The sequence below is a fragment of the Chenopodium album genome, chromosome 2 (genome assembly GCF_948465745.1).
Source record: "Chenopodium album chromosome 2, dcCheAlbu1.1, whole genome shotgun sequence".
Classification (NCBI taxonomy): domain Eukaryota; kingdom Viridiplantae; phylum Streptophyta; class Magnoliopsida; order Caryophyllales; family Amaranthaceae; genus Chenopodium; species Chenopodium album.
This window is the reverse complement of record NC_137835.1, coordinates 75,733,087-75,793,895: the sequence shown is the minus strand read 5'-3', so window position 1 is coordinate 75,793,895 and position 60,809 is coordinate 75,733,087. Positions and strand designations below refer to the sequence as shown.

At 33.4% G+C, this 60,809-nt stretch overlaps 4 protein-coding genes, 1 long non-coding RNA gene and 1 pseudogene across 5 annotated transcripts; 2 read left to right on the top strand and 4 right to left on the bottom strand.

Annotated features, from left to right (window-relative positions):
* The first annotated feature begins 19,203 nt into the window (after positions 1-19,203).
* Positions 19,204-20,388, top strand: LOC145575762 (putative F-box protein At4g09790). Its single transcript, XM_081633573.1, has 3 exons — positions 19,204-19,289; positions 19,609-20,143; positions 20,341-20,388. Exons 1-3 carry the CDS (start codon positions 19,204-19,206, stop codon positions 20,386-20,388), a joined length of 669 nt encoding a protein of 222 aa, XP_081489699.1.
* Positions 20,389-21,577: 1,189 nt separating this feature from the next.
* LOC145575751 (serine/threonine-protein kinase WNK8-like) lies at positions 21,578-22,561 on the bottom strand. The gene has a single exon (XM_081633563.1). The coding sequence runs from the start codon at positions 22,559-22,561 to the stop codon at positions 21,578-21,580; it is 984 nt and encodes a 327-aa protein (XP_081489689.1).
* Positions 22,562-24,090: 1,529 nt separating this feature from the next.
* LOC145575742 (putative serine/threonine-protein kinase WNK4) lies at positions 24,091-25,620 on the bottom strand. Its single transcript, XM_081633555.1, has one exon. It carries the CDS (start codon positions 25,618-25,620, stop codon positions 24,091-24,093), a length of 1,530 nt encoding a protein of 509 aa, XP_081489681.1.
* Positions 25,621-26,404: 784 nt separating this feature from the next.
* Positions 26,405-28,275, top strand: LOC145587924 (UDP-glycosyltransferase 89B2 pseudogene; annotated as a pseudogene).
* A 23,163-nt stretch (positions 28,276-51,438) lies between these two features.
* Positions 51,439-52,646, bottom strand: LOC145587917 (uncharacterized). The gene is made up of 2 exons (XR_014101491.1): positions 52,506-52,646; positions 51,439-51,953 (listed from the first exon to the last, which is right to left on the bottom strand). It is a non-coding gene; the product is annotated as an uncharacterized LOC145587917 (long non-coding RNA).
* A 1,174-nt stretch (positions 52,647-53,820) lies between these two features.
* LOC145587904 (uncharacterized) lies at positions 53,821-56,059 on the bottom strand. Its single transcript, XM_081644564.1, has 5 exons — positions 55,843-56,059; positions 55,661-55,734; positions 54,942-55,098; positions 54,302-54,345; positions 53,821-54,136 (listed from the first exon to the last, which is right to left on the bottom strand). The coding sequence occupies exons 1-5, from the start codon at positions 55,940-55,942 to the stop codon at positions 53,930-53,932; spliced, it is 582 nt and encodes a 193-aa protein (XP_081500690.1). The 5' UTR covers positions 55,943-56,059; the 3' UTR covers positions 53,821-53,929.
* Positions 56,060-60,809: the final 4,750 nt, after the last annotated feature.

Below are 60,809 nucleotides of genomic sequence, written 5' to 3'. Positions count from 1 at the left end.
AGATGAAGCAAGTTTAAACAACAACGTTAGTCATCCACTATTAAAATTTGTAAAATATTGCACTACAACTTGTAGACACCCATTTGTGTCTTCCCAAAACCAAACCCAGTGATGAGTACCTTTCACGTCGAATCGTAATCAAATGAAGTGAAAGTGTGGAAAGTTTAGTGTTGCGGAAAGTTTTAATTTCTTTTCTCTTCTCTCTGTTTTTGAAAACTTATTTTAAGAAAGCAGCCAATCCAGTTTGGTTGGTCCATTATATGGGTCCAATAATAGTGTAGTTGGATGGGGTTTGAAAAGAGCTTTCCAACGATATATTATAAGCCCAATTCCGATGAATATTGAGGAAGTTATGGCCAAATTACTAAACTGGGCCTGGTTTGAGCCTTATACGCGGCCCAATGATCTAGAGGAGGGCCTAATATGGATTTATCATTCCTAATGCAATTAGGAATGGTTTTAGTCTTCTAGATTCTTCTAGAAGGTTCTTTTCATTCCTAATTCAATTAGCATTGATAAATTGACTTTCGTTGACTTTTTTAGAGTTTTAATTAGAATCAAAGAACGTTTTTGAGGAAAATACGATTTTATCCTCCTGTACGGCAATTTCTATCTGTTTTTAAGAAAACGCGTGAATTTCTGAGTCAGCGCCAAACGCCAGCTGTAGCGCCTGGCGCTAAGGTCAGCGTCTGGCGCCACTGGCCGGCGTTGGCGCTAACATCGTTTTATTCGCGTCAGAACTCTGTTTTGATGTTTTATCTTTTTGGCTGATTTTCTCTATAAATAGCTTCCTAAAAACTCTGTTTTCATCCACCAATTCTCATCAATTCTTATTCTCTCTTTCACCAACTCTCATCAAGAAATTCTTAATTCTCTCTCTCTTTCTAAACCAACCTTTTTACAAACACAATTCCTCATACATTAGCACTAGACATACCTAGCATTGTTCGAAGTTCCCTTCGCCCTAGACGTGAAAGGTTTAATTTCTGAGGGTTTGGTCCCAAATCTCTATTTCAATTATTTAATTTAATTGTTTGTTTTATTATTTTCCTTGAAGTTACTAACGTGTGTATTTTGTTATTAGAAAGAGGTACGAGGCATCCAAGTAAGCACTTTAATTGATTTATTGATTTTATGATATAGAAATCATGCTTAGATTGTTTTATTGATTCCTAGTATCATGTTTAGGATGTTCCTAGTATCATGTTAGGATGCTTTCTTTAGTATGATATTTAGGGTGATTTGCTTATATCAATCATGATTCCTGCGATGCCTTTTATTCTCTTCCTAATATTCATAATAGCATCATGTTAGGGCTAAAGCTTTGATTTTTATTGCTTAGTGACATGCTAGGGTTTGTTATTAATCTTGTTAGTATCATGCCTAGGATCTTGCTATTATTATTATGCTTTAATATGATTATGGTTAATTATGATTATAATTATTATAATTTATGATCATGATTATTTTAATTATTATTATTATGATGATTATTGTTATGATTATTATTATGTTGCTTGATGATTATTTATTGCTTGATCACACCTTTTATGCATGGTTAAAGGGAATTGGTATTTGTAATCACGCTTAATAAGATAATTAATAATCTTTGGGTTAATATGATTATAATTCAAGTGATCGCCAATAATAGTTTATTTGTGCATTAATATTCAACCAACATAGATAAACAGGTTTAGGGTTAATCCTATTGATTGCATGTTAGTCAGAAAGCGCACATGAATACGATCAGAATAAAGTAGAGGCCTATTATTAGGGCAGGTTCAATCTCTTTTAGGTTGGATTTGTACCTTCATCCCCGAACCCTATTTGGTTCAAGACCTTATGGAGTTGATGATCTCTTAGATCGTTAAGGGGTGTAACCTTCACCTCGTGAACGGTTTACAAGTTCCTAAAAAAAACTTGTTGACGACTCTTTTGCTCTATCTTCTTTCCCTTTGGACGCCACCGTACTTTAGTGTATGATCACAGTGGGATTCAAGCTAGGGGATTAACGCTTGAAATATTCCCTACACAACTGCAATTTCACAAATATATGCTATGTTAAAATAAGATGCAATGCATGTCCCTATCACATTGCTAAATGTATTAGCATGCTCCACTCAAGACATACTTTAATACCTCTTTAAAGTATACATAATTCATGCTAATCATATTCCACTCAAATGATGACATGAACTACAAATATCATATCATCGCAAAAACTTTCTAATCACGAAACATGTATGACACTTTGGAAAAATTACCAAAAACTCATAATGATATTATTATTCTCAAAATAATAAAACACATGTCATATTCAAATTCGTGAAAAAACTTAACAAATTGGAAAGATTAAGAAGTTCAAGAAAGTTATTAACTACAATCACATCACATGTGATTCTCAACACCACCATAGTACACTCACATTGTAGAAATAACACAAAATATATATTACCTTGAAGCAAGTAGTGAGAAGCCAACTTAATCTCAAGTATTAGATTCTCACAAGGTACTAACCAAACTCTTGTACCATGTCCTAGATGATTATTTCAAATCAACTCACACTTGAGCTTTTAACTCACATTTCTTATCTTCACCATGAAACTCCCCAATCAACTCACTTAAGTCACCACTTAAAAGGCATAATAAAATTCAACCACTAGAGGGAAATTAAACTTATCATCAAGATCCAAAATAATTAAGTCATCTAAGTGAGACCTACATTGTTCCATTAAGACAAGAAAAACAAAGTAACCTTTACTCACAATTTTAGCCTTGAACACTTCCAACAACACTTAGTGAATTGACATTGAAAAACTTTAGAAGAAATATTAGGAAACACATTCCATATTAAAAAGGATAGGAGATTTCCAACCATGTTAGAAATGATCTAACTTATCCTCTATAAGTTATTCCAAGGTAAACAATCACTCACGTCATCAATTCATATTAATTTAAGGAAACACTCTTCAAACATAGAGATGTCATAACAACAAATCAAGGCAAACAATTTATAGTCTTTAGCCTAACTAGTCAATTTCATGCTTTGCATCAAATAATAGATAGATATAATATTAGTGCCTCTTATTCCTCTTATATTCAACTTGTTCACAAAACAAATACATAGATGGGAAAATAGAAATCAAGATACATGAGAATTCCAATATGCATAGCCAATCACTTGTCACTTAAACATGACATAATGCATAAAAATGCTAAAACCGAATTATTATGGCAAAGGATGCCAAATATTGTGGTACATGGAGATAATTCAACAATCCGGCCAACAATCACATACAATAATAATCCAATATAGTGATGCATATATGGAGATAATCCAATAATTGAACATCACATACAAAGTCATGAAGCATACAATCAGTTGCTTAAAAAGCAAAAACAGTTCAAGACATCAAACAAACCAAGACTTTGAGTTCAACACTTATTCTCATATTACACTTTTCCCCCCATAATGGACGATAGAAGTCTTCAACTAAGTATTGAAATTAGACATGGTAAACTCTACTCCTTTCACATAGGGCATATAAGGACTAAATTCCTACTACAAAATTCTATACACTCATAGAATTATAACCTCCACATGACAAAGTTAAGTTTAAAAACAAAACATAGTTGATTATGGAGAAAGGAATATATGGACATACCTCCATAGTGCCTTTAATAATTTACCTTAGCGATCAATGATGAACAATCCAATGACCACCACTTGTCGTGATTATGCATCCACTAAGTATTTTGATCTAATTCTCATATTGATTGCAGATTTCTCAAATTATTTTTTTCTCTCATTGTGATAATGTAAGTGCTATCTACCTTTTTTGCAACCCAGTTCAATACCAATGCACCAAACATGTGTTGATGGATATTTTGTTCAAGAAAAGGTTGCATTTGATCACGTTTGAGTTCTAAATGTTCAAACTAGATATTAGTTTGCAGACATTTTCACAAAAAGCCTTCCACGAGACTATTTTTGGAATTTAAATTCAGTTTTAGCGTACGACGTCCTATCGCTATGAATGCGAGGGTGTCACTACAAGAAAAAAGGGCTATCTCTGCTGGTTTAAATCCATCGGAAATACAAAAAAAAAACCTTCGGAAAAGTGATTATCCGTCGGAAAAGTGATTTCCGACAGTTTTCCGTCGGAAAAGTGTTGTCATAAGTCCTTTGTCGGATATTTGCACTTTTCCGACAGAAAAACCATCGAAAATGACTTTTTGGAAGGCTTTTAAAAGACATCGGAAATTTCTAATGGCTTTGCCATCGGTAACTTTCAATGGGTGGCTAAACCGTCGGAGATTTCCGATGGCTAGGCCATCGAAAATTAAAGCAAAGATTTTTTTAAAAAAAAATTCCCTCCCTCTCCACCACCCACCCTAACCCTAAACCACCCCTGCCCACAATCCTAATGACCAGACCTACACCGACCCAAACCACTCATATTACCTACCTACCCCAACCACTTAAACCCACACCGATACCCACACTAAACCACCCCAACCACACATCACCTCATTTAATCTGTCCCCAATCCAACTTTTTAACCACCTTAGCCCCACACACATGTACTCCAAAAAACCCTAACCACACCCATTGCTACCACCACTAATCACCGGCTACCCAAAACACTCAAAAAAAACACCAATAAAAACGCAAGAAAATGAAAAAAAGGAAACAAATAAAAAAATCTAACCTTCATAATTTCAAGAAAAATGGGTTTATATGGTCAAATTCAACCACGAAAACTCCAGATATGGAAATTTTATGGTTGAATTTGGCCTAAAAAACCTAAAATAACCTACCAACATTGCTTAAATACAATTCTTGTAGTGTTTGCTCAAAATTAAGTGATGAACTCTAGCAAATTTAGCCAAAAAAAAGAGAGATAGAGAAGAAAGAAAAGAAGAAAAGTGAGAAGAAGAGGAAAGAGAAATGAGAGGAGAACGGTGCCGAAATGGGGGAAATGGGGAGAAGAGTGAGAAAAGAAGAGAAGTGAGAAGAAGAGGAAGTCAGAAAGGGGAAATGAGGAGAGGAGGAGAGAGAGAAAGAAAACGAGCTGAGAAGAAGGAGAAAAGAGAAGAGAGAGAAAAGGAAATGAGAAGAGGAAAGGGCGGCTGCTGGCTCTTAAGCCCTTAGGGTTTTTTTTTTCTCTCTATAATTTCCGAAACCATAAAAAATTATCCATTTTTGGGACGGTTTTTTACCATTGGAAATTTCCTATGGCTTTTAAAACCATCGGAAATTTCCTGGAAAAGCCATAGGATATACGTTTTTCGATGCTTATTAGTAGGGTCGTTGGAAATTTCCAATGGCTTATTCAATCAGAAAAATTATTAAACCATTTGTAAGGAGGGTGTGCCCATCGTAGGGGATCCTTCTCCTTTATTCCCATGGCCCTTTAAAAGCCTAGGACTTTACACTTGTTAGGGTGTATTAGCATTTGAATTCCTGACTGTTTGGGGGACCTTGAATTAGAGTTTATCCCATCATTATGCCTTTTTGTAAGAAACTAGTAAGGAATCGCCAATGAGTTTTAGGAAAACTCATAAACCTCGTTCATGCCTTTCTCCCAAGTAGAGCTTAAGGGAGATTTAGCATGAATCATAAGTTTACCCATGCCCAACTTGGTCTACTTGTACCAGAAATGAGTTTAGGAGCAAGGGTATGTACTAAAATAACGTTTCTTTTAGGGGGGGGGGGAATCGCTATTCTAGCCCTAGTGCGGCCTCCACTAGCTCTTCCTTTTTCACAATTTCATCACAAAACAATATATGCAACGTGATACCTAAACTTAAGTTAGTTGATTTTATTTACAAGCATTGATAACGTAGAAATTACATTGCAAAATCATTATTCTTATTTAATCAAATTTGTGAAAAGAACAATAAATAAACAAGATTCGCCTTAACTTAAGTGATCAAACAACTATTAGTTATTCAATTCCTAGTCTTTGATTAACTAAAGAATACTATGTGGAATTAATTAATTAAAAGTTTATTTTAGGTGATCAAACAACACTAATTAATTAATTGATTAAAGGTTGTTTAAACAAGAAAAGAAAAGGTGATTGATCTAAGTGCTCGGGAATTTACCACTTTTCCTTGCTAGATCTTCGTTTAGAACACTTATGGACTCCTTCTTGTTCGGAAACCTCCACCGTAGTAACAATTAATAAGAGGGGTGAGTGTTTAGGACAAGAGGGTTGATACTACACAAGTTCACAAAGTTTCTGACAGTATTTCGGGTTAATTTCTGTGTGTTTAAGCTTCGTATTAAGCTCCTATTTATAGGGAATGGATGTGTTTAGGGTTTTGAGTATTTTGCAACAGTAGGTGTCCCGCGCATCAGAATGAGTTGTGTACGCCTGCTCAGCGCAAGTGATTTAGGTGCGCTGCTATGGGCAGCGTAACTGAATGTCTTACGCGCTGCATTATGATAAGATTCGATTTTATATTCTCATGAAATTCTAAATCTTCCGCGAACGCATCACTAGAGGCTGCGCTGGGTGTCACACGTAGAGCTTTCAAAAGCTGACTCGACCCAAAATACCGACCCTAACCCGATCTATTAACCGACCTGTCTGAACTCGAAAAAAATGGTGACCCGAATCCGACCTAAAACCAACCCTATACCCGAGTTGACCCGAGTATTTGAGACCGAAACCAGAACATTAACCGACCTAGAGACGACCCGACCCGAATGTAACCCGTAAATTATTGACCTGAACCGAAATTGACCCAAACCCGTTTTAACCAGTCAAAACCCGAATTCAACCCGATCTGTTCCTAACCCGACCCGAATTCAAACCGACCTATTCCTAACCCAACCTGCTACAAACCCGACTCAAATTTAATTTCAACCCGACCTGTTACAAACCCGACCCAAATCAACCCGACTTGTTATTGACCCGACCCAAATTCAACTCGACTTGTTATTGAATCAATATGTATAGGTCGTTATCTCATGTTGGTATTGGAACGGAAATTGAATTCTAACTTTATTCTTTCAATATTTCACTTTGAAATTTAAGAGGTTAGTTTCACAACATGTTTTTAATTAGGGACGAATTTCAAGGACGAAACATGTATATATTCCGCAAATTATTGACTTGAACCAAACCCGACTCGAACCCGAGAATGACACGTCTTGGAAATGACCTGACTTGATTATAACCCGCAAATTATTGACTTGAACCCGAGAATGACCCGACCTGATTATAACCCGTAAATAATTGACTTGAACCGAACCCGACTCGAACCCGAGAACGACCCTAACTCTTTTAAACCCGTAAAGACCCGAATTTAACTCGACCTATTTTTCACCCGACCTGAATCCGACCCAAACTCGATAAGATGTATGACCCGACGTAACCTGACTCAAGCATGACCCAACCCAAACCCAACCCGCATATGTTATGACATTAACCCGTATTGACCCGACCTGACATGACCTGACTCACACTAACCCGACTCACACTAACCCGACTCAAACCCGATTCGTTTACGCGCAACCTTGTGAGTTGCGCGCGCCAGACCAGCGCAACTCATTGAGATGCGCGCGGGTTTTCCTGCGGCAACTTTAGTTTGTAACCTAGGCTTCTCTAAGTCTGTCAAAATTAGGTTTTAACTTTGGGTTTAAGCCTAATTATTGATCGAGCTTAGTTAATTGGACTTTAATTCATTTTGTTTTGGGTTAGGCTAGTTGTTTTGTATTCTCGTGGCTTAATGAGTTGTCCATAAGCATTCTTCACGTTGATCCAACACAAAGATAGTTTTATTTATCATTATAGCACTTCCGAACGGGACAGGAGGCCAAAAGTAGATGTCTACACCATCGGAAATTTTCGATAGCTTATAAAACCATCGAAAAATATGTATTCTTCGACGGTTTTAGGTGGCCATCGAAATTATTCCATCGGAAATGCCGTGTTTTCTTGTAGTGTGTGATAGATATTATATTTATGATAATATTTATTGCGGATTAGGATAGATTTTGTGTATATTTTGTATCCTCATCGTAACGTATTTAGAACTAATATTGTACACATTATATATATTGATCAGTGGTACATAATCCAATTTGAAATATTTTCCCAAAATATAATATTTTTTTATTTCAATATCATTCTCTAGTTGACCATCACACTTAGAAAAAAACTTTACAGAACTCAAATTTGCTATCTTACTAATAGTTGAAGTTCCCATGATGGTTAATTGTGTTCTCAATACTAAGGTTATAGTGGACAGTTTCAGAATCTTGTGCGTGCAAAAACCTTAAAACTAATACCTCAAGATCCTAGTTAAGATTCTCATCATCCGCCTTGTGGCTCTCTAAACACCAAAAAAAATTGTTTAGCCTAATGTGCAATAAAATGTCTTTTTTCCTGCATCTGATGATTCTTACAGTACCCAGCCAAATTATCAAAGTAAAACTCTGTAATCACATTAAGTGTGGCAACCTCGTTAAATAAATCAATCCAAGATTTAATCTTTTTAGTATATGATCAAAATTGAATCTTGATACCATAATGGATTCTATTTCAAAATATTAAACCTTTTTTTACTAATAGTTTTCAATAATCTTAGCATACCGACGCCTTTACTTGTTAATAACTTAATCCAGGCAATTTTATCACCATTTTGTCTATCAAACCCACAATAAACCAATTTTGAGGGTAAGTTTTCAATAATATTAGCATACCAACGCCATTACTAGTTAATAACTACAACAATACAAAACTAAAGAAAGATATGCAATGGAATAACCAAGCTAGTTTATGTTGGGTTATTAGTAGAAAAAAATTGTTTGAAATAATGGGTTGATGATTAAACGAATTAGAATGGTAGTGTAAAAGGGTATTTATAATGGTTAGTGTTTGGTTATTACTTATAATCAAACCTTCATATCATATAATTAATATATAAAGCTAAACTTTTAGTCAGGGCACGAAACAAGGACACTTAGAATACTATTTTTTCACCAAGTGTCGCGTCATATAAGCAACAATAATTGATTTTTTATTAAGGTAAAAAAAAATTTGGGTAGATTTGGATAGATTTTGTAGAATGAAAAAGTTACTTTGGAATTTTGTTTTCAATAAAATTAGGATATATATTTAGGAAAAAAGTGTTGATTTAGAATTTTATTTTCAATAAAATACCAATATTTCATGTGTAGAAATTAAATTATAAATGTATCCAAAAAATATATCTATACGACTATACTTTAGTATTTAAAAACGCAAACCACAAAATTTTCACATGACACATGTCATCACAAGTTACTCATTACCCCATATCTCACATGTCACGTCCCTTAATGTTTTTGTTTAAGTCTTTATGCATTCTATGACTTGCAAATTCAAGGAAAAAAATGAAGTTTTCATTTCCACCGTAATAAGTACACATTACATAATCATATAAATTAATTAATAAAATTGTCTTTTCATCTCCTAGACTTAAAATACTTCCTCCATTTTTTAAGTTGACATTGTTTGACTTTTACACTATTCACACAATACGCTTTGACTCGCTTTTGTGGTTTATATATACGATGAAACATATTCATGTGGGATCTTGTTTGAATCGCTTCAATGTATATTTTATTAATATCCACTTTTTATAATTTTACAATGTTTGATATTAGAGATATTAATAGTCAAAAACATACATTGGTAAGCGTGATAATAGAAATGTGTCAACTAAACAAAAACAGAGGAAGTATAACTTAAGATAATATATTATTTCATATCCCACAATCTTCATGTGTTTACGGTAAATCTAACCAAATTCCTTCGTCTTCTTTCACAGCTGTACTCAGACTTTTTTTTTTCTTTTAAGTTTTAGCAATGCAACAATTACTTCAATTCGTATATTATATCAAAGGTTTCAAGTTTTGAAAAGCATACCTATATATGAAAATAATTAATCCGAGTAACAACCCGTGCATCGAAAGGGCCAAAAGGCTAGTTATATAACTAATATATAAAGTCGGTCTCCCAGCCAGGCCACGAGATAGCGATACTTGACATTCCAGTTTTTCACTAAGTGTCGCGCCACGTAGGCGAAAATAGGTCTTATATATTGTGACACGTATATAACTAAGTAAGCGATTTTTGGATAGATTTGTTAAGATAAAATTGTTGTATAGAGTTTTATCATCGATAAAATTCTATAGTAATATTTCATACATACAAATTTAATCAAATTTTTTTATAAATATCCTATAAATATGCTCTATTTTCATCATCAAATTCGTTTAAATTTTTTTATTAAAATAAGATCCATTTATAATATATTTAATCACAAACTATTATACGTAGTTGGCCAAACCATGTCACCAACTATTACAAGAGTTACTTCGTTATTGCTATAGGGGTTACTTGGTCAGTGATATAGATATAGGGTTACTGAGTTGGTGTTAGGGACTTCTCTTTTCAGCTTAATTTCAGTTCAGTTCAGCTCCAATCAGCTCAGCTCAGTTCAGCTCCTAATTTCCTTCTCTCATAAAATATTTGGTTCAGTTCAGTGCAGTTCATTTCAGCTCCAATCAGTTTAGTTCAGCTCAGTTCATTAAATCAGAACAGGCCCTTAGATGTTGTTAATATATAAAGTTGGCAACAAAACATCGACACTTCATAGGCGACAAATAGATATTTTTATGACAAAAAATTGAATTTTAGATAGATTTTTTTAAGTTAAAAAGTTATTAGGTAAATAATATATATCCACCTAAATCACATTATATACAAATTCTTAAATGGACCTGGTTCACACTAATTTATTGTGGACCACTAACATTAGAGAAAGTATGGTTGTTTTATTAATAAAAAAAGGGTCACTATAATTAAAAAAAAAAGGTCACTATGTTGAAATAAAAATCATTTTGGTAATATATAGGCCTAAGTGGTTATTTTTGTAATGAAATATTTTATATATTGATTAATATGAATAATAAAGGTCACTATGTTAAAATTAGGATAATAGCGTCGTATTTCAAGTTCACAATATTATTAAACGTTGTAGTAGTTTTAATAAAGGTTACTATGTTAAAAATAAGGTTACTATGTTAAAAATAATGGTCATTATGTTCAATATAATGTCAGTTGCGTGTGTATAGACCTCGGGTCCACAATAATATTATTGTGGACCAGGTCCACGCAAGTCTTTTTGCACATTATAATAATTTCAAAAATATTATCCTCCTAGATTATTATCTATCAGGATATCAAATATATGCTTCCCTATAATAACCCACATCCAACGTGTGATTAATTTTTCGTTACAAATGATGATTGTATTGCTTTGGATTTTTTTTTTTAAAGGCAATGTTGAGCTTATCTTATTTACTTTGTCACTTTGAATTGTTGCCGTATCATATCACTAATAAATAATAAAAGTCGGTCTCAAAGACTTTTGCAGCCATGCCATAAGACAACGACACTTAACATTTTAGGGTTTGTTTGGCATTATTGTGGTTTTCTGTTTTTTGGTTTTTTGTTTTTTTTAAAGTATATGATATATGCCCCATAATGAATCAAAAAATATTTAAACTTATTAAAATCATGAAAATTTTGAAAACTGACAACAGAAAAGTGGAAACACCTTTTTTTGGTTTCCTGTTTTTGGTTTTTGGTTTTAAAAAAAACAGGAAAATGAAAACCAAAACTGATATCAAACAAGCCCTTAGTTTTTCACTAAGTGTCGAGCCACGTATGTATGTGACAAATAGGTATTATTGTGACACGTATATATGATGTCAAGTAAGCGAATTTTGGATAGATTTTTTGAGATAAAAATGTTGTATAGAGTATTATTATTATTGATATACTTCTTTTGTGAAATAATTATTGATATACTTCTAATATTTCATATATACAAAATTTATCATAACTCTTAATAAATATCATATAATTCGATCCATTTCCATCATAAAATTAGTTTTAAAAAGTTTTTTAAAATAAGAACTACTTATAATATATTTAATTTATTAAAAAATAGAGAATTAATGAAAATAAGTTTTGACCCGTAAAATTAATTTTAGTTTGTTTGGTAAAAATACTTTATGTTCACTTTAAATAATTTCAGTTCAATAATAACAACATACGGAGTAGACATTAATTTACAAAATAAAACTATAAAAGTACATTATTATATAAATAAGTGATGTGATATCATATGTCTAATTATTCTGCATCATCAAAAGGAATTGGATGACCGTATTTAATATTCAAGTAGAAAAAGTTTATCCTAAAATTTTATGAACAATCCGGGACATCGCCCGGGCATAATACTAGTAACTAATAAATAATGCTAAACTTTTAGCCAGGCGATGTGACATCGACACTTGGCATTTTAAATTTTCGCCAAGTGTTGCGCCACGTTAATTAGATTTACATAGACTTCGTAGGATAAAAAAGTTAGTTTAGAATTTTATTTTCAATCAAATTTTAATAGGATAGAATTTTAGGATATAATTGTTGGTTGAGTTTTATCTATGATAAAATACCAATGTTTCATATGCAAATTGAATAATAATTTTATTTTAAAAAAAATTAGATTATAACTCTGAATAATTATTATATAATTTTTAAAAACATTATTATTTTAGCGAAAAAAGTAGTTCAAAACGTAAAACAACCCTTTATAATATATTCTAATCGATTAAAAAAATATAATTCACAAACTAATGTGATTTTATTACAGTATGTAGAACTGTCAATCGAGTTGGATCACAAGTCATTTTGAATTTTGATTTTGCAATATCCCGGAAATTCCCTTTTTTTAAAATACTCTTTTTACTCTAATCAAAACTATTTTAAGGAAATATCCAAAAATTACTGCCACAGTGATAACGGCTAAGGCTATTTTTCAAAGTCACACAACGGAAGTTTAAAATAAAAACCAACTTTCAAAATAAAACTTGACTTCACAACCTCAAAACAAAATAGAAATAATTAAATCACAGGTTGGAACCAATCCAAACATGCATGACCCTTTGTAAAATTCCAACTTAAAATAAACACATCAAGGTTAGTCCGTAATAAATAACTAAACTTATAAAACTAGGAAAGCATAACAAATAACTCTCGACACTCATTCCCATGCATCATGCTCTTCATGCTTCAAGTATCTGTCACTTCTTCTTTTTTTATTTCAACCCTCTACTCACCATACAAATGGGTCATAGTAGGGCCAACCAAAGGAAAGCCAAACACAAACATAAAATTACGAATCAACAAAAGCTGAGTACATATGCACCACACTAGTATGAATATCCTATCAATAAAGATAATAATAAAACATGTCTGCCATATAATCACAGTTAACTTACCTTTGACTCATAACTAGCAATATTAGTTAGTAAATAATAGCTTTGGATTACGCATCGAACAGGTTTTATTCCTTAACAATATAGCCCATTAAAATGGAGCTTCCACTCAGGGAGCTACCCCAACTGGCACCTACTATGTCACACCTTGGTGACGGAATTCAAGCGCATAAATAATAATAAAAGAAAGTACAACCTCCTGTACCCCTATAGAAGTTATGGTTAAATATAAAACCTATAACCCCCCCCCCCCCCCTCATATATAATATATTCATACTCAAGGTATATAAGTTCCAAGAGTTTTGGTGCGTACCCTTTTACACTTTACGTAATTTATCAATTTAACATGTGAAGACTCCAACCAATCAATCAAGAATAAACATAACAATAATCAACACTTGCTTCCTTCCAATTAATTAGTAAGCACAAATTATTTATTTTAATTAAGGTTCCTTGTCTAGTTTTGTGCACAAAATTGCACGAATACTACCTTGTGCATAGAATGTACTAATAAACTTCCTTGACTCAATCTCAATTTACTTGAGTGAGCAATTAAATAAACTAATTTCCTTGACTCAACACCAATAATAAATGGGTGAGAATAAAATTTATATATCATGTTTAATAATTCTAATTATAGCTTTTGTAAATATATATAAGTCTTGCTTATTAATATCATGCTTCCTTGATACTCAAAAATAAAACATACTTCCATGATTCACATATATTCAACTTGTATCATGCTTCAAATATCATACTCACATGCTTGCATAATAATTTATGCTCAACCAACATTAATTCCAAACATATAATCAACCAAACATGCTTCTAGTTCATCACTTCAATCATAATTCACAATCCTAGCATGATACTACGCATACACAAATAAATATTCTTGTGCACATACGTACCTTGAATAATGCCTTAATTAATAACTCAACCACACTAGCTAGAAATTACTTAGCTCGAAACTTCCTACAATTAAAATACATAACCATAAATAATCCACTATTCTCACAAATTTCCAGCAACTATAATACTATATAAATGCTAACAAAAATAATACAATATAAATCATACTAATCAACCCTTTTAATGACAATAAAGCCATAAAACCTTTTCTGTAAGTTGGTACTTTAAATCCTTTCAAAAAGACTTGATTTTCATGACTTATATAAAATTCCAGCATACTTATTTGGTAAAAAAAAAAAAATCACTTTTAAACTAGGAAATCATATATAAATCATTAAAACCCTTTTCCTTTTTATGGGTAATCAAACTCTAACTCAATAATTAAAAAGTAGTGTGTATAAATAAATTCCAGCATTAATAGAAGACTTTAAACTCATAAAAAAAAAAAAAAAAACATGATTAGACCATGAATTAATCAATAAAAACAACCTAGCCTCAATTCCTAATCAATTATACAAAATCCCCAATTTCTAGGGTTTATAACTTGGGGTAATTAATTAAATAAAAATTTGAAATTAATGTTAATATATTAGCAACATCAAAATCCCAAAATCAATACCAAAACATAATAAAAATCATGCCTTAAAACAATCAATCAATAGAATTAATTTTAAAATTAAAAAATTTTTTTTACACACAAACCGAAAAGAGGAGATAATATAAGGAGGAGAAGGAGTGCGCCGGCTAGCTGCCTGCGGTGGTGGTGGTGGTTGAGCCGGTGTGCTGGCCACATAAAAGGAGGGAGAAGGAGAGAGAGAGGCGTGGGATTTAGGAAAAAACAAAGAAGAAAAGGAAAAGAAAAATAAGGGGAAAAGAAGAGAGAGAAAATAAAGAGAAAATGTTAGTTGAGACAATTAATACAAGAGGGGGGTGAATTGTATTGAGTTCCTAATGACTACTTTTGCGGAATAGTAAAACAAACAATTAGGAACTTGCACAGACACACAGATTTTACGAGGAAACCTTCCAGGGCCCAACTGGAAGTAAAACTTCGACCCTACCTTCGGGATTTCAAACACAAACACCTTCACTATAATAGGGCAAACACCAAGTTACAACCTATTATGCACAGACCTTTACTTACAAGTTTCTACTCGGAAACTTGCTACTTGATAGGACCATATCCTACCTAATCTAAGTCCCACACTTAGATTCTCTCGTACTACCAAAGTACAAAACTCTCAGCTTCACACTAGAAGCTTACACAATCTGTATGCAATGTAAAAACAACAAACTCACCCAAATAACCCCAACCAATACAAGCGTATGATACCTACTACCTAGTATATGATAGGTAAGCTATGCACAAAATCCGAAGCTAATATGACAAGATTAGAAGCTTGGTAAACTTACTCAATCGATGCTCTGTGATTTTCTTCACGCATAAAACTCACAAAAACCTTAAACCATTTCAATCTCTACTATTTATACAAGTATGACTTGTATAGTAAGTAGGTTTTCTAAAAGATAAATAAGTTAACTTAACGGTTTTAAATAAATCATATTTTGAAGATAATCTTTTTCCGGAAAATAAGATAGAAAGATATAGAATAAAATCTGTTTTAAACCGATTTTAAGAAACCAATTTTAAATAAAATATTTTCACAAAATCTATCTTTTTATCTTTTCCAATTTTATGTTTTTTTACCAAGCAACTTGTCACGCTTCTAATAAATCTCATGCATAACCTACTTAACATATTTAACAATAAATCTAGAAGATAAAAATCTTAACTAAATAAAATTGCTACGCCACATTCTGTACGGAATATTACTTGGGCGTCACGCAGGCTAAGTTCCTAAAGGAACTTACTATCTTCACTCGCAGTCCAGGCTGGCACCACAGCTTGTTGTCTTCAAGTTCCTGTTAGGGAACGTTCCCGTTAGGGAACTTAGTTCTTGTTAGAGAACTCTTCTTCAACTTGATTTAACTTTCTGTTTAAAGGCTCCTTTAGTCTTCTTAGCTTAATTTACTTCTTCCATCACCAAGATCAATTTTACCTAAACTAATCTAACACTTAAAAACCTTTATTAGTAGAGTTTGCTTTAGTTTAAGTTCATCATCATCAAAACCTTAGGCTTCAACAGAAAACCTTTGAATTTTTGTGAATCTGATAATTATGAACTTGTGTGGAAAAATCTTTAGATTTTAAATTATTTATACTCTCCTTTTATAAATAAAATTCATAATTACAACTTTGTCATTACTAATTCCTACTCCCCTTCAAATTCTCACTTGGGCTAACTTATTGGGAATATATTGGGCCCCTAAATTCCCAATAAGTTGGTCCACTCATTTTAATAGGATTGACCCAATTAAAAATACTTTTGTTGGCTCAATTCATGATCCATTTTATTTATACACACTTATAATTTATTTAAATAAATAATTTCTTTTTAAAATAAAATAAAAATACAGAGTATTACATATTTACTTTATTTTTCTATTTTTTAGAAATTTCTAATATTTCATGCTTACTTTTCTATATATATTTTTTTTAATGTATAACATTTTTACTTATATTATTATTAGTCATTACATGCCTACTACATATATAGTTTAAATTTTCACAAAAGCATATCAATTCCTAACTAATTTGTATCAATGATATATTTAAATATTTGGCATATGGATCAAAAACTTATCTTAAAATTTAATAAACAATATGGGCATCACACAAGACACAAAACTAGTATTGAATTCTATCAATAAGTATCTTATAAATTTATTGTTTTATACTCTGTATCATAATATTCTTTAATTCAAAACAAATCCATTTATGAATTTATTTTAATAAGCGACTTACAAAAAAAAAAAATCAGTCATTATTAAATACATAAAGTTGTATGATTAGTCAAATCAAGATACTACAGAACTTAAGCCGTACAATTAGCCAAGGCTCGAGACATTTTTACATCTATTTTCGATAAACTTTCAATTATTAATATCTTATTAATTTTTTGTTTTTGCATCAGTAAAGTATTTTTAAAATGTATAGTACTTTCTCAAATTCATAAATATTGCTACGTTTTTCCCAAAAAGCTATCACATTTTTAGCAAAAGTGTTGCAATTTTTTTTAGGAGCGAAGGAAGTAGTTCAAAACAACATTTATAAATTGTTTATTATTATTATTTTTTTTTTGAATAACAAAAATATTTCATTAATTAAAAGTCATACGAAATCTACAATAGAGATTTGACGTTAACAAATACATAAGATATTGAATCAAATAGAATTTTCCTTCATAAAAACTACGATCGCCGAGTAGATCTTGCACTGTGGAGCATCTCCCGCTTATATCGCTGAAAATTACAGCCTTGTTGGAGAGACAATCTAACGATCCTTTGTAGCCGTGAAGATGTTTTCCTTCTGATTCATCTGTTCGTATTCGAAAACTTGATAACTTTTTCACCAACGAAATAATTACACGACAATCCATTAGATTTGCTACCATGGATTCAAAACTAAGAAATTTCTCCCTCGAAAAGAGGAGATAAACCTTGTCTTTCGAAGGAGGTCGAAAAACCCTTGTCTTTCGAGGGAGAAAATAAAGTTCCTCCCAAAAGGAGGAAGCATTATTATAAACCTAAAAAAACAATAAAGAAACAAGAATTGGGGCTTTCCACCGATTAAAATCGGTGGAAGCCCCTTCAAAATTCAACAATGGAGGCTAGGGTTTTGGAGAGACAGGAAGGAGGAGAGAGAAAAAGCTTATAAATTGTTTATTAGGTATCTACATTTATTTTTTAAAAAAAACAACACCCATTTATAAATATTTTAATCGAGTGAAATAATATACTTCACAATATAATATCATTTTGATATTTTATATCACATCATTTGTCGATCATAATATTAATAATGGTGGCATATTTTTTTTTTTTTTTTTATCATATAACTAATATTTTTACAAATATAAATGTTAAATGATCAATTAATTCAGGCATAGTAGATTGAGATTATACTTCATATGTTTCTTTTAATAATTGCATAATAATCAATTAATTCAGGCATAGTAGATTAAGATAACCGGGTCTCACATGATTTATTTTACACTTATAATGGGGGTGAGAGACTGTTAGGAGTATAATATTGGGTCATGAGCTTCAAAGAAGAGTAATATACAACTTTAAAAACAAAAGTCTTTTTTATTATAGCATGGTGCAAGTATTGTGACATTTCCATATAAGAGAATCATTGCAAGTATCTAAAAGGAGAAATATATAATATTAACTTATTACTAATACTATAGTATTAACGGAAATTATACATTGGTTGTTTTTTTTTTTTTTTTTTTTTTTTTTTTTTTTTTGGTGTTTAAAGAGCCAAGGGCAGGGGTGAGAATCGATCCCATGATCTCTTGGAATTGGGAGGGGAGCTCTAACCACTTGACTTATCCCCCACTCTTAGATAAAGTAAAATGTAGTTGTTGATAGAAACGCGGTAATTTAAAAGGTAGTTGTTGACAAATTCGTCATAGGATTACTTAAAATAAAAAGAATTTGACATATCTTTAACAAAAATATTTAGTAGTTTTTTTTTTGACGGGATATTAAATAGATTTATAAAGAAACATTCGTAACATAATTTTGATAAAATCTTTTTATATCTAACATATCTTTTGTAATCTTTTATTTTGATAAAATTTGTCAATTATACCTTTAAAATTTAATTTTTTATAAAAAAAAAAAAAAAAAAATTAATTATAATGATAGCTTAATTAATAATGGTCATTGAAAATTAACATAGTTAATATTTATAAGATAAACTAATATATTTTGAATATTTTACGAGTATAAGATATACATGAAGACCCTTAAATAGTTTAAACCCTATTTTAATTTAAGTTCCAATTTCTCCCTTCAAATCCAGTTCTTATACAATGGCGAACAAATTGCCGGATTTATCCATGGATTTGTGGACGGATATCTTAGCAAGGCTGCCCGCGAAAGTCCTAATGAGATTCAGGTGCGTTTGTAAAACCTGGTGTTCTATAATTGATTCTTCTGATTTCATTCTTTTGCATCATCAAATCTACGACAACAACAAACACAAGTATGTAATAGCAAGAAAACTCGGTGAATATAGCATTTATAGTATCGATACATTCATGAAAATTGATGTTTTTTGCCAAAACTCCTGATCGATGCGTTGTTGTAGGGGGTTGTAATGGATTGGTTTTGATGTATTCCTTAGCGTATAAAAACATTCAGATGATGATTTATAATCCTTGTATTCGAAAGTCCATTGTTATTCCACCTTGTCCTTTTATTTCGATGGGTTATAGAATAGATTATTGGCTTGGTTTTGCTCCGTCTAGTAAGGATTATAAGTTGCTTGCTTACGGGTGTGCTAGTCTTAAGTCTCCCGAGTTTTCAATCGCGGTTTATTCATTAAATGATCGCGTTTGGAGGATCAAAGATAGGTCGGATGCACACGTTCGAGGCCTTAGTTTTAAAGATGGGGATAAATTTTATGTTAAGGGTGGTGTGTATTGGTTTGGATATGATCCGGACAAACCTCGTGGCTTACATACTCATCTTGGGTGGTTCGATTTTGATTCCGAGGAATTTAACTTGGTGGATTTGCCTGATGCTCTTAAACAAACAGGGCTCGTTATTAAAATTAGTTTTGTCCTCGGTGAGTCTATAGCAGTTTTCGGTATGTCTTCGGATTGTACCTTCATATGGGTTTTGGTCGAGGATGGTGGGAATAAATCATGGCAACTGTGGTATAATGGAGATTCAAATGTAAAAGCTCTTGGGTTTCTTACAAGAAGTATTTGTACGGGGATTTTCGATGTTGAGAAGAATACATTTTTCGTATTTGATAATGAGAGATTGTATTCTTATAATTATAAAAGTCACCACATACAACTTGTGGAAAATTATAATGATGGTCGTAAATTTTTTTTGACTTTTAAAGAGAGTTTAGTACTGCATACTAAAAAACAAGGGTATGGACAAGACGGCTGAACATCAAAGAAGATCTGTAAAGTTTTGTTGATGTTTTCTTGAAGAAGCTTCTTGTCTTATTAGACAAGAGGATGGATGAGTGTGAACTGTGAAGTGTTATGTTGCGTGTTCTTCGTCTTTACTTTAAATAATAATTATGTCATACGAAATTACTGTATGTTTAACATGGTTTAAACTTTTCACCCTTAATTTTCATACTAATGTTAATTCATAGCTTAATGTGAAGTGTTATGTTGGTTGTTCATCATCTTTACTTTAAGTAATGGTTTTGTTATAGCCTTGCAGGAACATGAAATTTATGTATGTTTAATTTATTATAAATCTAATTCGCTCAATTTACTTATACATAAGATAAAACACCTACTAATGTGATTAATTTGAAGCAAATAAATATTTGATAATCAAAAGGCTTGTCTAATATCAATATGTGCCATTACAAATTACTAGTAGAACAAAGTCATAGCAAATTATCATCATGTCACCTTAGGGCTTAGGCCATGTTCTTTTTATTTGAAGAAAATAATATTTCGTCCCAAAATAATTTAATTTTAGTATAGTAAAACTAATTTAGTTTAATTAGTAAAAATCAAGTCAAGTACATCACAAAACACAATAATTTAAATTTGTATCAAAACCAAAAGTAAAAGCACCATTAAGTCCAATTGATTCAGTTGATCTGATATAATATCGAATTTATTTGTAGTGTTGTGTGTTGCAAGTTAAGATACATCATACATTAATTATACTCAAGATGACACGATACGACACTACTTGACTAACTCTACTTGATCCGGCTTAAGTTGAACACTTTAATCAAAGAATTCTTCAATTAACTTTAATTGGTCATACTAACTTGATCCGGCTTCAAGTTGAACACTTCAATTAAAGAAATCTAGTGACATAAATTTTTAGCCGGCCATGTTTATGTAGCAAAGAGATGCAAGCTATTAATTACAAAGAAAGAAAAACAAATTGCAGTCTCTGTTTTTATTAAGATCTTATAACGAACACACCAAAATAGCAATGTTCATATGTCTAAATGACACAATTACAATGAAAATTAATCAAGAAACGAAAGAATATATCTCAGTTGGACCTAAATCTGAGAAATCATACTTATTGACACACTAAGTATCACTAACATACCTAGAATTATTCAGAACATTTCAGTACTATGACATAAACTGATGAATCTAGAAATAAGCTACTGACATGCCAAGCTATAACAGATTTCTGAAGCAACTATACTCTGTCTTCCTGTATGTTGCCACTTCCCTCATCTTAATCACTCCCATTAGACGTTTCACCTTCCCGCCCTGCGAGTGTTTCTGCCATCAGTGGGGCATTTTCAGAAGCAGCAGCTGTGTTACTGTCGTCGACATCACCCTCAGGCTCTGCAGCTGCACTAGTGATGGTAGCAGTAGGCCGCAGTTGAATTGTAGGCAAGGGCCAGGGAAATAGTACTGATGTGCTGTCAGAAGGCGCAGTCCTCGGTGCAAGAAACGGGTGTTTCAGGAGTTGAGTTATTGTAGTTCCGACATCTTCAGGAAACACACACACTTGAATGAAGCTCTTAAGCCCTTGGTCTTGTACCTTTTTTAACAGGCTAAAATCCATTTTTCGCGATTTGCTGTCTGCAGCATCCTTATTCACCATCTGTAGCGCGCACAACCCAACACAGTACATCTCAGACCGCTCTATCCTTCGAGTAATAACAGCATTGTACTCAGGACTATCAACAGTCGTCGCGACACTCAAATCTCCTAGCTTAATCTTGCCTGAGTTTCCAACAACAAAGATGTTTTCGCACTTTAAATCACCGTGAATAATCTGTTCATTTTGACTGTGAAGAAATTCAAGCCCTGACAGAATCTGTTGACACCAATTCTTGATTGCTTGACTGTTTTCTTTAACCTGATGTTTCTGAGTGTAATCCTTCAAATTCCCAGAATAAAGCTCAGTAATCATGTTAAACTCAACTTTGTTCTGTAATCCAGAAGGCCAATAATGGTAGCATTTGATTACATTTTCGTGATCAAATCTCTTTAAAGACATAGCTTCTCTCATCAAATGAACAAGATTATTAAGTAATACAAATTTCTTACACCAAGCAACTTCTCTGCCATTAGTCTCATCATATCCCAAATAAACTTTTTTAAGATCGCCTTCATCAATCAGCTTACTGTACCTTGTGTATTGCCCTGTAGGATCTGTCTCCATGACCGTATAATCGCCGTCTCCTCCGCTTGAACTCGAACCCGCCATTACTAGTTAAGAATAACAGCAAAACAGAACTAAAGAAAGATTTGCAATGGAATCAAGCTAATGAAGTTGTTTTCTATGGATTAATGGAATTTTTGTTTGGTTTTTAGGAGAAAAAACAGAATGTTTGAAATAATGGGTTGATGATGAAATGAATTAGAAATTTAGAATGGTATTTATAATGGCTAGTTTTTGGGTTGTTACTTATATCCAAACCGATTTTATCCAGTTGTAGTTAGTTAAATCAGTTATCAAGATCAAGAATTAGAAAGTGCCCTTTCTTGATTTTTTTAATTTTTAAAAAAACAAATCTTTAATTTGCCCTCTGTTCAATAAATTTTATTTTTTTTAATTTTATTTAAGAGATATTTCTTATCCTATTTCTTAAAAGTGAATAGTAACTGCTACTTATAGTCTACTAGTAACAAAAAATCGTTTTTTGGTGAACACTTATAAAAAAAAATAATAAAAAAAAATAAATAAAAAAAAAAAAAAAAACAAAAAAAACTAAATTGTCTATTAATCAAGAATTTTTTATATTATTTAATAAAATTGGTGTTCATAATTTCACATTTTGTTGATGACGGGTAAAAATATTAAAAAAAATTTATTCCTTGACCGTTAAAGTATTGAAGTGTTACAATAATAGGAATGATTTTAATATTTTACTCCGAGTAAGCATATTCAATTCAATTAAACTATTGGTGGGTCTAGTTAAACACATTTGTTTCAAGTTAAAGGGGCTCTATGCTCTATCCGTATAGTAGACTAGTAGTAGTCGTCTAAAAAGGGGGGGGGGGGGGTTTGAAATATTATTAGTGATTCACATTTTATTAGTGATTCACGTATTGTTCATTAGTTGCATTTATCTTATATTATTTTGAAGCTAATTACCGGTTGTATTGAAATAGACATAAATTTACTTACTTAGCCTCATTAAAGACACTACACGATTATACCATGCACTAGCCAGCTCTAATTGTCATACTAACTTGATCCGGCTCAAGAATTGAACACTTTATTTGAGACCTCTAGTGATGAAAATTTTTTGCCCTTGCTTAAGACACTTAAATAGTAATTAAGTTATAGAGTAACGAGATGAGAGGATTGAAAAGTAAGGAAATTGTATGTGGAAAGACGCTAATGACTAATTACACAGTAAGAAAATCAAATTGCATAATCTCGATCACATTTTATTAAAATCTTATAACTAACACACCAATGTTCATATATTTAAATCACACACCAACAAATGACAATGGACATACCAAAGATATAAATCTCAGTTGGACCTAAAACAGAGAAATCATACTTATTGACACACTAAAGTATCACTAACATACCTAGATTTATTCAGAAAATTCATGTACTATGACATAAACCAAAGTCTAATTTTGTACTAAAGAATCAATTAAACTGATGAGCCTAGAATAAGCTACTGCCAAGAAATAACAGCCTTCTGATAATCTGATGCAACTACATATTGTGTCTTCCTGTTGCCACTTCCCTTGTAAGTACTCCGATCAGTCGATTCACCTTGCGAGTGTTTCCGGATTTGCCAGACCCATTGCATTAGCTGTCAGTCGGGCCTCTTCATCATCAGATGTGCCGATGTTAGGCAAGACAGGCATTCCCTCTTCATCAGCAGATGTATTGATGTCAGGCAGGACAGGCATTTCCTCTTCAACATCATCAGATGCATCAATATCAGGCAACACAGACGTTCCATGCTGCTGCTGAACCTGCTGCGCGTCTTGGTTCTGTTGGACCTCTTCATCAGATGCAGCTGCATTATTGTCATCAAGCATTCCATGCTGATGCTGTTGTTGTTGCTGTTGCTGATCCTGTTGCGCGTCTTGGTTGTGTGGCATTATGAGTGGGGGAGCACCTGTCTGATGATTCACAACAGTTCTCTCAGTAGATGAAATCCGAAGAGATGAAACACTGTCAAAGATATAAACCATGTAACTGTCATTGCCATCATATTCAGCCACAAGTTTTGCTATCAGTAGCTCCATACTCTCAGAAATTGATGCGGCCTCTACATTAGACAGATTAAGTGCTCGTCTTAAAACCTCCATGACTCGCTGAACTGTATCATGATTGACTGTAAACACAAAATTATCACTGATAAACCTTATCCTAACAAACCCGACTATCATTGCACCGCCCCTTAGTCCCACTATTTGTCCTCCTAATGTGAATCTCCCACGCCCTCTGTCAATTTCCCTAGCAGACGGCAGCAGCAATACATCCATCTGATCATTTACAGGAACACTCACATTCGGATCACTCGGTGCAAGAAACGGATCATTCAAGAGATCAGTTACAGTAGTCACAACACTTGTAGGAATCAGACACCTCCGAATGAACTTCTTAAGCTGCAGATCTTTCACTCTTCTTAGTTCAGCAGGCATCACACACGACCCTACCAGTCTCCTCTCCACATCTTTCTTAGTCAACATCTGTAACACGGTCATCCCAAAATAGTATATCTCAGACCGCGAAAAATCAAAAAGATCAGCACTAGCTTCAGGAGCAAGTGGTGCTTCCCAACCCATAAACGCGGCTTCATTCAGATCTCCTATCATAACTGAACCTGTTTCTCCAACAACAATGTTTTCACACCTGATACTATGATGAATAATCGCCGGATTTCGTTGGTGAAGATAATGTAACCCTTCAAGAATCTGTCGACACCAAATCTTGATAGTTGGCAATGCAGTAGTATCTAAAATTAAGCGATTATTTTTTATAAAATCTCTCAAATTACAAGAATATAACTCAGTAATCATGTCAACCGTGTTCGAGTTTGGATCAACCCAAGAATCGTAGCATTTCAGTATACTAGGATGGTCAGAATCCATCAAATCTTGAGCTTCATCCATCAAACCATCATAATTTTCCTCTGTTATATTCTTCTTAATCCAAGCAATAACTCTGTTATTAACTCTGTTTAATCCCTTGTAAACTACTTTTGATGCATCTTGTTCAATGGTGTTATCGTACTTTGTGTATTGCCTTATCGTATCATCGTCTCCATGTGAACTCGAAGCCGCCATTACTAGTTAATAACAACAGCAAAACAGAACTTAAGTTGGTGAATCAAGTTGATTCTAATGGATGGAATTTTTTGTTGTGTTTCAAGGAAAAAATAGAAGGAAATTTTGGAGTATATAGTACGTGGTAATTGAATGAGTTGATGATGAAATGAATTAGAACGGTAGTGTAAAAGGGTAATTAGAATGGTTAGTACTTGGTTGTTACTTATTATAACCTAACCATAATATATACAAACTGATTAATATTCAATTTATCCATTTGTTATAAATAGTTAAGTTAGTTATCAAGATCAAGAAATAGAAATGCCCTTTCTTGATTTTGATTTTTAAATTATGATCAAATCCCTTTTTTCAAACTATATTAAAATTGTACTTCTATAAAAGACAAATAAAACTATACAAATAATTATTTAAATACGAATAAAAAAATTGACACTTATGTTATGTAGTAGGAAGTATTTATTTTATTTTTAGGGAGTAATAAGATAAAAATCCATAATAAACCATCACATCACCAACTCCATTAAATTGCTTGGTAAAAGCGGTGGACTGGTGGTATCTTAATCTATTATTATACTCTAAATTATTCAAATATACCGCTCAACAAAATCTATAATTTCTAAGTTAAACTAAGATTTTGATAGACGACCATAATCAAGGATCCCACATTTAAAAAAGACGTCTACTAGATAGACTACTACAGTACGAACTTTATTACGTACATCATTCACTTTATTTTATTTGGACTAACCACTGACTATTAAACACCATTCATGAATCACGATCCATTTCAACCAATAATTCATCATTTTCATCAAACTTTCCAACCTTTTTTGAAACGCTTTATATTCATCCATCCATTCATTCCTCCATTATTATTCTTCTGCTACCCTACATAAATATACCAACCATTCATTCATTCACTCAATCACTTATTTTCTATTCACCGTTATTATTTTATTCATTTATTTATTCATCTCCCATTTTCCTCCATTACGTAACCATCAAATGGCACCCGAAATCGGAACCGGAACCGGAACCGGAACCGGAACCGAACCCGAAACAACTCATATCTTAGTGATCCCATACCCAGCACAAGGTCATATGATACCATTGTTAGATCTCACGCACCACCTTCTATCCACGCGCCGCCTTACCATCACCGTCGTAACCACCCCAATGAACCTTCCTCTTTTATCTCCTCTGCTTACTCTTTTTCCTTCCAATATTACCCCTCTTGTATTACCCTTTCCTTCGGCTCCCGGAATTCCCGCCGGAAAAGAGAATACAAAGGACTTGCCGCCGGCGAGTTTCCGGCAGATTATACCTGCTCTGGCGAGATTGCGGGATCCGTTAGGTCACTGGTTCGAATCTCATTCCAGTCCTCCTGTTGCGATTATTTCGGATATGTTTCTTGGTTGGACGCATCGTTTTGCGGTTGATATGGGGGTTAAACGCGTCGTTTTTTCTCCTTCTGGGGGTATGGCTTTGTCCGTGATTTACTCCCTTTGGAAAAATATGCCTAAAGGAGGGGATCAAAACGGTGACGTTTTGTTTGAGGATGTGCCGAATTGTCCAAAATACCCTTGGTGGCAGCTGTCCCCAGTTTATAGGTCTTACGTGGAAAGGGACCCGGATTCGGAGTTGATTAAGGATGGGTTTTGGGATAATATGGCTAGTTGGGGGGTTGTGGTCAACTCTTTTGATGGGTTGGAAAGAGTTTATTTGGACCATTTGAGAGGTAGTATGGGTTATGATGATCGGGTTTGGGATGTGGGCCCGTTGGTGCCCGCTAAGGGGTACAAGGATCGAGGTGGAGCTAGTTCGATCGAGGTGGATAAGATGTTGGCTTGGCTTGACACGTGTCGAGATAATGAGGTGGTTTATGTATCGTTTGGAACCCAGGCTATACTAACAAGTCAACAAATTGAGGTGATCGCTGAAGGACTTGAAAGAAGTGGTGTTAGATTTATTTGGCCAATAAGGGACCATGTCACGGCTAACCAAATGGAAGGAGACCGTGACCGTGAGACGGTCATGACCGGTTTTGAGGATCGTATGGCAGGCCGAGGGATTGTCATAAGAGGGTGGGCTCCACAAGTTCTGATTTTAAGGCATCGAGCAGTTGGCACATTCTTAACTCATTGTGGGTGGAACTCGATCCTTGAAGGGATCATGGCTAGTGTAATGTTGCTTGCTTGGCCATTTGGTGCCGATCAATTTTCAAATGCAACATTGCTAGTGGACTACATGAAAGTTGGTGTTAGAGTTTGTGAGGGATCTAACACGGTTCCTAATCCATGTGACTTGGCTCAAATCTTAGCCAACTCGGCTAATCAAGACGAAGCTAGTAGACAAAAGATCATCAAATTACAAAGTAATGCATTAGAGGCTTTAAGTGAGACTGGAAGTTCTTCCAAAGCCTTATCTAGGTTTGTTAACAAGTTATGTGAGCTAAAGACTAGGCCTAAAAGTCACATCATTTCTCATAACAATCTCGTTGAATGATTTGAATGCTTAATGGTTGTATTATGTATTTTAGTATTTATGTGATGATAATGTAAGTTGGTTGAAGTTATGCATCTAGATTCATAATCGTTTACATGTGTAAAAAAATTAATAATAAATTACTTTATATAGTAATTTTTTAATTGTTATTTTTTTTTTTTTGGGTGTAATAATCTTATTTATTTATTTTTTTTAGGTAATCCTATTCATATTATTCAAAACTGTTGGCGTTAGAGATAATTTTAACAAAATATTTTATGTACTGAGTACAATAAATAAAAAGATGATAATAAACATTATATTTTAATTAGGTATGTATTAGTCTATTGACTTTCTAGACTATTCATTTGGTCTTTATTTATTTTTTATTGTAATGATAATGATACAAAGTCATTAAAAAAACGAAGAAAAAAACCCTAGCAAAATTTAAAACGTTAATAAATCTATGTGCTTGAAAAATGCAGTGGTTGGTCGTTTTTCTTGTTGGACCCTACTAGTACTCCGTAGTATAAGATCTGTTGGGCCCTAAACAATAAACATCCAAGAAATTCAATCTATTGAACCAATTAGTCTAAGGTGCACCTTAGATAGGTATAACAATACAGCCCAAAAGCCCAACTACACACAACCCAATTAAAAAAAAACCCTAAAACTAAAAAACACGGAAACAACAATACACCCACTCATACCCAATACACCCACCCTCATCCAATAAATGTAACATCACCTCCAAACTCAAAACTTTTTTTCTTCTATATGATTTTCTCTCTCCTCTTTTTCACTTTCTCTCTCCTCTATTTCATTTCCTCACTAAAAAACTGCAAAAACATTAATGGACATTAGAGAAGAGATGCAAAATCAAAAGGATCCTCCCTAAAAAAAGGCAATTTTATGTAAATTTCACTTAATTTTGTTTAAATTTATATGATTATCACTTAATTTTGTTTGAATATCTATTCGATACTCTCTATTGTTCGAAATTTTTATTGGAATTGTAAAAAAAAATTAGTGAAATCAAACGGATACCTTATGTTCACATTATGAAAAGCATATGTTCATATTTTAAATTCTTATGTTCATGTTTTGAATCCTTTTGTAAACTTTCTGAAATGCTTATATTCACTTTCTTAATTCATATGTTCATATTTTTTATGTATATGTTTACCTTCTGAAATGCTTAATTATGTTCATACGCATTCAAAAATGAATCAATGCATATGTTCAAATTTTTAATACTTATGATGCATATGTTTCATAATCATATTATTTTTTATTTCATTTTTTTGTTCACAATTAAATGCCTTATATTCATTTATATTCATAATAATATTTATATGTTCATAATGTATATATTCATAGTAAATATTTGTTGTTCATAAATATTCTCATTAAGTCTGTTTATGCATATGTTCATATTTTTTACGAATATGTTCACCTTTTAAATGGTTGTATTCACTTTAAGGAAACCAATGCTTACGTTTATATTTTGAATTGTTATGTTTACTTTCTCATATGTTCATATGTTTTATGCCTATGTTCACCTTCTGAAAAGCTAATGTTCACATTTAAGGGAACCTATGCATATGTTCATATTTTGCATGATTATATTCATTGATAAAAAAAAATGTTAGAAAATCGGATGAAATTCATACACAGATGAAATTGATCGAAGCTAAAAAAAAAATTCAATTCATATGAATTCAAAAAATCAGATAAACAACCCATTCCATATTGTAAGGAACAAATTCAATCGTTAAATCGAAAAAACGAGAAAAATAGAAAAAAAAATAGAGGAAAAAGGAATTAAAGAAGGAAGGAGAAAAAACCGAGTATAATTTGTGAATTCAAAGATTCATATAAACCTTAATCAATCGAAATTAAAGCACAAAATCGAAATTCACACAAAAATTCATACTTAATAACTACTTTCATGTTGTAAGAAACAAATTTAATCAAAAAAGTGTGAAAAAGGGGGAAAATTAAAAAACAGAGAGAGAAAATAAAAAACAATGGAGAAAAATAGAGGAGAAGAAAGCTAATGTTCATATTTGTCCTATTGTTACACCTATTTCTAGGTGCATGAGTGTGCACCTAAGAATATGCGCTATTGCACGGTCAACATTCAATGTTTTGGATGTTAATTCTTTCAAATAACAATACGTTTTTCTATGTCCTTATTTGAGAAGACTTTCATAAAGACTTGTAAAAGGTGGATTCACATTAAATTTATTGAATTTTACAATTTTTATGGTAATTTTAATTTGATTGTATTTTTTTTTTTTTATACTAATGAATTTGATTGTATTTTTTTTTTTTTTGGATACTAATGAATTTGATTGTATTTTAGTAGTACTTCATGTAATTTCTAATGTATACATGTAATACTAATATGATAAATCTAATACGGAGTACTCGTACATAATACTAACTACTAAAGATTCCTAGTTTTTTATGGTAAAATTTATATTAGCAAAATGATCCTCCCTCCTAGTACTAACTACTAAATATCTCATATAGACATATAGTACTAACTACTAAATATTCCTAGTTTCTCTATTATTGAAAGCCGTATAAACCAAGTTAACCAACAATGTTGGTGGAAGGTGTTAGAAAAAAAGTGTGTTCACAAGGATACAATATTAACAATACGAAAAAATTATGAACAATAAATTGAATGAAGGAGCATTGAGGCATTGACTTGAATACGATTATACTTGGTGCAATCAGGGAGATATATTTTAGTTCTCGCTCTAATATTAACATGACACTCCACACACAAATGCAATCTTAGGTGGGAGTTTGGTTCCAATATTGGCTGCTAGCTATTTTATACAAAAAAGACCTTTAAGGACATTGATATATTTTATTATTTTATAATAAATAGTATATTTTATAATAACAATAATAATATTAATAATTATTATTATTGTTGTTGTGGTTGTTATTGTTATTAGAAAAAAGAAGGATTTTCTTATTTATTTATTGAAAATGTTATACATAACCCTTAGGGCTACATATAAGCATTAAAAAACACTCTTGAAAATTGTTTAAATTTAGAAAATCATGACAAAAACACACTAATTGCACTGATTTACGCGTGTTTTTGTTATGAATTCCTAATTTTATACAAATTTTCAAGAGTGTTTTTAATGGTATACATAACCCTTTTATTTATACTCCCTCCGGCTATTATTGATAGTCCCTTATGGGCAATTTTCACAGGAATTAATAAATGTAAATAAGAAGTAGTACAATACATTGGAAAGATAAATTTACATTGGGTATGTAAAAAATAGAAAGAAAAGGTAATAAAAGTGAGTTAAGCACAAATTCAGGTACTCATTTCTTCCTTTTTTCACCGTTTAGGTACTTAATTTTTTTTACTTTGCTTTTGGGTACTGAGTTAAGAATTCCGGCCAAAAAAAATAAATTAGCCTAAGAATTTAGTACCTGGGTTAAGAGAAAGTGGGCCCCACCCGATTAAAAAAATTCACGGGTCACCCTTAATTTTTTTCCCTTTACTTATTCTTTATTCCCCCTTTTTGCTCCCTTTATTCTTTCCTTTTCTGGAAATTCTGCTGCGTCATTGTCGAAGAACACGAGCAAGCTTGGGCTCGATTCTGGGGAAAACGACACCAAAAGCCGCCATTTTTTTGAGGTAAGCTCAATTACTCATGGATTATGTTGATATTTTGATATAAATTTTGAATTTTTTGCCCATTTCTTGATGTTATTTGCGACCTAGGGATTTTGATTTTTAGGGGTTTTTTTTGAACTAACAGATTGATGATGTCGATTTCTTGTGTTTTTTGTGTTAAATTTGTTGCTATGTTGTTGTTTGTTGTTGGATTAAGCTAGTGTTGTTGTTGAATGTTGATTGCATGTTGTTTAAATTGCGCAAGAGTTTGATAACAAGATTATGAAGGTACTGTAGGAGTTTATAGGTACTACGCAGCGGAAAAACATGAATCATATTCAAACAAGTACCAATCCCAAGATCACATGCATAACACACAAGACACATAATCATACCTTTGACGCGTGAATTCCACGAAGCTATTCGACATGCAAATCAGGGAGAGAATAGAGCCCCAAGCGTTGCTCCTCTACTTAGTCCACGAGATTCGAACGAGCCGTCCACCAATACTAGATTGGTCGAGTGATTGAGGAAAACCGCGATCACCACCTTTACGGACAACCGACCACCGCACGAACCACCACCACCACGACACACCACCGGCGCCTAGGAGGAGAGAGACGTGTGAGAGAGAGGACTTTGAGAGGGGTTGGGTTTCGTATTTGCTAATTAGGGTTTTATCACACTGATCAGTTAATTCCTTACTTACTGCAAACCTAGGCACCTAGTCTATTTATAATCTCATTATAATTAGACTAGGGCACGAAGCCCAAAAACTCCCTTGTCCACTCCATATGGCCAGCCACCTAGAGTGATGAGGCCCATGATGGGCCTCGTCCTCTAATGCTCGATCTAGCCCCTTTGTGTGACCTTATAGGATCCGTCCAATTGGGCTTTGGGCTATTTTACTAGTCCAAAGATCGTTAGTACCTCTAGCTATGGCAAAACGACGACCCAAATGTACGAACTTAATTATCTCCATAATTTGATCCAATTATATATCTAGTAATTGCACACGACAAAGACATAACTCCTTCAATCTCCCACTTGTCTGAGACAAGGGTGCAATATTCAAATTCCTTAAGTCAATATATGTGTCGATTTGATAATATGATTGCATCACATGTCGAGATCATATTAATCTACAAATCGTTTCTTGAAATCTGAGTTAGAATTACAAAACCAAATGATTACTGTGTAATGCATTTGAACGCGGCCACGTATTTTCTGAATTCTCCCTCTTCAAGCGGCCATGACACATTTCCTAATTTAATATGTAGACTCTATCCAATCTTGTGGTAACATGACTCCCACTCAACTTCTGAAATAATCGGGAAACACCCTTTATAATCTCCAGTTATGGCTAGACGTTTGAGTGTACCACAGTCACAACATCCATTGAATGAGATCAACGTTCCACTCATGTCAAAGGAATCCACTAATATATATGGAAGCTCTATACTTGAACTTCAAAGTAGGTCAATAGTTCGATCATGCATCATTCATGCATATCCAAGTGATTGACCGAGCATCTCTATGCCCCTATAGCCCATGAAACTGCGCTATCCAATCAATCTTACATGTTAGTTCATTTATTGAAATCATTTATGTCCACTTTAATGATCTCAAACTAGGAACTTCAAATAATATATAAATTTTGTTCACCTGTGGGGTTTTAATTCACCAGGTCATCAACCTGATGAGCCCATCAATTCATAATTATTTTGGACATTTTATTTAATTTCCAAAACCATTATTAAATAAGAGAAATAATAATTTCTATTTTAAACATAATTCTGCAAATTGATGCATTTCTCAAGCAATATGTTCTCTCAAAACATATACAACTTAAATTACACAACTTGCTTCAATCCTAGGACTTTAATATGACTCTCATATCTTAGTCCATGGAAGGGGTTTAGTGATTTCTCACTCATAATAAAACTTTGCAGAATACGACCTTCCGCTGGTCAATGATCTCATAATTGAGGTGATATCTCATATCCTTTTGTTTGGATTTGTGATGTGACTCTGGCTCCTTTGTTCTTGGGCAAAGGTGACCTATAAGTCACATGACACTCTAATCTGAACTTCCTCTGTAACTATCTGACTATAGTTTAATACACATATTATGACATTGAGTATACAACAGTGCTCTGCTTTGAACTCTTCAAGCTCACTGTCCTTTTCCATCTAGACACAAATATGCATTCAGATCACCATCTAGAATCATCTTGCCTGTTTGGAAAACTTGCATTCATGTAACCTTTTGACAACTTGCTTAAATTACCATTTAACACAATAGTTAGAAGAGTTCCTTTTAGTGCTTCTCAAGTACTCAAGGATCTGTTCTTGGTAATTCTCCGTATGCTTATTATGAAAATTTGCTTGAATTCTGCTATACATGCACAAGTCATATGCAACATCTTGCATTGTACATTTCATGGCACATGTAATGGATCCTTTTGCAGAAGCATAAGGTACATTATCCATACAACTCAACTCTATTAGCTTTTGAAGGCACTGAGTTTTACTGAGTGTAATACTATGAAACATGGGAAGACATCCTCTTTTAGAGTCTTGCTTCTTGAACTTGTCAAGATCCTTATCAACATAAGTCTCTCGATTCATTCCAATCATTCGTCAAGATTCACTTCATGGATTTTAATTCCCAATATGTACTCAACATCTCCTAAGTCTATCATATTGAAACAATCTTTCTAACCACTGCTTGACTTATTCAAGCATTGATATATCATTTCATATGAACTGTATGTCAACTACATACTAGACTAAAAGACCAATTGCTCCCACTAAACTTCTTGTCTCTACAAGAATTCTTTTGTTCTACTAAGGAAATCAAACTGTTTGATTGCCTAATCAAAACGAATGTTCCAACTCCTTAATGCTTACTTCAATTCATTAAATGAATTTCTGAAGTTTGCAAAACTTTCTAGAAATTTCTGGATTTCAAAACTCTTAGGATGTATCATATACATTCTCACCATCAAGAACATTTCATGAAGGCGATTTTGATATCCATAACTAGGATAATCCGAATAGGCTTACCCAACTAATAGGTTTGACCCTATTTGTAAGACTATTATGGACTAACACATTTTTACAAACATGGAGTCCATACTGGATTTCATGGCTTTAAGCCATTTCCTGAGTTGGCATTTATCCAAAGCTTGCTTGTAGGCCATGGATTCTAACCGTTCTAATAAGAAAATTTTAGAATCCACCTTTTCTCAGAATTTCAACAAACTGCATGTTTGTTTTGATCCTAAGTCAACTACGATAGGTATGAGCGACAATAGAATTATTCTCTTCAACTCTTTGAAGTCTTTCATTCTAGTGGGACGATAGAAACCTCGCTAGTTGAATTAGCTTGCTTCGACACATGCTTTATCAAATTAGCTGATTTCATATGCCTTCGTCTCTGATGTAGTGTTATCCACATCCATTTGTTGCTCGTCTCGAATCTCATCGAGATCTAACTTTACTCCCACTTGGCTTTGTAGGAATACATTCTTTATATAAAGATACTATCGCGAGCAACAAACACTTTATTTTTACGCGATTGTAGGAATAATACCTTTTAATTTTCACGAGAAAACCCATGAAGAACTATTTTTCTGATTTAGGGTGTATTATGTCATCTTAGTAAACATTTTACATTGATTTCATAACCCTTAATCCTGTTTAGAAAAGATAACTTTTGGAACATTTCCAAATCATAACTCTTATGACATCTTTTGTACTGCTTTGGTTAAGTTTCTTGTTTAGTATATTCGCAATTGTTGTTGTTCTAATGCATATCCTCAAAACGATATTTGTAAATCATTAAATCTTGGATCGAACAATGGCAAGCAAAGTTTGATTCCTTCTTCATAAACATACAATTGAATTGTAATGTTTCTGGATTGTGAATTAATTCAACAATTCCCTTTAGATGATCATTCCTTTTGAGTTAAATATTTATCACAATGTAGGCGTCGCTCGAAGTGCGCCTACGTTAAAAGCATGTGTGAATATGCTTGGCACTCATAGGAAGTGGGAATTGACATAATACGATAAGGGACACGATTAGGGACAAGTAAAGTAGGGAGCCGCCAACAAGTTTTTAAGGAACTTGTAAACCGTTCACGGATAATAAAAGGCAACCACGAATAAGGGACAACGATAGGAAACAACGATTGACCCGTGAAGGTTACACCCTATTCATAATCCATGAGATTACTAACTCCATATGGTTTGGAACCACGAAAGGAGGATCGGGGATGATGGTACGAAGTGAGTCATGGAGTCACATTCGCCCGTATTGGCCTCTACTCGATTCTTATAGTGAAAAGTGATTCCTGCGATCTCAAATGCATACAAACAAAAATTCAATTTGCTCCAAACTATTATTAAGCTAAATCGGTTTAATATTAATGCAACATATAATTCTAAAATATTGTGATCACTTGAATAACAACAAGATTAAAAAGGAACCTAAACCGGTTGTCCAAATTATCTTATTAGGCGTGATTTTCAATTACATATTCCCTTAACATGCAATATGGTGATCATAATAACAATAGAATAAACATTAATATTGGAAGCAATTCAACAATAATAGCGTTAGTCAAGTTAAATATAAAATAACCTAATCATGATACTAGCAATATTAAAATAAAATAAGAGTAATTAAATTAATTAATTACTCACATTCTGCACGTTCCTTTAAATTGCTACATCATGAATAAACTGTTAGTAACTTCAATAAAAATATAAAGTAAATGAAAATTAAATTAAATTAAAAGTAGAGTTGATTTGGTCCAAACCCTCAGTTAATTCTACCTATCACGCCTTGGTTAAAGTATAGAACTTTGGGTTTTGTATGAACTCCTTGGAGTGCTTAAGGAAGGAATGATGTAATTAGGGATATAGGTTTAAGGCTTGGAGTAAGAGAGAGAGACAAGAGAATGATTTTTTTGTATGAGGAAGAGAGAATGATTTTGTGATTCAAGATTGTTGATGATTGGAAAAGGGGTGATATGACCTCTATTTATAGAGAAAAAAAGGAAGGGTCGAAGAATTAAGATAAGATCCGAATTAAATCGGAATAAAACTCAATAGACTGCAGTTTTTACGGTTTTGTTTTTATCATATCTTTTGATCCAGAAATCGGAATAAGATAAATAAGATATGGTTGGAAAGCTCTTGAAATATAATTTCTAAACCAATTAGAATCAGATTAAAATATTTTTTATAATAAAAGATATGGCTGAAATAGTGAGACGGTGTCAATTTTGGATAGAGTTTGACATTTTATTCATATCTTTTCCGTTATAGCTCGGAATTGATATTATAATATATCATTGGAAAGATAATTTCAAGGGCTATCCAACCATATAAAATTTGGATAAAAACTATGAAGCACGAAAATAATATCTGTCTATATTTGAACGTCTTTCAATTCGGATAGAATTAGGATTTTCAAAAAGAAAAGTTTTATTCAATTTGAAATTCCTTAATCTTATCTTTTCAAAAAGGATAATTAAAATATTTTAGAAACTTATAGAAGCTTATAACTAATCCTAATTAGTTTAGGAATGGGATTAAATAATTTGGACCCTCCACATGATCATTGGGTCGTAGGCAAGGTGGGTTTAGGTTCGGTTTGGGCTCAGTTTAATATTTTGGCCATAACTTATTCGTTATAACTTGGACTTGGGCTTATAATATATATTTGGAAAGCTCTTTTAAAGCCCCATCCAACTATTAAATCATTGGACCCAGATTATGGACCAAAAATAAACTGGATTAAACGTTTTTATAAAAAGAACACGAAATGAATGATTTTAAAGGACACGAAATGAATTATTTTGGGTTTAAAGGCACGAAAAGAGGAAAATAAGTTATGGTTTGGGGAAATGGGATAGGAATTGGTTTGTTTATGAAATGGAAATATGGATTTAAGCACTCCAAAGATTAAATACTTAACCCGACCAATAATGGCGGTGAAAGGTTGTTCATCATCGAGTTTGGTTTTGGGGAGACATTTTTAGGTGTCTACGCACAACAATCATATTGTGGTGTTAAATTGTTTATCTCAAACTGATTTTACATTTCATTTGGAAATTTTGAACTTTTCAATGTTTCCAAGCTTTACTTCATTAAGTAATTATCGATATACTTAAATCGTCAGTAAAAGCGATGAAATAGTTAAATCTCTTTGCTAACTTTGAACTTATTGGTTCACATACATCATATGTATGAGTTCCAAAAGGTCATTCTAGCTTCCTTTACCCTTTCTACTAAAAGGCAACTTGGTCATTTTAACTTTTATCAAGCATGACTTCTAATTCTCAAGTGATTCATAATCATATAAGAATGAGAGTCCATCCAAAACTTAGGATGTGCAAATGGTTAGTGTGACCTAACCTTACTTGTTATAAGTAAGTTACTTTGAATCATATAAATTTTACTTTTGTGATCTACTTATATCAATGTCATAAAACAAAATTAACTCATATCTAGCAAAATGAAAAACAATTTATTACCTTGGTCATGGATCAACACTTAGCTTGTCCAAGCCAAGTAAACCAAATTCAGTATTCAAAACAAGAAGACCGAAATATTGTCTCATCAAAACTGGAAATTGTTCTAAAATCATGATAAACTAATCAAAATTTAAAACTATGAAGCTATCTCTGGCCACTCTAACACTTCTAGTGCACCTTCAAGCTCCATTTCCATGCTAGTTTCACTTATTTGCAGTTCCTGCGCAACATCACTATGTTAAGCACTGCAACTTGGTATCTCATACCTAAGTGAAAGTTAAAATGTTTATAACATTATACCTGAGGTTGATGCTCCATTCTTCTTGAGGAAGTCATGGTATTTCTGGCAATTTCGCTTCCAATGCCCCTTCTTCTTGCAGTAAAAGCATTCACTTTCACTTGCAGCCTTGGGCTTTGGAGTCGACTTAGGCTTCTCAGAAGCCTTGGCAACTTGCTTGCCCTTGCTCTTGGCATTAGCCTTTTGCCCCTTCAACTTGAACCCCTTTCCCTTTTGAACATAAGAACTTCCTTCTTAGGTTCCTTAGGGATTTGTTTCTCAGCACTAACCAGCATTGCATGCAATTGATTCATAGTCTTTGCAGTGGCAGTCATGTTAAAATTCATGATAAACTGGTTGAAACTTTCTGGTAGTGAATGGAGAATGATGTCTGTTGCCAAATCATCACTGTATGGGTGCCCCAGTTTTTCCATACTTTGAATTAGGCCGATCATTTTGAAAACATGATCATGAACTGTGGCTCCCTTCTCCATCTTACAATCCAGAATCTCACGATGGAGCTCATACCTTTCAAATCTAGCTTGTTTCTTAAACAAAGCTTTGAGTTCTTGCATGATTGAGTAGGCATCCTGGTCTTCAAAACGCTTTTGAAGACTAGGCTCCATGGTAGCAATCATTAAGCAAGTGATAGGTATAGCTCTGTCATGAGCTTCCTTGTGCTTCTTGATCTCTGCCGCAGTTGGATTTTCTGGCAGAGGTCCTGGTAATGGGGTATCAATGATATCCTCTTTACCCTCAGATTTCAGAACAAGTCTTAGCATTCTTTCCCAAGTGGAAAAGTTCTCCCCTGTCAACCTATCCTTCTCAAGGAATGGTCGAAGGTTGTAAATGTTGTTGTCATTGTGGTTACGGCTACCCATCTATGTCAAAAAAAGGCAAAGTTTAATAATTATGTTTAATATAAAATTAAAGTACCATAAACGCATTCATTTGGTAACTTTAAAACACTTTATTCAATAATTAATTGATCCCAATTGAATTTTAAGTGATTCCAAGATCCTTTATTTGTGCAATAATTGACCGGACTGAGGCCCTACCATCAACCATTACATTTTCAAGGTGAGTAAACTCTTTACTGATTACAACTCTTGTAACTCTTGGTTGAATAATTAATCATCTCATGCTTAATTATTACCCTTAGCTTCAAGGTTCTAAACTCTTTAGGTAACCTTGTTGAGTATAACCAATTAAAAGTGTAAAACGTGATTTACCCCCACTCCCCTAAGATATAATATGACACCCAGCTGAGGCATGACCCATCATAAAATATCAAAGGTTTCATCGGGTTTTTAATTGGAAAAGCTACCTTAATATTACTGGGACCTAGATTTATTATGTTGTGATTATTTAGTGAACTCTAGCGCATCATCAATCAACATAAATAAAATCTAATATGCATAATCTACTAATGCAATAAATCATGACATAGTATGGCCCCTTAGTCCTAAGAAAACTAGAAATGAAAAGGCTCCCACTTAAATCATCATGGATCTCCATCCACCTTTCTCTTTTGGGCCTTCACTTCATGGGCTTCTTTGGACTAACACTATTTAAATAACTATTCTATTTACTTTAAATAAAAGTTACAAAAATACTTAACGGTACGCAGACCGTATTTAGATTACAAAAATACTTCACGATGCGCAGATCGTATTTAAGAATTTATGGGTCATACTAGTCTATATATAGCAACATAATATCATATATTATAAAAGTTCCATATAATAAATCACTCAACATGCTTGTCTAAACTACAACATCGAATGTTCATAATAAAGTCAACGCATTTCCTAAAATATCTCATATTTTAATCATAATTAGATAATATCATATATTATTCATGACCGTTTATAAAATATCATATATTTAATTTAGTCATGAGATAGAATCAAATCATATTTTAATCTAGAAAGATAAATCATATTTAATCTTTCATGATTATCCTAACAAATTTAGGAGATTCTATCCTAATTACTAGCCAATCAAATAATTTTAAAATCAATTATATCCTAATCTAATTATGGGATAATCACATTATTTAAATAAATTATTATCCTTTTGGAATATGCTCAGAATATCCTAGTCAATCTTATCCAAAATTAACCACTTTAATTAGGATAATTACCAATTTAACAACTTTAAATATGGATAATATCAAATATAACAACTCTTGAATATTTGATTTTATCCTAAAATAAAAGATTTTATCCAAATAAAACCAACTTTATCTTTTAAAATAAAAGATCATATTTTCAAAATATTTTATCTTATCCAAAATAAAACTGATTTTATCCCAAAATAATTCATAATTATCTTGAAATAAATTTAAAATAGGTTTTTTTAGATTTTAACACCTGCTAAAAACACGAAAATGGTTTTTAACACCTCCAAAAAAAAATGGGTATTAACACCATACAAATTTTCAAAAAATTGGTATTACCACCACTTAACGGTTTCCGTTAAAAAATTCCGTTAAATGTGGTCCACAGTGACACGTGTCACTATTTTATTTGTTTAAAAAAAATTTTAAAAAATTAAAAAAATATTAAAAACCTAAAACTACCCCAGCCCCACCCACCGCGCCCCCACCGGCGTCCCCAAACCCACCCCCTTCCGGCGTCCGGCGTCCCAGTGAATCACCCGGCGCCGGTGACCCCGCCCCCACCACCCTTTCCTCCACCTACGCACCCCACCCCTTCCCTTTCCCCATTTTCGTTCCCGACCCAAAACCCCGAAACCACCCTAAACGGGTTTTAGGGTTTCGTTTGGGGTGGTAGGGAATCGATTAAGGGAGGGGGAAAGGAGAGGGAGGGCGTCTCGGGGGAGGAGGAAGGGGAGGAGGGGCGTTTTCCGGGGGAGGGGGCGTTTAGGGTGGTTTCGGGGTGGTGGGTCGAGAAATGAAAACGGGGAAAGGGAAGGGGTGGGGTGCGTAGGTGGAGGAAAGGGTGGTGGGGGTGGGGTGCCGGCGCCGGGCGATTCTCTGGGACTCCGGACACCGGCAGGGGGTGGGTTTGGGGACGCCGGTGGTGGCGCGGTGGGTGGGGCTGGGGTGGCTGGGGTAGTTTTAGGTTTTTTTATTTTTTTTTAAAATTTTTTTTAAAATTTTTATTTTTTGTTTTTTAATTTTTTATTATTTTTTTATTTTTTTGGCCAATAACAAAGCGACACGTGTCTATATGGCCCTACTTAACGGATTTGTAAACGGAATCAGTTACGTGGTGGTAATACCCAATTTTTTGAAATTTGGGTGGTGTTAAAATCAAAATTTTTTTTTTGGAGGTGTTAAAAACCATTTTCGGGTTTTTAGCAGGTGTTAAAATCTAAAATAACCTTTAAAATAAGATTTTTTTTTTTGAAAGAACCGTGACTGCACGGTTGCTGGCCACCGTGGTTGTCTAGCCGGAGCTAGCCACGGTTGCTGGCTGCTTTGCAGCAGCCACTGCCGCAAGGCAGCAGCAACCAGCAGCAGAGGCAGCCACGGCAGCAGCGTGCAACGCTTGCACAGCTGCTGCCTCAGCCACCAAGACCGCCGCCCTCCCCTTCCCCTCCCTCTTAGACCGCCACCTGGTCGGCAGCCGCCGTGGCTGCGCCACCCAGCCGCGGTTGTCGGCCGCTGAAAACAGTTTTTTTTTTGTGTTTTAATTTAATTAAAATAACACTTATTAAAATTAAATTAAATCAGTCCAAAAGATTAAAATTAAATCATATTCAACTTTAAAATTAGGGTTCTTCATAAAATTAATCCCAATTTAATTCTAACTTTTAAAATTAAATTGATGATCATACACAAAACACTTTTATGCATAAATCAATCTGATTAAAATTATGAATCATAAAATAAATCGAATTAAACCAAAATCAAGCACAAAAATCATATTTTAGGGCTAGGATTTTCGAAAAATTCGAAATTTAGGGTGAGGGGGTTCGAAAATTTCGAACATGTTAGGGCTAAAATTCGGTCTCTTCATGGCTATTTTGAGCATAATTAAATCACATTTAATCGATTCCAAAAGTTTAATCACATTAAATATAATAATTGAACCATAATTAAATTAATTTCTCCCTCTTAATTGATTATAAAATTAACGTGGACATCAAAAAATCGTATTTTTATGATCTAGCGCGTTCATGCAAGAGGCTAACTGATACCACTGTAGGAGTTTATAGGTACTACGCAGCGGAAAAACATGAATCATATTCAAACAAGTACCAATCCCAAGATCACATGCATAACACACAAGACACATAATCATACCTTTGACGCGTGAATTCCACGAAGCTATTCGACAGGCAAATCAGGGAGAGAATAGAGCCTCAAGAGGTTCTCCTCTACTTAGTCCACGAGATTCGAACGAGCCGTCCACCACTACTAGATTGGTCGAGTGATTGAGGAAAACCGCGATCACCACCTTTACGGACAACCGACCAGCGCACAAACCACCACCACCACGACACACCACCGGCGCCTAGGAGGAGAGAGACGTGTGAGAGAGAGGACTTTGAGAGGGGTTGGGTTTCGTGTTTGATAATTAGGGTTTTATCACACTGATCAATTAATTCCTTACTTACTGCAAACCATAATGAGCTTTTGAAACCATAATGAGCATTAAGGGTATCGATAAGAAGGTTTTCCCCTCTCTGTTCCCGCTATCTCTTGAAATCGTTTGCCAACAATGGTTCTTCTCCCTTGACAAGGAGAAAATCTCTACCTGGGAATCAATAGTGAACGCTTTCGTTGATAGGTACAAGTGCAATATCCAAGTTGAAACCGACCATAGACAACTTGAGATGCTAAGACAAAAAGAGAATGAAGGCTTTACTTCTTTCTTTAATAAGTGGAGGGAAACTTCCGCCAAGATGATTGAGGTCCCCACTGAAAAAGAATCCGTGAGGATGTTTATCAAGAATCTCCAAGAAAAGTATTCAAAGCACTTAAAATATCAACACAACTTGAATACTTTCAAGGCCGTCTATGACATAGGTATCGAGATCGAAGATGACCTCGCAAAGAAAAAAGCTACTAACAATAGCAACCACGGTGGCTGGAAAGGAAAGAAGAGCGACAATCCTTCTTCTTCCGAAAACGCCCACTCTAGTAATAATGTTAGTACCTTTGACCATAATGATGTCTTAGCCATGGACAATCAAGGATCTAAAAGGAAACCCAAGCGAGAGTTCACATCCATTGGAATGACCTACGATGCTGCTTTCGATCGTCTCTATGATCGAGGATTAATCAAACCTATTGGCCCTACCGAGGATCCAACACCAGAAAATCGATCTTCGAGATGGAATCCAAATTCCTATTGCAAGTACCATCGAGGAAACGGTCATACCACCGATGAATGCTACAGGTTTCAAAATCTCATTCAAGACCTCATATAAGCAAACAAGGTCCCATTGCCTCTAGCTAGCGAGAAGACTGGGTGATGATGAAGCAAATGACACAAGACAAGAGGCGAGCTGCAACGACAAGATTTCATGGCCTCTTTTTCTATTTCTTTTTCATTTTACCCCTTCCCCAACAAGTCTAGCATAGGCACCTTTTCCTTTCCTTAGATTAATTTTGTAGTCTTTTTTCCTTATATATTTTCTTTTAAAAAAAATGAGCATTTATTTCCTTACATATGATCATTTCATTATAAACAAAAAAAAAAAAAAAACAAAAAAAACAAAAAAAAAAAAAAATCCATGTCGAATTAAGCACAAGGTATACCAATGATTTGAGGCACCCCTTGTAGCCACGTCATATCTCCTTTCACCTTTCAAATTTACAATCCTTTCTTCATAAACCACTTTGAGCCTCATCTAACGATAGACCTTTCTTTTTTTTCAACCCACATCTATCTAACCTTGGGATAGGATGGTGTGCAGCTTATGCAATTTTCAAAGAACAAAGCTTGAGTGATTTGACTAATTCAAAAGATAGCAAAAAATAAATAAAAGTGTACAAAAGGGCAAGTGTTCCAATGTCTTTGATATGAAAATATCTTTGATATGAACACGTCTCAGATTGTGTCTCTTATCGAGTGCTCGGTACCGTGCCTGAGAAACATGAATGTCAAGTGAGTGATAGACCGCATGATCGAGATTGCTCACACTTATAAAAATAAAATAGATGCTAAAGCAAAATAAAGAGCTAAAAAAAAAAAGAGTAGAAACTCAAGCACGAAAATACAAATATTCAAAAGCAAGGTTGCACACCTTGGGGGCTTATCTAGGGTCTTGAGCCTTTATCCCCTCCTTCTTTAAACCTTTAGCCTAACCACGTTACAACCCTTAAAAAAACCTTTTTGAGGTATACACACTTGTGCGAGGTTTGGCTAGAGCTACGTTCGGCCTGATTCCTAACGGATACGTAGGCAACCTCACATCGAGGTGCGGCCGTAATAAACATGCATTCATATTCACATTCACACACTTACACCATGATCATATCAAGGGATCTCCTATGCTCATCCCTTTTCATTTAGAGTTAGAATTGGGGGCTTGATCCCTACATCATTAGCTTACCTAGCCTAAGAGTCACCACCATTTGACTCTTTTCAATAAATTATTTTATTCACACACTTAGCTCTTGTGGCCTAGCTTTAGTGTCACCATCACACACATCACGCATACATGACCAAATATATTTCCCTTAGGAACCCTTTGTCATGAAATCTTTAACGCTGAAGCATGCTTCGTCAACATCACCCATAATTGTCATTGCATCACGAAGTATGAAGTGCTTAGCCTCCGTGCCTAAGATACCCAAATGCTTTCATCATGGAGCCAACAGTTGAGATAGCCTAGGATGAATTAATCCTTGAACCTTGAGAGATAGTATCAAACAACACTTGACTAAGCTCATTCAACATGCATCTTCAAACTTCACTTTCGATTCTTTTTCGCGTCTTTCTTTTTCGGGAGAAAGTCGGTACCCTCCACTAAAATGACGTCGGTACCCTCCACAAAAATGACGGAAAATTTTTGCTTTTCTGCATTTTCGAGTCGCACGATCACATTACAATGCACACACGAGTCATGTACAAATTGAGTCATGTCATGTCATGTCATATCACTTTGATTTGAGTCACACATGTCATTTCACTTTGAGTCGAGTCAACCTCGAGTCAGTCAAACACATCGAGTCAAGTTTATACCTTGAGTCGTGTCAAGTCAATGAGTCAAGCAACGCTAAACCTTAGGTCAACCCTAAGATGATTAAAGAAATTGGAAAAGTTCTATAGTCAAAAATAAATACAGGTGCAGCAGAATAGGAAAGACCCTACTCCAATTCTTGGCGCCATAGATATTTCAACAACGACAGAGCTCGAAGCCTCCCAGAAAGGTGATTTCGACCTCATGCAGCAATTTCGGGTTCCTTGGTACGCCAGTTAGCCCCTATAAGCAATTTGACATGATTAGTAGTCGGCTCGATTGCAATCGTAGTAAGTGATTGACCTGATAAAAAATCGTCTCACTTAGCTTAAGCGCCTAAAACACTGGCTCATTACAATCGGTTCAAAAGCAAGCACTTAAACGACAATATTTCCAAATATGGATTGTCGCGCATTCTTATTAAATGACAAGGTTTTCCAAAAATTGGATTGTCATCCCCAACTGAAAATATTTCCAAGAATGGATTGTCGTGCATCTTCTTCAACAACAATTTTTCCAAGATTGGATTGTCATCTCTGGCAAAGTTTCCAAGCGTGGATTGTCGTGCTCCTTCTTTTATTGGCAAGTTTTTCCAAGTTCGGTTTGTCATACATTCATCGGCTCGTTGGCAAGTTTTCCGAGATTGGACTGTCATACACCCAGTTCCCTATAGCAAAATTTCCCAAAGGATTGTTGTAGGTTTCTTTTCATCATAAATATCGGCAAAGTTCCTCAACGTGGATTGTCATTCATTTCAATAAGTGGCAAATTTTCCCGAAGTGGATTGTCGGTCGACTCTTTTTTGCAAATGTTCCAAGACGCGGATTGTCAATAGTGGCAATAATTTCCCAAAAGGATTGTCGCATAGCGTTGGCAAATTTCCAAGGTGGATTGCTTTCAAGAGTTATATTCCAAGATGTGGATTGTCGATCGTAGCAAAGTTCTTATGAAAGATTGTTACAAAGCATTGGCAACTTTTCCAAAAATTGGATTTTGGCAAATTTTCCGAGGTACGGATTGTCGCTTTATCGTGACAACATTTCCAAGGATGGATTGTTACGTGGCATTGACAACTTTCCCTAAATCGGATTGTCATACATCATACAAGAGTTGTGTTGGCAACTATTCCCAAAGAAAAGAGGATTGTCATCACAGCAAAAGCACCGACATACTGGTTCACAAGCAGCAAAGCGCCGACGTACTGGCATGGCAGTATTAAGGATTAAAAAGCAGTGATCTTTTCGAAGACTATCACAGCGGAAATTGAACATATCAAAAAGAAGCTCTTTGTTCAGAGACGCGTGAACATATAAAAAAGCTCTTTGTTCAGAGACGAGTGAACATCGAAACAACAAGGTGGCGTTCCCTAGATTATGGAGAGTTGTCACAAACATCTGAGGATTGTTTCAAGAGAAGCAATCTTCGATAGTATTCCCTTGGACGTGGAATATTATCAATGCGGACGGAGATTGTTTCAAGAGAAGCAATCTTCGATAGTATTCCCTTGGATGTGGAATATTATCATGGCGGAGGGGATATTTTCAGGAGAAGCAATCTTCTAATTTGGAAGCAGTTACAGGCGTAGCAGTTTTCAAGCGGGATGTCGTTCTCTAGCTTGCAGGAGGTCATCAAAACAACAGTACGGCAGCAAATCGGTTACTTTCAGAGACGTGTGCTCGACGGTGCAAGATACGCGTTTCTTAACTCTTTTATCTATTTAACTAATGCTAGTTTTGCAGGTATCGGCGTTACAAGATTGATTTAGGATCGCAGAACGTTCTTAATCATTCTCCGTCCCTATCGTTACTTTGACTTTCGTTTTCGAAACTTGCGTTTCTCCAAACTCAGTCAAAGTGGGGGCTTCTGTAGACACCCATTTGTGTCTCCCCAAAACCAAACCCAGTGATGAGTACCTTTCACGTCGAATCATAATCGAATGAAACGAAAGTGTGGAAAGGTCTAGTGTTGCGGAAAGTTTTATTTCTTTTCTCTTCTCCCTGTTTTTGAAAACTTTATTTTGAGAAAACAGCCAATCCAGTTTGGTTGGTCCATGATATGGGTCCAATAGTGGTGTAGTTGGATGGGGCTTGCAAAGACCTTTCCAACGATATATTATAAGCCCAATTCCGATGAATATTGAGGAAGTTATGGCCAATTTACTAAACTGGGCCCGGTTTGAGCTTTAAGTACGGCCTAATGATCTAGGGGAGGGCCTAATATAATTTATCATTCCTAATGCAATTAGGAATAGTTTTAGTCTTCTGGAACATTCTAGAAGGTTCTTTTCATTCCTAATTCAATTAGGACTCTTCAGAGTTTTAATCAAGATCAAATAGCATTTTCGATGGAAATTATATTATTTTATCTTCCAGTACGGTAAATTTATCAGATTTTCGAAAACGCGTTGAAAACCGCTTTGGCATCCAACCCCAAGCCTTGGCGCCTGGAACCAGGATTGGCGCCAGGCGCTAGCCATTGGCGCCTGGCGCTAGCCACTGGTCTTGGCGCCAACTAGCCAGGGCTGGCGCCAATGTGTTTCTGTAATCTTCAGACTCTGTTTTGTTAAATTATCTTTTTTGGATGATTTTCTCTATAAATATCGTATTAAAAACTCCGTTTTCATTCACCAAGATTCACCAATTCTCTTTATTCTTAAGTTTTAATCAACTATCTTCATTCACAAATTATTCATCTCTTTCATTCATCCTTTTCATTCATCTCTTTTCATTAACTTTCATTAACATTCATTCTTTCTTTTTCTAAACTAGTCTTTTACATACAAAATTCCGCATTCACAAGATCTAGAAACACCTAACCATATTCGAAGTTGCCTTCGCCCTAGATGTGAAAGGTTTAATTTCTGAGGGTTTGATCCCAAATCTCTCTTTCAATTATTTAATTTAATTGTTTTGATTATTATTTTCCTTGAAGTTACTAATGTGTGTATTTTGTTATTAGAAAGAGGTACGAGGCATCCAAGTAAGTACTTAATTGATTTATTGATATTATGATGTAGAAATCATGTTTATATTGTTATTATGATATTCCTAGTATCATGTCTAGGATAACTTTAATATTAAATATGATTGCCATGATGCCTTTTATTCTCTTCCTAATATTTATGATTGTTAGTATCATGTTAGGGTCAAAGATTTGATTTTTATCGTTTAGTGACATGCTAGGGTTTGTTATTAATCTTGTTAGTATCATGCCTAGGATCTTACTTTTATTATGCTTTAACATGAATATTGTTATAATTATGATTGCTATGATTATGATATTCGTTATTGTTCATGATTATTTTATTCATAATTGATTATGTTGCTTGATATACATATTATATTTATTCTTTATTGCTTGATCATCTTTATTGCATGTTTAAAGGGAATTTGGTACTTGTAATCACGCTTAATAAGATAATTAATAATCTTGTTAGGTTAATTGTGATTATAATTCAAGTGATCGCCAATAATAGATTTATTTGTGCATTAAATTCAACCAACATAGATTAAACAGGTTTAGGGTTAATCCTATTGATTGCATGTTAATCAAAAAGCGCACATGAGTACGAGCAGAATAAAGTAGAGGCCTATTATTAGGGGAGGTTCAATCTCTTTTAGGTTGGATTTGTACCATCATCCCCGAACCCTTATTTGGTTCATGACCTTATGGAGTTGACGATCTCCTGGATCGTTAAGGGGTGTAACCTTCACCTCGTGAACGGTTTACAAGTTCCTTAAAAACTTGTTGGCGACTCTTTTGCTCTATCTTCTTCCCTTTTGGACGCCACCGTACTTTAGTGTATGATCACAGTGGAGTTCAAGCTAGTGGGATTTTAAAGGCTTGAAACTATTCCCTACAACAACACAAATTAGAAAAATGATAACAAAGCTTTGATGTTGATCTGAACCTTCTTCTTCAGCTTGAATAATTCTTGTTCCATCTTCAATTTGTTGTTAATCATCAACACCATTTCATCACTTAAATTATGGAGATAATTAAGTTCGTACATTTGGGTCGTCGTTTTGCCATTCAAAGTAATTGCATCCATTGTAGCATTTGTAATTCTCACAAATTTTAAGCCTCATGAATGGGTGCTTGATTGTCCTTGATATCCTTTGCATAGCCCTTCTGTTACAGTAGCAGCAGTCCATGATTTGAAGCTTACTGTTTCTGTTTTTTTCCAATTTGCAGGAGTCTGATTTTGTGGCTGGTATACTGAAGAAGCAGCAGCAGGGGAAGAATTGAAGAAGCAAGCTGCAGGGGAAGAATTGAAGAAGCAAGCTGCAGGGGAAGAACCTAGCAGCAGCTTCTGTTTCTGTTTTTTTTTATTATTTTATTTCTAAAAAATCTGGGAAAACCATATTGAAGAATTTGTGCCTGAATAGACATGGTGAATGAACCTGTTTTGATGATATTTGTTGCTGGTGTACTGCTAAAGCTTCTGCGTTGCTGTTTTTGTTTTTTTTTTATTATTGAATCAGGGAAAATTGTTTTGGATGAATTTTCTTAAGAAAACATGGTGTGCTGCTAGTGTTTTGCAGGTGTTTTCATGGCATTTTTTGGCCAAGTTCATGCCCCTTTAAATAGAGTATTAACGGCTAGTTTATGAGTCAAAGTTAAGAATTTTTTTTTTAAAAAAAAAATATTAATTTTTTAATTAGGTAAATTAGTGATGAGTTAGCGGTGAGTTAGTTCATCTGAAAATCACTTTGAGTACCCAAAAGCAAAGCAAAAAAAATTGAGTACCTAAAAGCTGAAAAAAGGAAGAATTGAGTACCTAATTGTACTCTTAACTCAATAAAAGTATATGGAAAAACAAAATTTTCATAGAAAAGTTACATTTGCACAAGCATAATGCATTTTGAGACTAAAATCAATGTTAATGGTTGTTAGAAAAAAAACAAATGAACCTATCATTTTGAGACTAAAATTTAGCCAAAAGAGACTATCAATAAGGGACGAAAGGAGTATATATACTTTTACATCCTTAATCTTCACAAGCATAATGCATTTATATTTTGAAACCTTTTATTGAATTCTCTAAATAAGTACTTCCTCCATTTCTATTTAGTTAACACGTTCAATTTAGGCACACATATTAAGGAGAGCAAAGAGAGTGAGACAGAATGGTAAATCAAGTGGGGTACACTTAAAAAGCAAGGTATAAAACTTACCCAAAAAGGAAACATGTTCACTAAAAAAACTTCCTAAAAAAGAATATGTGTCAACTAATAAAAAACGGGGGTAAGTATATAGTATAACGTACAAGTGCCCACATGACTATACTTTTTCTTATGTATAAATCATCAACTTGATCCTCCTAGATCATGTGAATATATGGTATAAAAAATTATTAAATTATTAATTATGAATTATTGTTAATTATGAATTATTGATCATTAATTATTATTGATTATGCATAATTGATTATTAATAAATAATTATTGAATACTCCATATTAATTATTCATAATTAGTGAAAATTAAGGAAAGAAAACTACTTCAAAGGTGAAAAATCAAAAGGCAATATTAAAAAAGCTAGTGTAAGACCAACTTTTAATTTGTGTTGAAAAAGCCAAGCCGGTCATTTATCTAACACTTTTTTCTTTTTAATTAACCAAAATAAAAAAGCCAAAAACTACAATATAGGGTTGGTTAGAGAAAACATGGAGACAACTGTTGTTCATATGAACATTAATCGAATAATCATCCCAAAAAAAGTCGTACGTAACATATTGCAGAGAAGAAAGAGAAATGCATCAATACATTAATTGTGATGGAGATCGATGTAGAGGCTTCTTGAAACCCTCCATAAAAGCAATGATATATTGATATGGTACCTCTGTTACATATTAGTTGTAACTATGGAATTTTCTTATCTCTCACAAATATTATCCAAAGTTACAACTAATCTTAAGCTCCATCGCGCCTAGTCCACGGGGCAAGCCTCGAGCGATTGAGCGTGACATTGCGCTCTTGATCGACCCAGGCGTCACTGCCTCGTCGAACTTTACTTAAACAGGAGGGCGACGGCGACGGTTTCCGGAGTAGTCCTTGTGCATCAAAGTAAACCAATCCTCGTTATTAGCAGCTTCATTGTCATAGGATTTTAGCTTATGAATGCTATCAATCGTTGTTCCTACACTTTTTACTTTTTGTTTCTTGGCATTGCTCACCTCCTTGCCTTTTTTACCCTGTAACAAAAATACACGGGAAAATTAAAACTTCTATGAATTTCAACTTATTCTACTTGTTTGATTGGTTCAAACTTTCAACCAAAGATAAGATCTTCATATGGAAATTCACAATAATTCACCAATAGTCCAATATAATAAATTGATCAAATCTTATTAAACTAAAATACATCAGATTTTTAGATCTGATCATAGAACACAACCATACTCGAAAAAACTGAATCAATTGTCTTAAACTCATCATTTTTTTTTTATTTCATGAACTCTATGAAGAAGTAAAAAATGAGAAGTTAAATATGTCAAAATAGTCATTATATTGTGTCTCTTCGAAGATGTCTAATAAAATTGGAACGATACAGAAATAGTTATTATATTGTCATATTTCAGTGAAATTTTGGTTAATATTCTAAACTTAAAAGTGGAATTTGGAGATATATGTGAGGTATAATTGGAAACATATGTTCACAAGTCTCCAAGATTAACAAAGACTATTTCGTGGTGTGATGATGTAAGAGTTTTAGTGAGTGTGTTAGAAGTAATTTTAAGTTGTACCTTGGGAGTTATGGTTTGATGAATGCCTTTAGCTTCTATAGTCTCATATCGGGGATAGAATTTTGCTTCCAAAGTCCCTGCAATAAGTAAAGAAAATTCACAAATCAATATCATAACTCGAGAAAGATTAAAGATTAAAGATCAAAGATCGAAAAAACAAATTAAAGCAATACGAATAAGTGTGGATACATACCTTGATGATAAAGAGGGTGATGGTGCTTAAAAATGGAGTCTCTAGCTTCAAGCAAAGTAAACATGAGCACAAAGATAAGACTACTTAGCCTTATGGACATCATTTTTTTTGTATTGTATTATTCTACTTTGGGACAATTAGCTATTATTTTGTTGATTACAAGGAAAATGAAGCAAGTTTTGAATATGTAATGGTATTTTGTTATAAAATGGTATATTGGTATGTAGTATGTACATAGATTATTAGGTTATACTTTTTTTTTTTTTTTTTTTGAATAAATTATTAGGTTATACTTCATACAAAGTATTTTCGTAGCTTGATGTCATGAAGTTTCCAAAAAAATAAAATACATATTGATATTATGATGTGGGCCGTTATTTAAAGATTAAATGCCAAAAAATCAGATAAAGAAAAATAGAAAAATCAAAATCATAATAAAGAAAGAGATGTGGCCCTTGCCAACTCATCTGGGCTATCATATTCTTTCTATTTTTTACGCATTTACTTTGGGCTGATTTAACTGGGTAATAAATGTAAAAAATTATTTGGGCTTCTACTAGGCCAGGCCCTAGATGGTTTTTATTGAAGTATAAAACATATAAATTTTTTTTATATACTACAGTTTTGTTCTCATTAGATTATTTTCAGTTCAGTTCAATTCAGCTCTAATAAGTTCAGTTCAGTTCAATTCAGCTCCTAATTTCTTTCTCTCATAAAATATTCATTTCAGCTCAATTTAGTCAATGAGAACATGCCCTTAGTATATAATTTTTATTTATTGATAATTAGAGATACATAAGATCAAATTTATATAACATGTCATCTAATTTGGAATGCATGAAGTACGTTGTTGTAATTTATAAAGAGCGTACATACTACGTACAAATTAGCATATAAGTGATATAACAACCTATTAACTTAGCAAAATGTGTCATCTAATTTTTAACAAATGAATGTATATTGTAAAGAGCATACATACTACATAGGCAACATACTATGTAACTATGTAAGCGATGTAAAATCCAACCTTGAAAAACTTCCCATTGTGTGTATCACTCTCATTTTTCCAGGCCATGCTTATACAAGAACAAAATTTGAGCCAAAAAAGCAGACACTACTACTAAAACTCAAAATTGCCTAGATAAAAATAAAATTGAAAAATTATGGTACATATATATAAGTATATCTTGATCATATACTCCCTAGTCCTGTAAGTTGCAAAACTCAGAAACTAACGGTTGTTGGTGGGAGGGTTACGGCGACCGCCACCGTTTCCGGGGTAGTCTCTGTTCATCAAAGTCGTCCAATCCTCATTAGCAGCTTCAAGGTCATGGCATTTTAGCTTCTGAAAGCTTTCATTTGTTGTTTCTACACTTTTTCCTTTTTGTTTCCGAGCATGGCTTATCTCTTCATCTATTAGCTCCTTGGAATTTTTGTCCTGTTTCAACAGAAATATGCAGGGAAGTATTCAAATCAAGTTCAAATGAGCAAAAACATAGGCCAGGAGTGTACCACGCTCTTTTTATGTACAATCGGGTGTATAATAGAATCTATTACGTGACCATTTATGTACAATCGGGTGTATAAGGGGATAGTTTTGTACCTCAAGTTTTTGTTCTGGGCTTCTAGATGGACTGATGTTCTTTCCTGAAACAAAACAATGAGAAGTTTATTAATTGATCCATAAAACATTTCTTCAATTCTTAACTTAGTTTGCATGTAAATTCCAAGCAAATAAGTGACAAATGGATTAAGAATAGGCAAACACAAGTCATAACACACTAGAAATAATAATGAATTGAAAATTTGCAAGTATTTACATTATTAATATTTGCTTTAATATCATATATATGAAAAAAAAAAATGAAAAATTCCTTTGAACATTAATGAATCTCTATATTGTAATTGAATAAATACAATTTGTATGAGAATCTATCTGCTCTAACTAACATTTTTTTCTACCAAAGCCTATGAAAAATTTGTTTTTTTTTTTTTTTGGACAAAATTTGAAGTAGCAAATATAAGTTTGCTAACTTTTTAATGATAGTAATACTAATCTCAATTATGCCTAGGTGGATGAGAATTTGGAAAGTGATAATCAGCACTTAATGCTACAAAACCAGCAGGAAACTTGGCCTTCTTCTTAGGAATATTTCTAACACTTTGATTACATATTACATCCATTTTCCTTCTCTTCTTCCCTTTATTGTTACATGATGATTTCCATGAAGAAGGTTTTGCACCTGAGATCTTTGAACTCCTACTATCCATTGGCACCTTAGCTAGCTCTTTCGTGTTCGACTTCTTTTTCTTGAGCTCATCTTTTGAAGCCAATTTCCTTCCATTTAACATCATTTTATTGCCTTCTTCCTCTAGAATAATAGGTATGGACTTGATTTCCTGGAAGTTGTACATAATTTTAGTTCAAAATATATGAAACCATGTTTTCAAAAAGTATAAATGATATAAATAAGGTTAAAACAATTATTGACAATGCAATTGGGGGAATTAGATTTCTTCTCGTGAGAAGGGCTTCCTAATGTTTAATTTTTTTTTCTTACCTTTTCAAAAAAAAGGGGGAGGGGGGACTGAATTAGAAATGTAAAATTGGCAATTAATTTAACAAGACAAGTGTTATATGATGTGATGATTAAGATTACTTGCAAAAAATGTAGAATTGGCAATTAATTTAAAAGATCTTACTTCCAAAAAATTCGAGTGAAAATCAAGAGATTAAGATTAATTTTGTCGTTGTTAGTGTTATATTTCAGTGGCATTTTAAGTAAATTTTCCAAATTGATGGGGGGTTTTGGAGAGGTTGAAAAAAGGGTTTTGGGAGATTTTTGTGGGGGTATGATTTAACTATTCACAAATCTCGGAGATTAACTATGAGTACTTAATGATGTGATGATATAGGAGATTTATTAATTATGAGTATGTATATGTAGAGGTAAATTTCTACCTTGGTGGCTATGGTTTGATGAATCTCTTTAGCTTCTACAATTTCATTTCTTGTAATTTGCGCCTCCAAAATCGCTGCAAAATTAAATATGTAATAAAAAATGATGAATTAATATCATAATTTGAGATAGAAGATCGAAGATCCTTGAGAAAGCAAAGCAATAATTAAGTGTACATACATACCTTGATGATAAAGAGGGTGGTGCTTAAAAATGGAGTCTCTAGCTTCAAGCAAAGTAAACATGAGCATAAAAATAAAGCAACTTAACCTTATGGGAACCATTATTTGTCTTGTATTCTACTTTGTGTTATTAGTTAGTTGTTCTTTTCTTGCTTAAATTTAATTTGATAGGGAAAATTACACAAGAAAGAGGAATGAAGTAAATAAGCTTTAAAGTGAAAGAAGTTGTGTATTTAGGGCTTTAATTTATACATATAGCTTAGGATGATTAAACTATTTAAAGTGATCGATCAAACAGAAAAAATGTAAGTCAAAGCTGCAATTCCAAGGATAATTGGTCAGTTTCAGTTGATAAATTATATAAACTAGTTGTTACTATGTTACTATAAAATAATAATATGGTGGTTATTATATGCTTAACATGTATCAGTAATTTATGCATGAATAGCTCAGAAATCAAAGCTTTGTCTAATGGTGGTGAAATGAGAATTAGTAATATAATGGGGTTTTAAAATGTTAATAACAGCGTGGAACGGAAGATACGGGGTTGTTTTCACTTTTGCACTTGTTTGCTTGCCGTCATGCATGCTCCGAGGTGAAAGAGTTCGTAGGGTATGTTTTTGGGTAGCCAAGCTTTGACCATAGATGTACACTTTTGTAGTTCCATTCACATCCTATATTCCTATATTGGTCAACAAATTTATTCAGAGCGCGGAATTGTGTTTTGAAGTGATACATGATTTCAGAAAACGTGAAGATTATACTGTAAGATGAGATATTGATATATGGTATCGTGTATGTCTCATATGATAGTGTTATGTCGTGTAAATGTACTTTGTTATATCATTGAGTTGCTCATACTTTGAATTGTCATTTTTTATGCTTCATGTTATTGCCCCTCTACCAACCTCTATGTTAAAATCCAAGCAACCATAATTATAATAATTTAAACAATGGATATAAAAGTCGTAATATTAATTAACTAGATGTTACTATATACATACTATATATGAATATTAAGACAATGTTAACTTGAATAAATGATTCATTATTATACATATGAGTTTGTTTATATATGTCTAGATTCATGCTCAATTATGCAACAATGCAAGAGGATTAAAAAATTCACTCTTACAATCTCAAATAATTCCTAATTGAAGAAGCCTAACTACAAGTTCAAACTTTGTGAACATAAAGTGTATGGAAACTTGAAAGCATGAACTAAGTTGGAAGATCAAACCTATAGTGAAAAAGTTCAATTTTACTTTTGAAGTGTGAAACAAGAAGCCCACTTTTAGGTTGTAATAACTTTGGAATTGCTTCTTTTACCATCTTTACTTAACACTATTATTTGACTAATTTACCAAAAAAATTACTGTTTGACTAAGGGTAACATGTCCACATGCTTCAAAGCATGTGACACCAACAATTACAAGTGATCGAGTTTAAAAAAAGTTATTGGTGAAAGAGTTGTACTAATAAAATAATAAATAATTGTTGTTTATTAAAATAAATAAAAAAAAAAAATCAATTTGCCGAAATAAGGTCAATACTTGAAAAAAATCAGATTAGGTTTTGGCATATGACTCTTTATTCATAAATCACAAACAATTTTGTACATGCAAAAAACCTGATTTTCTGGCAAAATGGTCAGTTTAAAATCTGATTAATGCTGAATATTCTGGCATATTGTGATTGGCGTTCAAGGAAGAGACAATTATCATCTTGGCATATAATCATTGGTCCATGATTAACCCTTTTAATTAATTATGTGAGTATTATGCTTAATTAAAATACATTAGAACCCTAAAAAAAGCACATAAGAGAAGTGCATATTAGACTATTTGTACTCCATAAAATAAGTCTCCGTTTTGTTCACTTAATTTTCATGTATTTTATTAGGAAAAATATTTCTAATAAGGTTAATTATATATGAGGGTCACCAAGCTCAATTTATAACTTAAATAATTCTAATAAGGTGTAATAATTATGATCCATACATACAGGTAAATTTTGTAAATGGGTAATCAATATATATTTCATAGCAAATTCTTTAATTTAGTATATATGTACTTATTAGGTATATCATGTATGCACATGATTTGCTTAGTTGGGAACTAATCAATAATCACACAAGAGGAATTTTGATCTCATGCAAGATTGAAAGAATATAATGTATGCTTAGGAAAGTGTGACCTAAGTAATAATTATCGATATACCTTCTTTAAGGCTATATTAAGGCTTTGTCCAAAAAAAAAAAAAAAAAAAAAAATAGCCTATATTAAGGCCGTGATTTGTTCATCGTATTTCTACTTATTTTATGAATAATAAAAACCCCGTATACAAAAATAAAGGTTGTAGCTATAAAACACACACACTTATCTACATTTTAGTACTTCACTCATCACATATATGAAGTAGTTTATTTATTTATATATTTATTTTAGGAAATCACTCATCAATTTATATGTCTAGTACGAATTATATATTTAGATTATTTACTATGGACACATGTAAAATTTTATATTTAGATTATTTACTATGGACACATGTAAAATTTTATCTTTTGTCCCAAAAATCATTTATTTTCGACGTATTAATTCAACCTATTACTAATCAATTAATTAGTTTTAGATAAACCCTAAACGAGCTTGTACGTATAGTTGTATGTGGTTACAGCCCTTATAGTACTATCAAGTATCAATAGTCTCAGATTCTCAATTATCATAATGATATTTATAAACTAGTACTGTACTAATTTAAAATAATTAAGTATATACAAGTATGCCGCAACAAAAAGGAAATATCTGAAAAAATAAAGTAATAAAAACAAACTTGGGGATTTGCCTCTCTGGCGAAAGGAGGGGGAAGATGCGGCAGCAAAAAAACATGTATTAAAACATGAAAAGCATAAATTAGAATAGAAACCTTAGTTTGGTCAATTTGCCACTATCTCGATTCTTTAACTAATTTTTCATTCTACAAGATCATCAGTAGTAGCAATTTCCGATTTTGAGTGATTATGTGATCGATTCTATATCTCATTCACTTGCCCTAATGAATATTGTGACTCTAAAAAAAAATTATTACATTTATTATAATTATAAAAAAGTAATAATAATTTATACTTCGTTTTTAATTTCAGCGAATATCTGATGAATAGATCAAGAACTAAAAGATTAAATACATATGAATAAAAAAACCATAATCTATATATTGTCAAAAGTCAATATTACTGTACAAAATATTATATTATGTATAAAAATATAAGGAAGCATAATAAAAAAGGAGTACTAAGCATACTAATTTAGTTATAGTTACTAACTAAATTAGCATTAACTAAATTAGGTTAGCTAAGAACACGAGGACGAGGCCCCGACGAGCAATCCAACATGAAAGCAGTGGGTACTTTTAGAGAATTGTGTAAACAACTGTTCAACTTTAGTCGGTTTCTATTTGTCTTATTTCTAACACTAATTGTCAAATGATTATACTAATTACTAATAAACTTAACCCTTAATTAAAAATACTACTTAAAGTTTTACCGCATGTGGATGATAAGTTTCCAAGACAGACACATGTACACTAATCCATAGACCATATATGGTATCATAAACTTAGATACCAACAAGTTGTGAGAGGCTAGGCAAAAGGCAATTAAATTGGTTAATGAGACATTTTTACGTGACACCCTATTACATACAGATCTAGCTAGAGGGCACAACAAAATTTGAATTATAGGTTTGATGACATTCACCTTTAATCTACCCAAGAGATTCTCATGCTCGGGACAATTTTTTTTTTTTTTTTTGGACAAGATGATAAAAAGATATCATTTATAAAACGGCACTTACAATTAATTTTTGAGAAATTTAAAATTCCAACAAAAATATATAAAACCCTAAAAGTAACAATATCGCAGAATTGATTGATAATAGCCTTAACAAAATACTTCATCCGAAACAATACAATATGTGAGTTCGCTCTAATTCGACATAAGATATGTCAATGCATAATTTTTTGGATGAATATACTTCCGTGGTCTTCTAAACTCCGGTAGAAATTGCAAACCTTCGATCTTCATTCTTCAATAAACAAGTTATTAAAATTCCTGCCATGAACACCATCTTAAGGATGATATCTTTTTATTGAAAGCAATTAAAGTGATTTTGGGGCTTTTCACCGGTTAAAACCAGTAGAAGCCCCTACAAAATTCACAAATAAAAAATCAAGAATGAAGGAGATGAAGAGAAGTAGGGAAGGATTGAAGAAAAAACTCTAGCAAAAGAGGCTAAGGAAAACCCTAGATAGAACTATCTTTCTCTAAAAACTATAGAGAGAAAAAATAGAAGCGCCTTAATTTTTTTTATTTTGATTGTTTGAAGGAAATCCACCTTACAAAGAAGAGTTCATTTAATTTGGGTCCAACTTGTTTTGGATGTTTTTGTCCCTCGGGAGAGTTACGGCTCGAAGACTGGTTCGGCGGCACATGTACTTGCAAAACAACGAAGACTCTAGATGGTTGGATTTTCGCCTCCGAGGATCAATTTAGAACGTGTAGGAGAATATGGAAAGGTGCGGAAAGTAAAGTGGGATCTTTACGGATTCCGAGATCAGGTGTTCTCTGATGTGAGAGAATGTAGGGTAGTGTAATAAATGATTGAACGTGCCCCCAAAATGGGGGGAATCTCCCTATTTATAGGATCATTGGAAATCGTCCTCTTTCTTAGGTCACCCTGACCTAATTTCGGTGGGCTGCACCGCATTGCGGCTTTCTCGGGATTTGGGCCCTAATGACCGTCTTTTCTCCCATTCTCTTGGAGTGACACGTGTCAAGCTGGGATTGGTCCATGTTTGACTAATCTTGGGATGACATGTGTTGCCTTCTGATTGGCCCACGTAGCATGGGTAAAATTACCCAAAACATTTTCCCCTCACAGATGTGACGTGGCATGCCACGTGGCATCTG

Excerpts from the sequence above, each read along its gene's own strand:
- LOC145575762 (XM_081633573.1), top strand. The coding sequence starts at position 19,204 with ATGGCGAACAAATTGCCGGATTTATCCATGGATTTGTGGACGGATATC. Across the intron at positions 19,290-19,608 it reads AAAGTCCTAATGAGATTCAG|AATAGATTATTGGCTTGGTT; the intron begins GTGCGTTTGTAA and ends GATGGGTTATAG. Across the intron at positions 20,144-20,340 it reads TTGAGAAGAATACATTTTTC|AAGCTTCTTGTCTTATTAGA; the intron begins GTATTTGATAAT and ends GTTTTCTTGAAG.
- LOC145575751 (XM_081633563.1), bottom strand. The coding sequence starts at position 22,561 with ATGGCGGGTTCGAGTTCAAGCGGAGGAGACGGCGATTATACGGTCATG.
- LOC145575742 (XM_081633555.1), bottom strand. The coding sequence starts at position 25,620 with ATGGCGGCTTCGAGTTCACATGGAGACGATGATACGATAAGGCAATAC.
- LOC145587904 (XM_081644564.1), bottom strand. The coding sequence starts at position 55,942 with ATGGTTCCCATAAGGTTAAGTTGCTTTATTTTTATGCTCATGTTTACT. Across the intron at positions 55,099-55,660 it reads ATCAAACCATAGCCACCAAG|GAAATCAAGTCCATACCTAT; the intron begins GTAGAAATTTAC and ends TACAACTTCCAG. Across the intron at positions 54,137-54,301 it reads GCCCAGAACAAAAACTTGAG|GACAAAAATTCCAAGGAGCT; the intron begins GTACAAAACTAT and ends CTGTTGAAACAG.